At 37.5% G+C, this 53,207-nt stretch overlaps 6 protein-coding genes and 1 non-coding gene across 9 annotated transcripts; 5 read left to right on the forward strand and 2 right to left on the reverse strand.

The window, feature by feature from the left end:
• The first annotated feature begins 2,864 nt into the window (after positions 1–2,864).
• On the forward strand, positions 2,865–9,526 carry LOC133870317 (protein IQ-DOMAIN 32). Of its 2 annotated transcripts, none has more exons than XM_062307409.1 (6): positions 2,865–3,221; positions 4,447–4,791; positions 4,874–5,101; positions 6,193–6,273; positions 6,378–8,061; positions 9,094–9,526. In XM_062307409.1, exons 1-6 carry the CDS (start codon positions 3,141–3,143, stop codon positions 9,111–9,113), a joined length of 2,439 nt encoding a protein of 812 aa, XP_062163393.1. In that variant the 5' UTR covers positions 2,865–3,140; the 3' UTR covers positions 9,114–9,526. The 2 variants fall into 2 exon arrangements, with proteins under 2 accessions (XP_062163393.1, XP_062163394.1); XM_062307410.1 differs by having other exon boundaries at positions 6,378–8,046.
• Positions 9,527–12,887: 3,361 nt separating this feature from the next.
• Positions 12,888–20,875, forward strand: LOC133870148 (zinc finger CCCH domain-containing protein 6). The gene is given in 5 exon segments (XM_062307206.1): positions 12,888–12,947; positions 19,350–19,559; positions 19,710–19,831; positions 19,919–19,983; positions 19,986–20,875. Coding segments are annotated over 5 exon segments (1,347 nt in total).
• Positions 20,876–23,822: 2,947 nt separating this feature from the next.
• TRNAF-GAA (transfer RNA phenylalanine (anticodon GAA)) lies at positions 23,823–23,895 on the reverse strand. Its single transcript has one exon. It is a non-coding gene; the product is annotated as a tRNA-Phe (tRNA).
• A 55-nt stretch (positions 23,896–23,950) lies between these two features.
• Positions 23,951–27,009, forward strand: LOC133870988 (uncharacterized). The gene is made up of 2 exons (XM_062308311.1): positions 23,951–24,378; positions 26,716–27,009. Exons 1-2 carry the CDS (start codon positions 24,022–24,024, stop codon positions 26,743–26,745), a joined length of 387 nt encoding a protein of 128 aa, XP_062164295.1. The 5' UTR covers positions 23,951–24,021; the 3' UTR covers positions 26,746–27,009.
• A 1,503-nt stretch (positions 27,010–28,512) lies between these two features.
• Positions 28,513–32,837, reverse strand: LOC133870734 (uncharacterized). Of its 2 annotated transcripts, none has more exons than XM_062307941.1 (7): positions 32,584–32,837; positions 31,725–32,336; positions 30,840–31,027; positions 29,978–30,216; positions 29,675–29,874; positions 29,057–29,182; positions 28,513–28,960 (listed from the first exon to the last, which is right to left on the reverse strand). In XM_062307941.1, the coding sequence occupies exons 1-7, from the start codon at positions 32,737–32,739 to the stop codon at positions 28,862–28,864; spliced, it is 1,620 nt and encodes a 539-aa protein (XP_062163925.1). In that variant the 5' UTR covers positions 32,740–32,837; the 3' UTR covers positions 28,513–28,861. The 2 variants fall into 2 exon arrangements, with proteins under 2 accessions (XP_062163925.1, XP_062163926.1); XM_062307942.1 differs by having other exon boundaries at positions 31,725–32,350; positions 32,584–32,697.
• A 154-nt stretch (positions 32,838–32,991) lies between these two features.
• LOC133870736 (uncharacterized) lies at positions 32,992–39,851 on the forward strand. Its single transcript, XM_062307943.1, has 3 exons — positions 32,992–33,151; positions 33,392–33,457; positions 39,488–39,851. The coding sequence occupies exons 1-3, from the start codon at positions 33,104–33,106 to the stop codon at positions 39,533–39,535; spliced, it is 162 nt and encodes a 53-aa protein (XP_062163927.1). The 5' UTR covers positions 32,992–33,103; the 3' UTR covers positions 39,536–39,851.
• Positions 39,852–42,464: 2,613 nt separating this feature from the next.
• LOC133870089 (probable pre-mRNA-splicing factor ATP-dependent RNA helicase DEAH5) lies at positions 42,465–47,172 on the forward strand. The gene is made up of 2 exons (XM_062307135.1): positions 42,465–45,890; positions 46,638–47,172. The coding sequence occupies exons 1-2, from the start codon at positions 42,709–42,711 to the stop codon at positions 47,029–47,031; spliced, it is 3,576 nt and encodes a 1,191-aa protein (XP_062163119.1). The 5' UTR covers positions 42,465–42,708; the 3' UTR covers positions 47,032–47,172.
• Positions 47,173–53,207: the final 6,035 nt, after the last annotated feature.

Consider the following 53,207-nt stretch of genomic DNA (forward strand, 5'->3'; position numbering starts at 1 on the left):
TCACTAAACAACTCACCGAATTTGATGTTAAAGTAGTTAGCTAAACGTAGGTAATTTTTCTCTCAAATTTACTTCCCGACTCATCAAAATAATCATAGACTAAGGGTGCATTTGAAATTGCGATTTCGAAGATAATAAATGTGATTTTAAACCAAATCGCAGAACATAAATCGTTTGGGAACTGCATTTTTAAAAATTACGATTTGAAAACGTAAAAACTTTACTTTTTTAAATCGCATTTTAGATGATGCTTTTTTGAAAACGCATAATTTTAAAGGCTAAACTGCGATTTTACCAAACGCTTAACTGCGATTTTGAAAATTATTTTTTTCAAATCGCACATTTTAGAATCGTTATCTTAAATCGCATTTTTTTAAAATCACAAACCTAAACGACCCTAATATGTGAACGAGGTAATTAGCACACAAATTGAGAATCTTGAACAGTCAAAGTGAGGCAACCTCTTTCCCAGCTCTCAGGCAGTACGAGTCCCTCAGGACAAAAACCAGTACCTAAACTTTACCATCATCAGAGGGACAAAGAGGGGGGACCTGTCTGAAATAAAACACCTACGCTTTACAGCCGGAATGATCACTACGACGAAACAAATGTAATGGATAAACATAATTTTGTTCCTATAGTACAGTACATGCCATCCCATTAGAAATATTGAGATTATTTTTTAAAATATTTTTTCAAAAGTAAAAAATATATTTACATTCAAGGAGTTTATTCTTTCATATTCTATATTGGTCTTCTTTTTTCTTTTTTTAACCACTTATTGTCTCTTTTAAATTATATGTTAAAGAAAAAGCTTGTATTTATATAAGGTCATGGTTGTAAATTGGGACGGAACTAGAGGAGGTGGGGGCCGCCCCCTCCTCCTCCCCGATTTTGAAATATATATATGTGGAAATAAATTTTTTATAAATTAGTTTGTAGAAAATTTCATACAACTCACATAAAAGATTGACATGTGTCTCTTGACATGTGAAAAACACGTGTTGTTTTAATAGAATGTACTTCTTACATGCTATTTTAATAGCATTAATATAAAAACATGTGTTTTTTATATGTTTAAAAAACATATATCACTCTTATATGTGGATTGTACAAAATTTTTTACAAACCAATTTATAAGAAATTTCTATATATTTGCTTAACCTCTCATTAACGCTTTGACCTCTCTCCATAACAAAATCTCCAATTCGTCCATGGTTATAAACTTTTCATTTTCTTTATTTCTTTCTTTATTTTTTTCTTTTGCTTTCTTTTTTATTTATTTATTTTTGTTTGTCTTTAACGTGGGTTTTATTTGTGCTTGCTTAGTAGCACGGGGCAAGCTATTTTCATGTATGCTCTTACATTTTATTTTTTACATATAAGAGTACGTAATACTATAAACTATATTTATATCCTAAAAATATTTTACAAATGTTGACGAGACAGTCTCAACTAAAATTTAAATTTTTATAATTTGTAACAATGGCTTATCAAATGTTGAATGAGATGCACGATAGCATTGCGATATATTTATACGATCAAAATGTTATTTCTAACATTACTCTTTTATAAAACATTATATATAAAAAAAAATAAAAAAATTGCGTGCCTCTATCATTTAATATAGAGAAATGTTATATACTATAATTTTATAAAACATTCGTTCAATTAGTTTGACGTGACACTTTCAATTAACTATTTGATTAATTAATGTAAAATATATCCAATAATTAATTGAAAGTACCAAATCGACATTGTTTGACTATTATAAAATAAAAATTCAATATATTGTACCTTGAGTTTTTCAGTATATTCACTATATTAGCTCGTAAATTGTTATAATCAAATAAGGAGACGTCGAATTTGGTAATCATGACCTTCTTATGAGTTATGTAAATATCGTTGACAGAAAAAATGTCAACCAAATAGTGCATTCATGTTATAAAATAATCAATATTCTAAGATTATGTCATGTGTTATTAAAATGTTATTTCTTTTGGCTAGCAATTAGACTAAAGATTTATCTTATTCTTAAAAATAATAGTTAAATGAGTAAATTTATCACTTCTTTATCGGTTTAAGCATTTTGGACAATTGGTAATTTAACATTTGACCAAATGATTTTGAGTTTGAATTCTGACTCTTCAGTTTATTTTAATTTTTAATCAAAATATTCAATGTGTTGTATGGTGTCGCACGTGAAAGAGACTTAAAATATTAACTAAATGATTAAATTTATAATTCCCTATCGACTTAAGTTTTTTTTTTTTTTTTTTTGTTAACAATTGATAATTTATTTAACATCTCTCACTTGTTTCCCCCTCTAAATTAACATCAGATTAATCATTTAATGCCCTGTGATTATTGTTTAATATGTCATGTGCCAATTATACGTGTCATATGGCAAGGTTGCCCGGCTATCTCTCTCTTTCTTTTTTTTAAATAATTTTTACTTTTAAATTGTTTTTTATATATAATATTAAATAATTATGTCACACGACGCATCAAATAAGAATTATTTGTGACAAAAATTAATTAGTTTGATGTGACATATTATTAATTAATTAATTATACAATATATTGACATAGGGAGAAAATCATATGACAACAAAACTGAGAATCTAACTGTTCAAATTAAAAACCTCAATACTAAATTGAAATCATATAAAAAAAATTAGAGACTAAATTTGATGTTTTTATACGCCAGAGCGCGAAATTTACTCGGTAAACGTAATTTCTCGCGAGTCTCGTGACTCAACGGCTGGATTGTGAAGATATTTTCATTTCCAATAATGAAAAAAGAGAAATAAAAAGCGTTAGAGATCTGACACTGACAGCCTTTTCTCGCCCCTCTCAGCGGACTTTGCCCAGGAGGCAACGGACGCGATAAATGGCGGACTCCAACGTCGGACTTAACTGGATTTAAGGAGTGCGTTGAGGTCCGCGTTCATAAGCCAACATATGTGTTTACAATTTCCAACACCGCACCAAACATTATAGGCAGTCTTGTCTCCGACTCCGAGAGAAAACAAAGAGAGTTGAGAGAGAGGGAGAGAGAGAGTGAGTGAGTGAGTGAGTGAGTGAGGTGGTAGTGAGCGAGTGAGAGTGAGAGAGCGAGACGGTTAAAAGAGAGGAAAATGGTGAAATCTACCTCATGCTTGAAAATAATCACATGCGGTAGCGATTCAGCGGACAAGGATGATCTCGAGGTCTCCGAGGTACCCGATTGGTTCAGAGTTATTTGTTTTCTCCGCTCAGATTTCTTTGACTTTTTCTTCAAACCAATTACGATTTGTTGGTCTTGTTAGTTTTGGATTTGATGCATTTGGAGTTGCTGAGGAGCAGCTAGTTCTCTGTTTGGAAACTTGCAAAACGGCACTTAGGAAATTTTCAGTATTAGGATCTGACAAGTCTGAAATCCTATTGAACTAGTTCATTTCAACTATGTGGTTAGACTGGGCTGAGCTTTTGATTTCTCTTTTCCAATATTGAGATCTGAGATTTTTGTTGTTTGTGATTTGGTTTATTCAATAATTAAACAGTCGTTTTCATGTTTACTGTAAAGTCAAGATAATTATCCTAATGCATGATGATGATTGCCTATATGTCTATATTACATACATATTAAGAATTTACGTAGAAGGAAGCTAGAACTTCTGCAGTGTTTTTAGACAAAGACTGTTTTTACAAGCATTGTAATTAATTGAGTTCTTAGAATCAATTTTTGGTTGGTCTGGGGAATACTTGTTTACAGTGATATTGTATGCTTGTTGGAGGATCACCATGCTTTTTTGGATGATTGATGTGAAGTGGGATATGCTTTGAGATCACTATGCTTAACTGTAAAGCGCATTATGTTGATCATGGTTGTCACCTACGTACAGTTGGTGGGTGTCTATTTCAATGTGATAGGAAAAGAAAATCATCGGAAGATATAAATCACAGTAAGTAGTTGATGTAGTATCAATCATTTTGAGAAAGAAAAAAAGAAATAAGAATAAGAAAATGGGTGCAATCAACTTACGTCGGGAGAGTACATTGCATTTGAAAGATTTGTCATATGACGTAAGACAGAAATGGGTTCATTTGTACAATTGAACACACAATTTATGGTTATTTATTATTGGCTAGATACATTTGAAGATCTTGTGCATTATGAAGTGGGTGTTCCATAATAATATAGCCTTTTGAGAATATGTTTTTTTTTTTTTTTTAGGAAAAAAAAATTAAATTATTTTCCTACAAACTGTATTAAGTTCTTCTCTTCTAAAGTTTCTTGAAGCCATTTTCCCAACAAAGCAGGGAGTTAGAAGTTGGAGTGTTGAAAGGTCATAATATAGATGGGGAAATCAATGTCATACTTGTACAGAGTTATAGGAGGAAGGCAGTCAAAGTTTTCTCTGTCTGTGTGTTAAATATGATGTTATTTTTGCTGCATTCCAGAACAAGGGTTCAAGGTGGAGTTTCCGAAAGAGATCTGCCCGGCATCGAGTGCTTAGCAACACTGTAATCTCAGAAACCGCTTCTTCTGGAAATAAGGAGAGCCCAGAATCTGCCATTCTTGACCATATACCACCAGTCAACTCTACTGTTCCAGAGAAAATCTCAGTGATACAATCCACAGATGAGAAACCCCACGTATTGAGTTTGGAGAACCCAAAAGTAACTGAAACTGCAGTTGATGCTGAAAATGATAGTGAGTTTGATGCTGAAAATGATAGTGAGTTTGATGTCAACCCAGAGGAGTCTGTTGTTATTGTCATCCAGGCTGCTATCAGAGGGTTTCTGGTATTCTCTTTCTTTAAACTGTATGAGTCCAAAACTTACTGGTTAGCACCCATTTTACCTTTTATTAAAAACTATTTGCCAGGGTCGGATAACGCTGTTAAAGCTTAAGAATGTTGTTAAATTGCAAGCTGCTGTTCGTGGGCACTTGGTTCGAAGTCATGCTGTGGGAACCCTACGTTGTGTTCAAGCCATTGTCAAAATGCAAGCTCTTGTTCGTGCCCGCCGTGCTCGGCTGTCCCTAGAAGGGTTATTTCCAGAAAAGAAGTTAGATGGGAAGCACGAGGAGGATAATGAGAATTCAAAAACCTGGGTAATGCTACTGAACTTTCACCCAGTATGTTATGGGACATATGGGGTTGATGAGACAAATTTTGTTTTTCCTTGTCATATTGGTTTGACAATAGGTTTTATGCCATCTATCTTCAACCTCAAGCAGCCTCCCTTTGTAAAAATGTTAAGATGTTATGATAAAATTATCTCATGTTGTTACTTGTCAAAGAAAGAAAACGAAAAAGGGGTAAGTGTCTCAAATTCTGCTTGTTCAGTATAATCATTGTTAGCCTTCCGTATGTTGCTGGTTTGTTTCAGTCCTACCAGCATGTTGGTAGGTTTCTGGATTTTAATGGTGTTTTTTTAGGAATAATGGTATGAAGTAAAAGATTATGACCTCCAAGCATTCGTAGTGTAAATCCAATTTTTGGATGTCTAGTCTCCTGTTTTTTCTTTTTTTTTTTTTTTTTTTAGTATTCAACCATTTTAAGGTAAAAAAGGGAAATTTCGAAGGGATGCAGATAAATAAAGATTTGTGCACACATGTGCACCTATGATTTCTCAAGAAACATATAGAAGGGGAAAAAAAAATCATAGAGCGAGATGCATTTGTGAGTATGCAGGAATGGTCTTTGTTTTAGATTATATGCATTCACCATCTAATAAGCGCTTCCGGGAATTCACATAATTGCAGGATACTGGCCCTGTGATCCTTCATTTTACTAGGTAGTTCTTTGGTGAAATTCTGAAGAATAGATTGAAAGAATATAAACCCTTGAAACTTTTTGAATTGAAATGTCAATGCTAGTCAATATTTTAAAGATATTTGACATTGGGGGGGGGGGGGGGGGGGGGGGGTAAAATTAATCACCTGGGGATGTTTAAACCGTCGTCTCTCGGCTTTCAAATCTGAAATTTGCATAAGGTATAATGTTAGCATCATTAATGGTGAATACAATGAGGTAGGTTAGGAATGTATGATTCATCCTTTACTGGTTCTTGTTGACTTTCGGGGGTTGGTTATTGCCAGTTCCATTATGATGTTAGATAGTGTCTTCTTATACCTTTGATGAGCAACAATGACTGTTGCCACATTTTCTGACAACCCTGCCTGGTTATTTGATTTTACAGGAGAAGGATAATCTAGTAACCAAATCTAATGTAACGTACGCTCCGATTGAGAAGCTGCTAAGCAATAGGTTTGCCCGCCAGGTATGTTGAATTGGTATTTTGATTCCATTGCTTTATAACTACTTTTGACGCTATTATTCACACACACACAAACCTGACTAAATTGATTCATTTTTCGATTAAAGCTGTTGGAATCAACACCAAAGTCCAAACCTATCCATGTTAAGTGTGATCCTTCTAAGCCCAATTCTGCTTGGAAGTGGTTGGAGAGGTGGATGTCTGTTTCTTCACCAAATATTGGGGAGTCGAGGAAAGCAGAGTTGATGACAGATAAACTGGAAAGAGAAAAGGACGAGAACTTTGTATCTCAACTTGAAACCAAAGTTCGATCTGAAGTATTTTTTGAGTCAGAAAATGTTAAGTCCAGCAATAGCGAATCACTAGTGGCATCTGAAAGCGAAGATAATCTGATTACTTACGATGCCACCAACTTCAACTTTCAGGCATGCCATCCTAACTCTTCTTCATTAAAAGATGATTTGGAGTCGCATGGGTCTGATGCGAATGAAACCTCATTGGAGATAATTTGTCCTCCAAATCAAAGTAATCAAGAAGATTCAGATTCCCAAGTGGAGTTTAATCCTCTTCCTGTGAAGCCTGAAACCGAAACTGAACAGCCCAAACGTTCTATGAAAAGGTTTGCCTCGGAAGAGCTGGAGACTGAAGGAAAGAAATTTGTATTTGGATCAAGAAAAGTGACTAGTCCTGCATTTGTTGCTGTCCAGTCGAAATTCGAAGAGCTGAGTTCAACAGCCAATTCAGGTAGATCAATTAGTTCATTTCATCAAGATGCTGGAGTTGAATCACCTATAGATACAAATTTGTCTGGAGGGGATACTGTAATCAGGACAAAGGAGTTCAGTATGGCAGAAAATTCAGCCCCCCATAGTTCAAGGGTTCAAGTTGGTGGCTCTGAAAGCGGCACTGAACTCTCTATTTCTTCTACCCTTGATTCACCTGATATATCTGAAGTTGGTGCCACAGAATGTGAGCATGAAGCCAAAGTTTTAGAGGAAGGGATTTGCAATCTCAACAGAACGGAAATTGTAGATGTTGAATCTAAGGATGCATCTGCCATCCCGGGGTCTAACTTATCATCCTTTGTGACAGATCAGCCAGAGAAACATGGTGATGTTGATGGGGAACCCATTAATTTAATGGTGGCTATGGACTCCCCTCTGATAGAGCCTAAGCTGGAGAACAATGCATCCAATCTGCAGAGGGAGCTGGAGAACAATGCATCCAATTTGCAGAGGGAGCTGGACTCTCAGAGAGGTCATGAACCATACCGGTCATCGCCGGAAGCTTCTCCTAGAAGCCATATAACTGTGCCCGAATCTCATGGGACACCTTCTAGTCAGGTATCTGCCAAGTCTAAAAAGAGCAAAACTGATAAGAGTGGATCCAACCATAAGCGTAGATCCCTATCGGGAGGTAAGAAACCACCTTCAAATTCAAATAATGATTCTGGCTCAAGAAGTAGTATGGAACAATTGCCTAAAGATCAGAAAAATGAGAAGAGACGCAATTCCTTTGGCTCACCAAAGCCTGACCACATCGAGCAAGAACCAAGAGATACCAGTATTAACAATTCTCTTCCCCATTTCATGCAAGCCACAGAATCTGCAAGAGCCAAGCTCCAAGCTAATAGCTCTCCAAGATCAAGTCCAGATGTGCAAGACAGAGACCTTTACGTCAAGAAGAGACATTCCTTACCTGGTGCAAATGGGAGGCAGGGGTCTCCACGTATTCAGCGGTCAATGTCTCAAGCCCAGCAGAGTGCGAAGGGAAATGGTAACTATCCCCATGGTAGTCTCTAAACCTGCTTATATTTAGTATTTCAAGTCTTGAAATTTCTATCCAACAAAATATGCTTACAGTCCCACACTTGAATGCCTCCCCACCAAGTGAACAGTTTAGATGTATAATTCAAGGATGTCCTGTTCGTACTACAGCCTGTGTTTATAGAAGGCATGATATGGTTGTCATTGAAATCTTCTTTTCCCCCCATTTTTGTTTTGGGCTCTGTCTTAATGCCTTGATGGGTTGTGTTCTTGAGACAACATACCTTACCGCGAAGACGCATTAAACATACCGCTCTTGGTTCATCATGTTTGCTGGTTAGTGCATCCTATTAGCACTCTGCCTTCACCATCTTTCCAACCTCCTTTTTTTCTTTTCTTTTCGGTGAATGAGATGCTTTTATAACAAAGAGACAAAACAATTACAAAACTCTCCAGCTTAACTGCTGGAACACCTGATGCTACACAATAGCACCTTACAAACAACATTCCTACCATTTACATCGACAATACCCCCTAATCCAATACCCCAATTACAACAAAGCTCTAAATTCTCATTATTCTTTTTGAATCTCCCTTTTCCCAAGACCCTTGTTCCCACTTCCCATGCAATGATTTGAAGTATTTTCTCCTCTGTTCTTGGTTGATTCCCATGCTTTATGTCCTTCCTCTGCCTCCATATATTGAAATTATCATTTGTTCAAAAACCTTCTTCTTCTCCTTCCCTTTTTTTTTTCCTCTCCAACCATAATTTGGCATTTCAATCAGATATTTATAGTACAGACCTCTGCATGTCGTTCAAATGTTCTCTCACTAGTTGAGCCACTTGATATATGTCAATGCCATTCAAGCGTAATAGCAAATGCATCCAGTTGGTGGGGTTTGCTTTGAGCCTCTGGGATTCACTTATTTTGTTGACAGTATGGAAAAAAAGAAGTAATAGATACAAAATATAATTGAAAATAAAAATAAAAATAAAAATAGAGAGCGTCTGTTCATCGAGACTCGGTTACTTACTGCTTGATCCTGCTTTTTTCAGAAAGAAAATGGCAGAGGTGAAGAGACGCATTGAACTGATCATATGCCTCAAAGTCAATGATGGTAGATCACCTGTCCTAGATGAGCAATTTGGAGTCAGTTGTTGTTCTACTTGATGGGTAGCTTCTTAATTCTGTATTCTGGCATTTTTCCTCTTTGATTGTGGCTGGATGGATTTGAGGGTTTGTTTGGGAGGCTATATATATAAAACTGAGTGAGGTTTTCATGTACATTGCTGCTATCACTATCACTACCACTACCACTATTTTTTATTATTTTCTGTAATTTTTTTGTTCCCCTGTAATTTGTAAGTTTAACAATATTTGTGGGTGTGATATTATTTAGGTGAACTACAAGATGTTTTTGCTTGATTACATGGTTAAGAACTTTTGAAGGCTTTTACCAAATGTTATTGTAATAAATTAGATTCTCTATGGAGCATTTGCCTTAGTTCTTCGAGTTTATTTTTGTTGGCTGTAGAAACCCCTCTTCTCTCTCCCCCCCTTTTTGTCTGTCCTAAAGCGCAGATTACATGCAATGGGTAGCCTATTGCACCCTATCCCCCATCTGTTCAAAGACTAGAGAAGTGTTTAGGACTTGAGAAACACTTTCGTTCCGGTCGGGGATTGTGCATACCCTATCTTGGCAATTTCGCCGGCATTTTACACTGAAGAACATAATGAGAATATCCCGCATGTAATTTATCAGCAAAAGTTGCGATTTTTGCTTAAGAAAGGAATTGTTTCCATTTATAGAGGAGCATCGTTGCACATTATTAAGGGTTTTGCCAACTCTAGACTTGTGTAAGAGCATTCTCAATGGTTTATGTATTTTTCAATCTAGAATAGCTAATCAAAATCTATTTTATCTAGTTTAGCTAATGAATTTTAAATGTACTATACATCCGATTATCTATTCTTAACTCTATATTATTTTTTTATTATTTTTAATTTATTTATTTCATTATAGTATTTTTTTTCACGTGGGTCCCGCTTTATAACTCCACTTCTTTGCACACTTTCTCTTAAATCTCCACTATAAAGGAAGAAAAAAAAAAAAAAAGAACGTGGAGTGGTGGAGGGAAAAAGGAAAAAAGCAAAGCTAAAAAAGTGGAGATAAAGAATAAAAAAAATAGATAAGTGAATAATATAACTCTACATGTAGAGTTCCACTATTTATGGAATTAAGGAAAATCTATTATAGAGTTGGAATACATAAGCTGATGGAGTCTCTTTTTAACACTTTTATTATCTATTCTAGCTTAAAGTTACAAATAGATAATTCATTGGGAGTGCTCTAATTGCTGAAACATTGGAATTGACTTCATTACTTATTAACAGGCTTATTATGAAGTCCCCTCTTTTGCCTCTTTTAATAGCAGCTAAAAACTTACTGCTTCTTGTTTGAGACTTCACCCAATAATTTCGATTATATGAGCGTCAATGACATTTGTTCTTAGAACATGAGATTTTTACATGGTTTTAGGATGGATGCCGGTTTAATAGACTAAATTAAAGGAATTTCTTCTAGTTCGGTTTAACCGAAAACTTTGTCCATTAAAGACATGCCGGCAGAAATCAATCTAGGGCCCAAAGGCGGGCGAGTTGTGCCTCTGTAACGGTTCTTTACAGTAGTCATGGACTGGGCAGCTTCTTTTATGCCAGCCCAGCTATAGAAAAGGTTACCACTGTCGGCATGGGCCTTAAGGGCCATGTTCAGTGGCCATGTTCAGTGGGTTTTAATCTGGCATGTTAAAGTACTTTGGACCAGATACGTGCTTGATGATTTTCTGCTCGGCCCAGCACAATAGCATACTGTCAACTATTCTTAGAGCATTAGCATTTGATAGGAGTGAGCAGTGGGTGAGTTTTATGTTGCCCAACCACTTACCCATGGCGGTGAGTTCTTATGAATCAATCTTTCAGCTGGAGATCTCAATCTTAGTTCTACTGCATGCTCTTCTCATCCGTACACAAGCAAAGATGAATCAAAGCTCTAGAGTGTTTACTCTCTCATACTGTACCTTCCCTTCGCACCGACTTCTATACGAAACCAACTTCACAAAATTATATGATTTTTGTGATATTTACTGTGGATTATTGTATCATTTACTATGAGCGTACAATCGGTTGCGGTTATTTGAAAACAATAAATATGGTAAATATTAATTAAATTTTAAGACAACTGTTGGGATTTGAAAAATATACTAAAAATCCAATCCAACAAAGCAGATATATCATTTCAAACAAAAAAAAACAAACAAACAAACAGATATATAACATTGAAAATAGAATGTAGAGGTTATAGAAGACTTACGAGGGGGTGTACATGAAGTACTTGAGGAGGGGAAAGACGGTGAAAAGCTACTTTGGAATGAGCCAAGTTGTTCATGAAATCAATATATGCGATGGAACTGAAGTAGGATGCTATTGACGCAGTTTCGTTGAACGATGTTGTCAACAATGGTATTGCGAAGATCGTGAAATCCGCTATGTGTTCCGCAAACGGATGGATCGATTACAGCTGCCACATATATATATATATATATAATTTTTTTAAAAAAATCGGTTACCGGTTACCCGGTTATTAAAATAATTTTTTAAAATGCTATGATTGGTAACCACAACTAAATTATCCGATTGTAGTTATTAGCGGTTATCGGTTATTTTCGATTAATAACCGTCCTGCTTGTACACCCCTATCATTTACTTTAATTTTACATTCATCAATTACACTCAAATTTTATTTTTTATTTAAAAAAAAAAAAAAAAAAAAAAAAAAAAATTCTTATTTGATTTTGGTATAAGCCCATAGATTTATGGGTAAAACAAACAGATTTGGACAAATTATATGTCCACATGGGTTAATCATCCGGATTCCACCCCTTATGGTTGGCTGACGGATATTAAAATCGCCCTTATAATATGAATAACGTTTTTAAATCGTAATTTAAAAAAAAATATATAATCTCAAACCATCTATTTTTTAAAATCATTATTTTGATCTACGAAATCTGTATACCAACAAATCCACTATAATGCTCAACCCGTCCAACACTTCAAATAAAGAAAAAGAAAAACCAAATTTAATTAAGACAATTGAGTCCCCAAAAAAGAAGACATCTAAGACACATGGCAACGAGCGGCTACCACACACACGACCCTCTGGCCGTAGAGTATTGATTGGACCTTAAGCCAACCGCTCTAGTTAGTTACGGTCTTATCATCGTTTTACTCAAAAAATTGTGGTCAGAATCTAGCCAGAAATACAAAAAGGCAAAAGCTTAACTAACCCCACTTGCATTTTTAGCGCGTGCATGCAACGAATCTAACCCTGATGTCTCTCAAATGATACGCGCTTCTGCACCACATGCGTCAGCAGGGAACATATACAAACAAACAAACAAAAAAAAAAAAAAATGAAAGGGGAGGAAAAAACAAAAACAAAAAAAGAAAGAAAGAAAGATATACAAAGGGCTGTGAGGAAAGCTAGAGGATCTAGGGTTTCCATGGATCTCTTCGTTATGCCTCGTAATATAGTGGTAGAAGATTTCGATCGGTCTCTCTGACTCTACGATTCGATCGTGTAAATTTGGTACAATTGGGGTTCTCAGAAGTGGTAAGTTATATAAAGGTCTTCGACACAGTAAGACTAGGGTTTCGAATCTGAGAGTATGGTTTTTGTCTTATTACTCGTAGCTCCGAGATTAGACCTGAAATTGAAACCTGTCATAAAGATATATTGGAAACCGGAGCCGGGAAAAGAAGTTTGGGGGGATTTTTGATTCCGTAAATTATGCAGGGATTGTACAATATGAAAAGGGTTTCTTAGGCTTCAGATGTAGACCTTTGTCAGGTAAAACTTGCATTTCAGTGACCAAGCTCATAATACAATAACCTAATCTATGTGTAATTGAAATAAAATTGATATAATCCAACACTCCCTTGTTTGAGCTCGAAGTGTGTAATTTTTATTGGTGTATTTTGATCTAACCCCTTTAGTGTTTAACATAAAGACACTTGTTTGCGATTCTTTGATATATCTGGTTCACTGTGGTTGTTGGGTCTGCAGGATATACTTTTAGTATTCTTGATAACATTTCATTGGCATTTGAAGATAAAATTCAACCATTTTTTTGCTAAATGAGAGTATTAGATAACTTAATAATCCAATAAATCCATTGTATTCATGTAAGTACAGAAACACAATTAAAATGTCAAAAAGAAAGAAACTTTGAGAAGCCATGGAGTAGCTGGCAAGAAATTTGTTTGAAATGACATGCAAATATAACTTAACGCCAAATGCTGGAAATGAATTACGTTCATTTCCATATTTATGTGATATTGTAAGTAAATTACTTGATATCATACATAAGTATGAGAAGTAGAACTGAAAAAGAATAATGATAAATCAATATGAGCTTTTTTGGGTGCTGCTGTTTGTAGCTGAGTTCCAGTTTTTTGGAGTGTTGTAAACTTTCAGTTTACTTCTATAAAATTACTCATTCATCTAAAAAAAAGGTAGATCTAAAAATAAAATAAAATGGGGATTAATTTCTTATTATGACGGTTTTGCTGAGAGATATCTTCCTGGATCCTATATTCTAGATTCTAGACTCATTACAACTAATGCTAAATCTTTTCAGCAACATAGGGCACCGTGGTTCGAGGCCAGCCCTTTGTTTTAGAACCTGAGAACATAGGGAATACTGGATAATTTAAAAACCTAGCAGTAATAGTTGATATTGATTACCTTTGCACCAAGCTCATTTGTAATTTTCATTGCTAACATGAATCATACATGGAGGGAAATGGAGGAAGCAGGTTACTGAACAATGGAATGAGGAACTGTCTTGTGGAATAAATGCCTTGAATATTATAAATATCAGCTACTTGTAAACTAAAACCTGTTTATATGTGAAACTAATATAGAAAATGCCTTAAAATGTAAACATTTATGCTGTAAAACTATTGCTAGAGACATTTTTGAAGATTTTGGCAGTTTTACTGATAAGTCTTGAATTATTCTATTCAAGACCCCTTAATTTACATTTGTTATGCCTAGTTTGTGTTGTAAATGTAACGTTTTGTTGTAGTTTTTGTGTTTTATCTTATTTTCAGGTCTTAATTGAAATCTAGTTCAAAACACATGAATTAGACCTTAAAATACATCAAGGGAGATTTGGTCATTTCCAGAGTTCAAAGTTGCTCATGCCAAGTGAAGAATCGGCTAAGGCAAATCGATCGATCGACTTTATAATCGATCGATCGAATCATCAGCCGAAGAAGAATGCGATCGAGCGAAATGCGATCGATCGACTTTATAATCGATCGATCGAATTTGGATATTTTCGGAACAATCTGGAACAATGTTGACATATCACTTTTCCTTGATATTTTAAATATCTTAGATATTTTCTAGATATTTGTTAGATATTTTCTAGATATTTTTAGATATTTTCAGATATTTCCAAAATATCTTAGATATTTCCAAATATCTCTTATCTTATCTCTTCTTTAGATATTATTTTGTAAATCTCTTCCTCTATAAATAGAGAGCAACATGAGATGTAGAAGTATGCATCTTTTGGGAGCTTCGATTGTCTCAGGTGTATCTTAGTTAATTTTAATGCTTTTCATTTCCTTTTGTAATCTGAATTCTCTTTTATTAATATAGTGTTCTTAGTTTATTTAAATCTTGTTTTTTTTACTGTTTTTCTTTAATTTCATGCTTAAATTAGTTTACTTCATGTCTAGCTAATTTAGTTATTAGGGTTTGATCAAAATCCAATCCAAAAACCATGAAGTGTTCTTGAGGTTCTTAGGATTTTCTTTAGATGTTTGATGATTGTTAAGGGCTAGAGGATCTCAAAACCCATGCTAAAAGGTTTTGTTTTCAAGATTCCAATCTAATTATTCATGAAAAAGAGTTAAACTTGTCTATGAGTTTTCTTAGATTTCTTGAGTAAAACCAACGTTATTGGAAACAAGAACGATGTCTTTTGCAATGATGCTATTTGACATGATGTGTGATTTCTCATTAGAGTCGCCTTATAGGGTATGCTAGGGAACACCTATCATTTCACACCTTTGGTAGTCTAAAATGTTTTTCAATTGTAGTTTAAACTTTATGTGAAATAGTTTGGTGTGAAACTATATATTTTATCATTGTGGCCTAATTAGGGTTTTTATGTATTGTGTATACTTATTAGGATGTGTTGTAGAGTAGTAAGCTAGGGAGCATTAATCACTCCACACCTTTCGTAGTGTAAACGTTTTTCAATTATAGATTAATCTTTATGTGGAGTAGATTAATGTAAAACTAGGTGCTTTATAACTACGTCTTAACGAAAGTTTTTTCACGTCGAGGTCGTCGTAATGGTTGACGCCCATTACGCGCTCATATCATGCATGTTAGGAAGAACCATATAGACTTTAAGCATTTCATTGGTTGAGAATTGGATAAAGATCAACACCCTAAGTTTTCTCTTAGTTTGTTTTCATTTTCTGCTTTCATTCCTTCACTCTATTGTTGTAGCTTCAATTCTACAACCTTTACTTTTATTTTTACTCTTAAGTTAAGTTAAATACGTTCTTTAATATTCCATTACGCAAAACAACTAATAATCTCTGTGGTTCGATCACCCTTACTATAGTACAATTGATTCGTACTATTGCGAGTGGTAAACTTATAAATTTAAAATCCACGTAGCTGCTTGGCGCTCTACCATTCACCTATGCAAGCTCTCAAAGAAGGGCATATGAAAATAAGATAATTATCACTTTTATAGTTTTATATGAATACTAAATAACATATGTTTAGATGGTAGGTGATGCAACATTTTTCCATACATTTTGAAGTTGCAATGAGCATGTTGAATGATTAAGTGGCTATTTATGATGAAAATAAAATGAAATAATATAATAAACAAATGCAAGTTAAAGGTCATTGAGGATCAATTTGAGAACTAGATGAGCTATCTAAAAAAAAAAAAGAACTAGAGGAGTTAAATGTATGTCATGATATAGTCGTTTGTAACACACAGTGATGATTGGAGGGGTTATATTTTTTAATTAAGTTGAATGTGCTACACTAGCAAAATGGAGAAAATAATGTACGATGAGGTGGTGAAAACATTTTACTATAGCCTGTTATTCTACCGTGAATATATCTTTCGATAGAGGTTAATGACATAAGATGTATTTTGAAACTGGCCCCAAGTGTTTTGGAAGAAAGGCCTTGTTGCATGAATTGGAGTGTCTTGTGAATAAACTTTATGAAATTGCATAATTTCTTCCAAGATCAATTATTAGGACTTTCAGAAAAACTGCTATGGGACGGTGGTTTTTACATTCATCTAAATTCATTTCTAAGTTGTGTACCTCAATCAGTTATCATGGAATTTGAATTAGAAGGGACTCTAATAAGTGAAATATATGTCATATTGCAATAGTTGCTGTGCAAGTTTCTTTTCTTTTTTTGGTAATTTTTTTTTTTATAAGTAATCGTAAAATTATTATAAAGGCACAAAAGGCGTAATGCAGGAAGTATACAAGAGATACACCTAACTAGAAGAAGAAAAAAGATCAAGAAAAGCATGAAAGCTATAAATATTTAAGTCAAAGGGTGTTGGATATAAATGAGCTATATTTCATTGTCAGTTACTAGGAGCCTTTGGAAAGGGTTTAGTGTGAAAAAGTTTAGAAGAATGTATGATACTGCTTGATCTCTATATGTTTAGAGGTTTCAGGTGCCCTTTGGGCTATGAGCCATCTCCTTCGTCTAATGGTTTATGCAAGTGACCCAATGGTCTGTATATCTGCATTCTTTCCTTAAGGTATTAGTTACCTATAGTTTGATGATGTATCTTGTTTGTTGATAGGTGTTAGTTACCTATAATTGTATGATATATCTTGTTTGTTGATTGCATGCAACCTTACTTATGGCTTGTAATAGAAATGTCTAAGACTAAGCAAAAAGAGCTCATAAGATGGACATCACTGTGTTTGTGTGGAATTGTGGCTTTGATAGTAGTTCGAAATTTAATCTTTATGCTTAATAGGTGATTGAATATAAGCAAAACTTCTAGTTTCAATTTTTGGAGGCACCTAGTCATGGCAGTTGCTTTGCAACTGTTTTACTTTGTTTTCCCATGTTGTTTAGTAGATGTCTCTTGTTTTAGATGTTGGTGCCATTTGGCCTTTGACATGAGTCCTAAAATTATCAGGAAAGAACCTAAGTTGAAGTTTCCATGTTAGTGATCATTTTTGACTTATCCCATAGTCATACCCTTTTGTCCAATTCATTTTTTTTTTTTTTGGACATGCGTCAAATAGCAGGGCTATTATTGGGGGAATGAGGTGTTCCTGGATGGTTAAGTTAATTGTACAATTATGAGATTTACTTCTATAAAGTGCCTTTTCAGAGTCTCTTTTTGTAGAATTGATGTCTTCATAATTGTTTTCATCTCTTGAGTTCTACAGGCACAGTCTTCGTAATAAGGCAATTTATAGAATATGAATGTTTGTATGTGTGTGAGCATGTGTGCGCGTTAAAGGTTGAAGAATTACTTATTAAAAAAAAAAACGGTTGAAGAATCAGTGGATCTGTTATTCGTTTAGTTCTATTGCTACAAAAGTTTTAATGGCTCCATGCTGATGCGTTAGTAAGATTGGTGCAACTTAGCAGGCTTTCTTATTTTTCCCTTCTAAAATTGTCTTTTTCTTTCTTTTTGAAAATGAGGGTTAGCCCAAGACTTCTACCACTTCCAACATGGGAGGGTCAATTCACTATGATAAGTTCTACAGACTCGCGGCTAGGGCATGCAAAAGAGCCAGACTGAAAGGTGACTGAAAACCTTAGTTGGCCAACCATTTAAAGGAATGTTGCCTTTCCAGAGTGTCTGACACAAGATACATCTTTAATCTTGAGTTGATATAAGTAGTTGTCTACAATGCTATTCTGACATGGGGATCAAAAGTTGCAGGGTCAGATCAGAGGCTTTTTAAACTGCTCCGGTGTCAGATTCAATGATTTGAAAGATTCCGAAGTTGCTGACAGAGGATGGATGCTTGTCAATGACTAATTTTTTTTTTCCAATTTATTGGTGGCAGTGCTAATGTTGCTGAAAAAAGCCTCAAATTTAAAGTTCACCATAGTTTTTAAGCGAGTTCTGTCTCAGCTCAGCATGTACAGGATTCGTTAGAACAACCATCCTTGTTTACCCGTTTGAATTGATCAAATGATCATCTACATTTTGCATCCTTGTTTACCGGGTAGAATTGACCAAATTGTCATATGCACTTTCTTTTATCTTTTGTTGAGGGGTAGAGGATTTTGAAGTTAGTTTGGCTTGGCTCCTATGCTTGCCGGATGGAAAATCTGAACCATGTTGAAGGGAGGTTGGATATTTGGCCGTTTGTCTTCCTAGTGCCAAAGGATTGAAATTTCATTGAGGAAAATTAGATGCCGTGAAATGTTTCCTCCGGAAACTATGAAAGATTCAAGAGATTTTTTTTATTAAGCAATTTACCTAGAGGTTGAGAGTAGAAAGATTGCCAGCAGTTCCGAGGAGGGCATAAAGTTAAGCTGATTCCTGAAATGTCTAGTTAACCAGAGTCTCGAATTATATGTGTTACTATCTTAAGAAATAGCCACACCCAGTTATAGGTCCCATCTGAATCTTGTCTTGTTTGTGAGGAGTTGTTATTTTATTTTTAACTTCTTCAGGGCCAAGTTCATGGGTCTATGTTCAAGATATAGTCCAAAACAAGTAGGTCATAGCTGGTAATTGGATGGAAATTGGTGTACTATATCCATTTTTGTAGCCAAATGCCCCATCATAAATGGTTATTAGTTCAAATGTATTAGAATTGAGATATGCAATAGTCCTCGTGATTATCTTAATCTTTCTGAATTACACTGAAATTAGTGTGATAATGTGAAGTTATTTCATGCATATTTGGGTTTGGTAGTTTGCTTTGGGATATTTTTTATTCTTTTAGGTTGTCCTTCATTTTTGTTTGGCTTGTATATATTCATTTTACTTTAAATTTGAAGTCAGATAATAATTTGAAACAAGGTTAGAGAGAAAGTGGTGGTGAATTTTATGTATTGAAGTATTTTTACACTACCATTTCCCTGTGTACCAAAGCTTTAGCCTTTAGTTCCTTAACAGCATTTGTGAAATTTAATGAGGATCCAGCGTTTTATATACTCGCCTATTTAACATATTATCCTATCTATAATGATAAACAGGTTAGGCTGTTCCTATCAGAGGAATCACCTTCACAAGCTGGGTTGGGCTCTCAAGATCATCTCCAAGCAAAGACATCGTTGTTGTTGCATTCAATTGGATCAGGGTCCGGTGATAATCCTCCTCTCAGTTTTGAAGGGGTTCATCTTGCTAACCACTTGCAGATTAAGTTGTCTCAGATTCCTCTGGTCGAATGGAGTTCTCCTCCTCGGGTAAATCATGCTTCTAAGAATTTTGATTTTGACCATTTTCCTTGTATTTTTGAAGTGGATTGTGCCAACGAAAATCCATTACGAAAGCTTCACCTTAGGCTCTTTGCTTTGCTTTCTTAATGTTATTTTTGTTATATTTAATTTTTACAGTTTGTGCTGGATGTCACTTGGCAAGTGGTTGCTGGGGAAGAAAGCAAAGAGAGTGAGGTTGAAAATCAGAGGGAGATGAGAGTACTTGAAGCTGTTTATCCACGCCCCTCGGCCATTCCTCCAAAGTATGATACTTACTCTTCCCTTGAAAAGATTTTGCTCTTGGCTTATCCTCTTCCTTGAACTGATCAGTTTTTATTGTCTCTGTACAACTCCTCTGTTTTGGTGGATGCAGAAGACTCGAGTCACAACAATGAGCAAGCTTTTTTGATACCCTTACTCCCATTGAAGATGAAGATGTGACACTAGATATATCTTTTGATTCCATGGCACCATTTCCGGATTCCTTATGCCAACATCCACTACCATTTGCTCCTAGAATTCCATCTCCATCCCCATGTAGTTTACCTACTATTGCAAACCCTTCTACCCAGACAACAGCTGCTGGAATGGTCTTTGGTGGAGAACTTGATGTACCTGATGTTGCAGCATCTGCATTTGCCGCCTTTAATGCAATTGTGAAGAGCAATGAGCAAGGAAGCTTGATTGACCATAACTTGTTCATTAAAATTCTAAGCAACCCAAAAATGATTGAGAAATTGGTTACGGACTACGGACCGGCCACTAACACACATGACGTATTGAAGCCAAGGTCACCTCCAGTGTCTTCATCAGATCAACCTCCTGTTCACATTGACCGGACAGTAACATGTACATCCTCATCGGCTACCCTATTGGCCAGTCTTTTCTACCATTAGCCAAATGGGGTTAGGGCGGGACCTCTGAATCCACAACTTCCTCTGCCACCACTAGTCGTTCCAGTTTCCTCTCCACCCCTTGTTAGAGCTCCTCCAGCAAAGGACATCAGCTACTATAAGAGCTTGATTCAACAACATGGAGGAGAAAGACAGGAGGCCCCTCCACAATATGGTAATCGTCTGAGTCACCAGTCAGGAGCAAACCAGGAATTAGTAAGTAACCACAGATCAATAGATATGAGGCCCAAAATAACGAAGCTTTGCATATACTTCAATAGTTCAAGGGGATGTCGACATGGAGCCAACTGTTCATATTAACATGATGCATCATTCCAGCAATGGGGTAGAGGCGTGCCGGAGGTGTAAAGTGCAAATAGAATGAAAGTGGATAGGGAAATCAGCAATTAGTCTCACTCATGTATGTATATTTTCCAGATGGAAATGCTTATTGCAGCAGCTCTCAATCTTTTAGTTCTGTTTTGACTTGGTCTTATCATCAAATTGTATTCATCATTTTACTCTTTCCTGCGTGGAACATTAAAATTTATATTCTGGTTAGAGCTTTGATGGGACAATTAAATTGCGGGTTTAAGTTAATGTAAGAGCAATTTTTCTTCGTGTTGCATAGTATGCAGAATAATTGCATTTCTAAATAAATGTGAAAGTAGATGTGCCAAATTATGATCTAGTAGTAACATTCTTCTTTGATAAAAAAAAAAAAAAAATTTATTGGCAAAAAGTAGAATTTTCACACGATTTTAACAAAATTCCTTTATCGGATATGTGAGTAATCTTAGAGTGAGGGAAGGGAAATGTCAATAAATGTGTAGGGAGAAAGGAGATCAAAGCAGTGACTTTTCCTCATGAGTCATGTGGTATGGATCTTAGGAATTTGCAACTTCGGGGCAGTTCCAATACCTCAATCCGTAATCTTTTCTTGAGAGTTAAGTTAGAGATTAATAAGGAATAAATCTTTATTTATTTTGTAGTCTAGTATAACAAGGAATAAATCTCTAATTCATAATCTTTCCTTACTATAGTTGTTCTAGTCTTAAAAGTCAATACCTAATTGGTCTCTTATGTATTCGGTAGTTTATTGTTTCTCTATTTAAAGGGAAACTATCAATAACAAATAAGAGAGTTGATTATTATTTTATAACACAGTTTTTTTGTGTTTTGAAGGTCAAGGCTATCTTGAATTAGCCATTGGCGATCACAGCTCTCTCGAAGTAGCCGATTTCTCATTTCCTATGTTTTGTTACATCAAGTAGTATTAGAGCAATGTTGATTGTTTTCTACAGCAATCACCGATTCATGGCTACACAACAACGCGGTGATAGGCTCTTTGAGATTCTGCATGAGGTATGCTCTATCATGGAGCATATCAGCGATGTGTGCCATCAAGTTGCCCTAAAAACCAAATCTAGCATCCCACCACCGTGCAACAACACAACCCACAAATCTTAACCTTTTACCACTTACCCCACCGGCACCACTCTTTCCCTCAGTCTCACCCAAACCCAGTGTTCTTGTTAATCCCCAAACATCCCATTCGACCACCCAGCAACCCAAACACGCCGTTAACCACCAACGTGGCTGCTACATCATCAGATCTTTCAAACCTGCCACAAGCCACCGTGTCGCTACTCCCTTCAGCCGCATATCATCGCACCACCACCTCCCCATGCCTCCGATCTCACTGATCTCACAAACCCCTTGCAAAGTTGTGCCATTTAGGTCCTCTCCGCACAACAGTTCACTAGAATTGTGGCTTATGAGAAAGAAGAAAAATAAATATGCTTCCTTTGTTTGGTGCAGAAAAGAAAAAAAATAAAGTCTTGGTCAACAAGTCAAACTAATAAGAAGAAAAAAAAAGCGTCAGATGTGCTTCTTAGAGGAAGAATAGAAAAGAAAAAATAAATCAAGAAGAAAAAGTCACGAGACGACCTTTGGTAGAAAGATAAAAAAAAAATAAAAAAATAAATAAAAAATAAATAAAAATAGAAGGAAAAGAAAAAGGTAATGTGATTGAAAGGTAAAAGGTCATTTGATTGGCTGACATGCACAACAGTGGAGAACGCGCCTTGATCTTAATGATTTTTAATATTTGTTATTTTAATAGTTGTTAAATGATAGTTTTATAAGTGTTAATTGGTTTTTATTGTCAGTATTTTAGTTTTCATTGGTCTCTTATGTAATTAGTAGTCTATTGTTTATATATTTAAAGGGAAACTATCAAGTATCAATAACAAAGTAAGGAGTTGATTATTATTTTAGAATACAATTTTCTGTGCTTTGGAGGTCAAGGCTCCCTCGAAGTAGCCATTGGAGATCACGACTCTCTCGAAGTAATTCATTTATCATTTCCTATGTTTTGTTATTAGTGGGTTCGCATCATAGGATAAGGATAATTGAAATTTCTTATTGAAAAATTTTAAAATTTGGGCTGGGAATGAAAAATGGTATCTTAGGTCCCGAAGTGCTTGGGAAGGTGGGCTTTAACACCTCGAGCTGCATGAAACCTTGGGACTCGGGGTCCCCTACTCTCAATCCTTTTTTATAGGGTGTGCTGTTGGGGAGTAGGTCTTGTAATCCTCTCTGTGAGACTGTATGAATTGTGTGTGATTTAGACAACAATTACAAGGGGATTCATATCCATACTGTTGCTATCACTTAAGGTTACAGCGATGTGATTCATCATTTATTTTTCTCAAAATAGGGTTGGGAGGTGGGGGATTCACACTTTCAATATTCTATTACGGTGCATTTGAAGCTAAAAGATTAACGATACGTTTGTTATTCAAAATGACTATTCTATTAAGAAAAATAATAATTATATATAAAAAAAAGAAAAAGAAAAGAAAAAATAGCTATTACAGGGAATTGAATAACTATTCATATTATTGAGTTTGGAAACAACACATATGTCTTCATTGGAATTGAACTAAAATTACTAAAATACCCACAATTTTTTTTAAAAAAAATAAAAATTGAACGACAACAAAGAAATCCTATTCGTGAACTGAGACTAGAAGCAATCAACTCAAGCAAAAAGCTCAGAGGCTGAGTGAAAAAAAAGTTGGACCACGAGAGAGTAAGCCCCGTTCAGTTAGCCCAATGGACCATGTGAATAACTGCGTGTTGTCGGCCAACATGCTTCGGCAGGAATTCGAGGGGCTCCACACACGTCTCAGCCCTTCGCACGATGGCGAGAGAATTCCCAACTTCGAAGACCACCTCGTTTCCGAGGCTGCATCTCTGCAGAAAGCGGCCCGGGGACTTTCCTGGGCCCATGCAATATAGCAGGCAAACTATAAGCAAATGGCCCGTTCACATCTCTCTCGTGGTCCGGAATTGCGGTGAGCGTGGATCGAACACGCGACCTTCAGATCTTCAGTCTGACGCTCTCCCAACTGAGCTATCCCCGCATATTGAACAATGCTTCCGCCATATTGCATTTGACTACAGACTCTAGACTCTCACTTTCGGTAACCCCTCTAAGGCTCTAATTCTCGAGCAGAAAGCGAAAGAGAGTGAGAGAGGAGGCTGTAAGAATGTTGAAGTTCCTCTCAAGGGTTCGGATCGAGTTCAATGCGTTAGACCCACGCACAGCGTCGTGCATGGAGTTCTTGGCGCAGTGCAATGCGCGCAAGGCCAAAGAGTCCAACGCCGCTTGTCAAGTCCAGGTGAAGCGCCGAACCGACGACCACCCGCCCCAGATCACCGTCACTTTCGTCAACGGGGTTGAGGAGGTCTTCGACGCCACATCCACCCCGGCCCAGACCATAAGGAACATGATTCTCGAAAAGGGTCAGCTCCTCGAGACCGAGCAAATGTTCCGAGAGGCTGGCGAGGCCTGGCCCGTTATGATCCCTGAGGAGGAGCTCCACCAACTCGCCCCCGGTACCAAGGTGCGGTATTGTTCTCTCTCGCTGCTTAGATTTTTGGGTTGTCTTTCGTTTGGGTTTATATTCTAGGGCGCGGTTGAGGAATTTGGTCGAACAGTTGGTATGGAAGATTTTTTTGATGGTGAATTATTATTTTGGTGCTTGTAGTTCTGAGGCCGTTATAACAATGATTACTATTTCTTGTTGATAAAGCAACTTTCTTTCATTTTGGTCGAATGCAATAAGTGGGACACTGGTATATCTTATTAGTCTCTCCCCAACTTTCTACAAATGGGTGCACATTTGATTCTGTGGTGCATGTCTGTAACATTTATCATCTCATTATATGGGTTGTGTGACTTCAGCGATTCAGGGATTGTAACTTCTGGTCTATATGATTTGTTGTGTGTGGATGAGGGGGGTTGACCGCTGTTATCTCTTTTGTTTTGTTTCAAAGCTTACTCTATAGTTTTCACTTTACATGTTTCCAAAATCTTAAACGATATTTCGTTTAAAACTCAGCGTTTTACAGATGGAGTTTTACGGGTTAAGTATCATGTTGTCCTAACAATTTAACTCGATGGACCAACCTGAAGCTTAACTTCAATGTTATGGCTTTCAAATGGGGGTTGAGAATCTGAATCCCTTGGAAAGCATTTTGCCTCTAAGTAGAACTCTAGCACGTGTGTTAGTATGTGCTGCATCCCCTCCTTCCCATACACTTATCACCACAAGCACCAATCTAAAACTGAGGGTAAGAAAACTTGATGATGAATTGAACCATTTTTATTTTATTTTTATATAATTGCATGAAAATTGTTGTACCATATGATTTATAGAGATGGTCACAGGGTGTTGGACATGGCCAACTCCTGAAATTCAGATGCAAGGACTTGGTTAAATATGTGCGTCTTTGTGAATTTATATTGTTAGACACATATGTTTTTCTATGTTAAGTGTTCATTTGCTTGTAAGAGAACAGTAGGTAGTGAAAATAAGAAAAAATATGATGGAACCCCTTTGTGCTTTACCTGATTTTGACTTTTAGAAACCAGTTTTCAATTTTGCAAAATTAAGAACCGAATTAACGATCATTTTAAATTGGAGACCTTTATTCATTTTTCCGTCACATAACAAAAATGATATGAAAATAAAATTATGACCTCCTATATATATATATATATATATATATATATATATATTTTTTTTTTTTTTTAAAAAAGAGGCTAGGCCATGACCTAGCCACAACGGTGGCCGGGTATGACCTGGTCGCAGTGGCTGGGAACAACCTAGCCGCGGCCATGGCTGCCTGGCTGGGTAACCCAGCACGGTGGTTGTACACGACCCAGCTATGGCTGCGGTTGGGTTCTCACCCAGCCACCATTGTGCTGGGCATGACCTAGCCTTTTTTTTTTTTTTTTTATTTAAAAAATAATAATTATAGGAGGGGCGTAATTATATTTTCATATCATTTTTGTTATTTATTTGATGGAAAAATAGACAAAAGTCTTGAATTTAAAATAATCATAAACTCAGGTCTTAAATTTGCAAATTGGAAACTGAGGTTTAAAAGTCAAAATCAGATAAAGCACTGGGGGTTCCATTATATTTTCCCAAAAAGCAATTAGGAGAGAAGTAACCATGTGTTGACTGTTTTGTCAAATGCATAAAACACTCATAGTTCAACACATGGATTCGGAAAGTATCGAAGTTACTGGCAGTGATGAGAATCGTGTCCTCACGTGTCTGATATTTAAACTCCTTCTAAGTGTCCTACAAAGCATTGGTGTTACTGTTTGTTAAATATTGTATTACGTGAGAAGTTTAGTATGCAAATTGCATGACTTTCCCTCTTATATCCTAGATAAACTCCCCTCTGCATTAAAGAGTAAGGAAGGAGTTGGAGAAAGAGAAACAAGTGTCTAATAAATATAACAGCATTGTGGTTACAATCTTCTTATGATTATAGATATTATGTAATTTTCCACAAGTCGCTACAAAAGTATATTTTGTGGATGTTACAATCTCCAATAACTGAAGGCCTTGGTCTGTGCTGGATACTTGCTGAATGGCAGAACCATAGTCTGTTGCATGAGTAGAAAGCGCATACTTTTCCATTTTCTGCTTTGTTTTGTGTATGTGGTTTCCGGTTGGCAGTTTTGTAGCTTCTTGCTCATGGAGATAGCTTTAGATGGCAGAGGATATCGCCCTTTGTTTCTTTTTCTTACTTGCTCTGTGTCACTGTGTGTGTGTGTTTGTAGATAAGTGAGAATTCTCTTTTGATAATTCATGAAACCGAATTCGGTTTCATAATTGATAATGATTTAAATTCTAATGCTACCAATGTGACTTTTCTTTCAGCCAAGGAAAGCAGAAGAGAAGAAGCAGTAACTGTATCTTGTCTGATCTACAATCTACTTGTTGCTTGGGATCATTATGGAGAGTTGTCAGATTTGCTACACTGTAATTGAACATTTCATTTTTTATAAGAAAATGCCGCACGTGAGACAGGATTTTGAACTATGCCTTGTTTTGTACTGATAGCATGTTTGTTGTGCTTCACCATGGAGGCATTGGGTGTGTCGGGTTGATTTAATTGAATCCTTGCTGCATGATTTTGTGGATGTTTATAAATCTTTTTACTTCTTTTATTCATCCTTTTATGGTCGTCAAATGAAAGAGTTTTGGCATGCATGATGGGGCAGGTAAAAGCATGGAACAAATAGCTATAGCAGAGAAACATCGATTAAATTTAGAGCTACGACTCACAGTAGCCTCACCAAAATGTACATTCAAAGGAAACTCAATTTGTGTCCTTGAAACACGATACAGAAGGCCCAGTGATCAGCTGGCTTGCAGCAAGTCTTGTTTCCGAAGAATCCGAAGGGTGAGGCAATGGCCCATTTTGTGGGGAGATAGACTAAAGAGAGAGCGCGGATAGATTTTGTTATGAGAAATGCTAAAAACCATCCCTTCATCCCCCCTTCATTCCCCCATTTTCATTAAACAAATTGATTTTAATGAAAAAGTAGTCCCTGACTACTTTTTCATTAAAATCAATTTGTTTAATGAAAAGGGATGATGAGAGGGGGATGAAGGGTGCATGTGTAGCACCCCTCTTTTGTTCTAGTCCAATCAAAACACACTTTCATACCTGAATTAACCTAGAATTTAGGCACCGTTTGTTAATGCTTTTTAGATTGTGTTTTTTTTTGTTTTGTTTGAATAACGTGTTTGGTATGATATAAATATGAAAATAAGTTTGAGTGTTTTGTGAGGATTTTGTGTTTTGAATTGTTTTTTTTTTTTTAATGTTTTTGTTTTGATTATAATAAAAAAAAAAAAAAAAAAAGGAAAATGAAAATGTTCAAACGGAGTTGTAGACCATTAGTTCCAAGTCTCTGATTCCATTATCCTCTATAAGTTCAGGTATTAGTTTAGTTTTATCTTCCTTTCACAGCTGGAATGGTTTGAAAGTGTCTTGTAATGCTAACTTTCGGACATATTGTTTAGATAAATGGGTCGCTTCTAATTATGTTTTTGAAAGCATTCCCATAGGATTTTCTATCTTCTCTCCCATTAGGATCAGAAGCGAGAAAGATTTAATCTTGTAACCCTTTTTTTCATATTTAATTAAAAAAAAAAAAAAGAAAGAACGCGCGCATTAAACCCTTAGCTTTGGAATGTAGTCTTTGGAATTAGGCTAAGTTTTTCTTCAAATTGGGAATAAAGTTCCTCTAGTTCAAGCACGATGCATGTAAAACTTAAGAATGTAATTGAAAATCACGTGTTCTAAGAACATATGCCAATTTAATAGGTTGGTGGGAAAAACTCTTCTTCAAAATTATTTTGGACCTTGAGGTGTGGTACTTTTTTGTTTGTTTGTTTGTAACAAATCCAATGAATCTTAAACGTACGATCTCACTTCTCATCCTGTGCTTTTGGGAAGAGATCCTAATGTATTGGTAAATGCTTTTTCTTTTCTTTTATTTTTTCCTTTTAAAATCTGATTATACACTAGTGCTGAAACTCTGGTCGAGGGCTGTGCCGAAACTCAGATTGGGTGTGAGATTTATGGGGATCAAGATTGTTCTGTCCATATTTGACCGAAGAAAAACCGATTGTTCTCTCGTCTTCCCACCCCGAACAACCAAAACAAAAAAACAGAAACAGTACTCGGACACTTTTACTATGCACACAACAACAAAAGGAAAGTTTCCAGTCCTCATACTTCCTAAACTAGATATGGACAATTTAGCCCTACAAGGCCATGGACATAAGCACAATACAATGCAATTGCAGCCGTAGAATACATTTGCATAATATAAAACCTACAACACTTTGGTTAGTTTCACCCTTCAAATTTTCTTTCCGGCCGCTTCCGAGCAACAGTACGAGACTCAAGAAAATCATTTGCCTAATTGACCTCCTCTAAATATTGATAGCACCCTAAGCAGCCAAAAGTAAAATAAGGCATTTGGATTATGCCTAAACCTGAAAGTTTAATTTAGCGATCTTCCCGTCGAACTGCATTAGGATCAGAGACCATGTCCATCATCATCTTCTCAGGTGAATCATCCCAACTTGCAAATGTTTTCAAGTCAACCTGCAAGAGGAGTGAAGGAACGTAATATCAATGCCATTTACATTCAACTTTCAAATACAAAATTCAACAGCATACAAATCGATCTAGATAGGTTACCTTTCGTCTTTGCTCGGTGAAAAGCTCTTCTCTCTTCTTATATGAATTTTGCAATTCCTTCTTCCCTCTCCCACCGAGTCCCGAAACTTCCACTTCTGAAATCAACGCTTCAACAGGTAGGAACCCCTGAAATACACCAATCCACTTTAAACTTACAGTGTGAAGCTTTTCAAGTGGTTAAGTGGTAGATCACATAGCTTCCAAGACCACATTTCTTTAGTGAATTCCTATTTAACCTCCCTACTGTGCCTGATAGGATATGTTAGCTTTATCATATCAGTCCACAGAGGAAAATATCAGATCAGATATTGAAACTAATCACAACAGCATGGAGAAGTAGTCAAATTTATCGCAAACACATAAATACAGATAGAAATAAAGGAAAACAAAATGGTAGATACATCAGACATGGTGGAAACATAATGTCAATAGAGTATGAAAAACAAAATAAAAAATATCGATTTTGTTCTTTCATGAAAGAAATAACAGAAAAACTAGCAATTTTAGATTCAGTGTAATTATCTGCAATAACTAAGTACCGATACTTGACTCTACTGCAATATTGGTTTCAAAACCCTCAAGCTAGGGCAACAAGTCATTGCAACATTGCAACTATACCTGATCTGGGAAGAGGGAACCAGGATGGTAGGTTTTGTCAGTGGCATGATGGCGAATGGTAACTCTAGAAAAATCTTCATCAACAAAGATTCTCTCATTTCCCATGGTTCCTCCAAAAGCAATTCCCACGGGCTTTTTCCGTGGCTCATATATTTTACCAGTAGGATGCAAGTGACTGTATACAAAGTTCTTTTCCTTCCCTGTCAATCATTACATATGTAATTGGACACAAGAAATTTAGCAGGAAGAAAATGAGAAAGAAAATGATCCCCCTTTCCCCCCCCCCCACTCTATGTTACATACCGGTAGATGAAAACACATGGAAGACTGGACTTATAGCATATAGGCTTCCTGAGCTTCCGTAGAACAGATCCTTATTTTCAAAACCATTCTGCATGATTGCACCTATGATCCATTTCCTAACATTGGTACTACCCTCATGAGCATCTCCTGTACTTGCAGAAACCAACATTAGCAATGGACCCCTGTATCCTTCAATATTAGACCAGAATCTGTTCAAGCCTCTCCCGTGAAGAGATGACCTACAAAGTAGTAGCCAATAAATGCTAAAGAAGCAATTCTACATTGCATTTGCATCTTAAAAATAATAAAAGACGATATCCTAGTCAACTTAACAATTGTAACTCTCATTTGAATGAATTGTTTAGCAAAGAAAATAATAAGATTAAGTTTAAGAAAGAAAACAATAAGATTAAACAATTCTAAATATGCATTTGCATCTAAAGAAGTGTGAAGGACGAGGTGTTTAGCATACCTACACAAAAGCCATATAATGGGTGTTATAGAATAAACAATTTTCCATGAAGTTATAGCCACAAAATGTGGAATGAGAGTATAATATGGCAATAAGCACCACGAGCAATAATAACAAAATTTTAGCAGGAGCTAAAAAAACTCAGGTTCTAAGGTTAATCATGAAATCTGTGAGTAGCAGGTGGTTGTTTGTTGTTTCCAGTTGCATGCTCCTAGAATAAACAGAAAATCAAAATCTGAAGTCCTATAAGGCTGGAAAAAAAAAAAACCGTGTATCTATCAATTCCAATTTCAGTTGGACAGACGTTTGCTTATTTGACAGAATCTGGACAAGCAAGACAATATAAGTAACATCTCAGGCAAGACAAGATTATCAGGTAAGATAACAAACTGATAAAGAAGGTTATCATCTGTTGCATCGTCATCGCTTGCAAAGCATACTCGTGAGATCTCTTCACTTATAGTACTTCTCAGTGTGAGGGAAATTGCCCATGCCCTTCCACAGGTTAAAAGATTAGAATGGCATGCCTTAGTTGAGGAAATCTCTCCTACTGATGTAATTGAAGAAGCACATTCATCCTGAAATAGATTAAGAAAAACCATTGGTCCAAGGACCCCCTCCAACCAAATGAAATGATTTTTTTTTCCCATAATCATCATACTGTAGAAAGCTCATCAGATATAATTTGGGTTAAAAGTATGAGAGTGGCAATTGACATAAACAGCTTGGTTGTATTGACATCTCACAACCCCAAGGAGTAGCATATGTGGCTACAAACCACACCTCATGAAGTGGAGATCACTGGTTCGAATTTCTTCATCCCCCTTCCTTTGGACCAAACGCTCACACATCCAAAACCAAAAAAGTATTGACATCTTATTACCAATTGAATTATTTGTGTTGTATTTATGAAGGTTGACGAGGAAAATTACAATATGGAATTAACATAAAAAAGAAAGCGAGCATCAAAATATTGTATTGTACATAAAAGCATAGTGCTGGTAGCAAGTGCCAAAAGCATAAATAAACTCAAAATCTTGACGGCACTTGCAGTTTAGAGAAACTAATAAAATCTTCAGTCAGCTTAACAGTGAGCAAATCATCATATACACAATGCAAAGCAGATTGATCACATAAGATGCACATCGATGATGTATATGCATAGTGAGCAAATCTATATAAACAAATCTACTGCAGATAGATGCAAGCCAACATGATGATATTGAAATTAGGGTTTAATGGACCTGTGCAGGTTCGAAGAAAGAAATTTAATACCTCTGGATTGAGAAAGTTTTGTAGTCTTGCATGGACAAATTGTGTAAAGCAATCTGGGAGGCTCGGCACTGTTTTAAAGGCCCATGTCAGAAACTTTCCCACGGGAAGTTGAACGTCCAACCCTAAGACATCACAATGCCACACATTCAAGCCACTGCTAACTTCAGCACACGAGGTGACAGCTGATAATACCAGATGACTAATCTCCGGCAGACATAAATTTGCTTTTGCCTTGGAAATTCTCAACATTCTAACATTCCACGACATAGTCCAACACAGCCAAAGAAGCATAAGCACGTCGTTGGCCAAGACCGACCCATTTATCTTACAGTCAGCATCATCAGACTCAAACTCCAGTTTCAAAGGAAGACCCGATTTTGCCACTGTCGCAGCATACACCCTGAGCAGTGTATTAAGCGACATTGTCGCTGACATCCTTCCACAGCACTTATTATACCCTCTCACAAACTCAACCCAACTGACTCCCCCTTCCTCGGGCACGAAAAATAGGTCAGCGATCGACGAGCCCAGATTATCCAACAACAAAGGGAAGGAATTGGGTATCTCCGGTGCTTCAGAGACTAGGTTTTCATAAGTTAAGCAGAAGCATTGCTACAAACCATTAACTTTTTATATCAGAGTGAAAAAGCTGACAATATGTATACAGATTGACAAAGAAAACTAGAAATTTGAAACTTTCAGCTAAACCGAGAGCGTAACACACAATAATTCGGCTTTCTTGGCGAGAATTATCGCATTAAGAATGAAGATTGAGGCATAGAATAGGGAATTGAATTCAATAATAAGGGTTTCTGAATATAGAAAATTGAAACTCGAATGTCCTAGGGTGATTGAGTACCTGTAGGGTTCTGATGGGAACTGCATTTGTTTGAGGATCGGCAAGTCTGGAGAAAGATTTCCGTAGCATAGGAAGAGCTCCCATGGAAGCCGCTAGGGATTCGACCTCTCGTTGTTCCGTCGAAACCTTCTGCTCCGTCGAACTCGACGCTCCCATTCTCGCTGCAATTTTCGAATTTTTTCTTGCGATTTTTCTTTTCTGACCGCCACCGTTTGTTTCGCAACGACGTCGACGCTTTCCGATACGCACCGTTTTCGACAAAAGAGACCTCGCGGTTGGGCTTATACGAAGCACTTGGTTTTCTGGGCTGGGTCAAAAGGTACGGCCCAATGATCGCAACTAAACCGGTGAGATCCGGATCCACATGCTCTTCAACCTGACCCGACCCTACACAAACGAGCTTCACATAGGAATAGGAAGCTCAAGAGAGAAGACGCATCCGCAAATTGGGACCTTCCGATCTGATTAGGGTTTTAGCACCGGCACCCTGCAAGTTGAGCCATTCCTGGCCTGAGATCCGATGGCGCCACCTCCAGGACCGTATTCTGGAACGAGCACTCTTGCCCTGGTACTTCTTTTTCACTACCTTTTTCAGTCTTTATCAAAATCTCTTTTCCTTAGAATCTGGTATCCTTCCTGTTTGGATGCTGAGAAAAATCTATATTGGAAAGTTTGTGGTGTTGTGTGTTAGGTTCAGTTGAATTTTAGAGAACAGAAAAATCTAAGATTCAGAATGTGATCTCTCTCTCTCTCTCTCTCTCTCTCTCTTCTTCTTCTTCTTCTTTTTTTTTTTTTTTCTTTTTTGTAGGTGGCTCGTGCATCAGCCTTCACTTTTGGTGTGGTATATGGAAGCGTGAAGCTTAAGATTCTCAAGGTAATTTCTCCATCGAATGCTGTTTAATACTTTCTGAATTCTCCATCGAATTGTAATTTCATCACTATAATATGTATTTTCTGCCCTTTTGATGTTGGTTATTGGTCTTTTAATTCTTAAAAACTAGCATTATAAATCTAAAACTTTATTGATATATTTCTTAATTAATGCATCCGTGTATTGTATTCTAGATTTTCAAAAAACTAATGTAAAATCCTGCTCAAGTGAGCTGATTGTCTGTGGTACGTAATAGATATGACTCTTAATCTAGTAAGTAATAAAGTTAGGAGCTGATGCTTGCTCAAGGGTGTTTCCCCTTCATGAAATAATTTATAGCAAATTACTTTTGATAAGTTAAATCTGAAAGATAATTGAATCCAGCAAATTACTACGGGTATCAATATAGAGATTCTTAGAAAAGGATGCTCTGAAGAGTGAAGATAGTACAATCTATACTCTTAAAAAGTAAATCAAGCTCTTCTAGAGACTTCAAAGCGAGACAAGAAAAAAATTAATTTCGTTATTTATGGATTTTTTTTTATTAGTAATAAACTGGTTATATTAAAAGCGTAAGGCGCTCCAAATACACCAAAAGTACACAAGAGAAAGCACTTAACTAAAAATTGAAAAACGAACAAAAAAATCGCCAAAGCTAAGCGACAAAGGGGACACAAAAGCCACTGTCCAAATATTTTTTTTTTGATAAGTAAGAGAATTTTATTAAAAAACACAAAGCGCAATCAAGTATACAGGGGGTATACAAGAGAGACAATTAAGAAGAAGAAGAAAGCAATACAAGGAAATCGTTATAACTAATCCCTAGAGGTGCGAGATACGCAGCCGTCCAGGAGTACAAAGAGTGAATAAAAAAGGAAATGAGCTCCTCTATGGTTCTTTCTTTGTCCTCAAACTGTCTATCGTTGCGCTCCATCCACAAGCACCACATAAGACAACAAGGAACCATTTTCCACACGACCGCGCTTCGGGAGCGTCCCCCCGGCCACCAACAGGCAAATAAGTCTATCACCCGAAAAGGCATCACCCAAGACAGACCGAAGCGATTAAGAATGACATACCAAAGAGCGCGTGCAACCTCGCAATGAAGAAGAAGGTGATCCACAGTCTCCCCGGTCATTTTACACATGCAACATCTATCAATCACAATGACACGCTTCTTTCTGAGATTGTCCAAGGTGAGGATTTTCCCTAGCGCTGCCGTCCAAGCGAAGAAGGCCACTTTCAATGGAGCCTTGGTCCTCCAAAGATACAAAGCATGTAAAAATGAAGTTAAAATATCCTCTAAGAACCTCTCCAAATCTTTGAAACACCTATTATTTTATTCATTCCAAACACACCAAAGAATGCATGTCGGCACCATCTTCCAAATCGCGGCTCTCCTCGGCCTTCCAGACGTCCACCAACAAGCAAACAAGTCAAGGACTCGCCTAGGCATAACCCAAGACAAACCAAAACGAGTAAAGATACACTCCACAGAGCGTAAGCCATATCGTAGTGAAGTAGAAGATGATCCACTGACTCCCCGTTCTACTTGCACATGCAACATCTATCCACCAAAATAACATGCTTCCTAAGGTTATCCATAGTAAGGATCTTATCTAGAGCCGCCGACCACGCAAAAAAAGCCTTCCGCGCCACACACTTTTCCAAGGAAAGTAACTCCCCACAGAGCAAGCCAAAGAGTTAAAGGAAAACCTGACTATGAACAAGCTTTTCTTGGAGGAGACCCACCACAACCTATCTTCACTACATCTTTTGACAATGATTGAGTGCAATACCTGGAAAGCATCCACTTCTCAGTCATGCGCTTCTCTAGAAAAGTACATGCTCCTGGTTCCACTGATTAGAATCACCCAAGAGCTCCAAATTATCCGCAGCAAAAGCATCCTTCGCACAAGCAATCCCAAATAAAACAAGAAAAGCTTCCTTAAGAACTGTATCCCCACACCACATATCATGCCAAAATTTGGTCCTAGTCCTAGTCCTAGTCCCAGTCCCATCTCCCACCTCAAATCTAGAAAGGCCTAAGAATTTCTCCCACCCTTTCCTGAAGTTCTTCCACAACCCCACCCCAAAGGCATATGCAGGCTCTAAAGAGCACCAACCTCCCCATAAACTGTCAAACTTGGAGTCCACCACAATTCTCCACCAAGCTTCCCCCTCAATCCCATAACGCCACAACCATTTGCCTAACAAAGCCTGATTGAACTTCACCAAATTTCTGATACCCAGCCCACCTTCTGAAATTGGGTTACAAACTTTAGACCAACTCACCAAGTGATATTTGAACTCATCACCAATCCCTCCCCATAAAAAGTCTCGTTATAGCTTCTCAATGCGGGCACCTACACTTGCCGAGAGAGGAAAAAGAGACAAAAAATACGTGTGTAGGTTGGCAAGGGTACTCTTGATAAGAGTAACTCTACCTCCCTTGGAAAGGTATAACCTTTTTCCGGCTGGCCAATCGACGTTCAATCTTATCGATAACACCGTTCCAAATATGAATAGATTTATAGGAAGCCCCCAATGGAAGACCTAGATACTTCACCGGCAGAGTGGCAACCCCACACCCTAAGATATCACCTAAGCTTTCCACTTGATCTACATCGCTCACAGGAATTAATTATGACTTGGCCAAATTAACCTTCAAGCCCAAGGCATCTTCAAACAGAAGAAATAGACTTCTAAGATGGCACAACTTGGAAGGACGAGCATTGCAAAAAATCAAAGTATCATTTGCAAACAACAAAAATGAGGAAGTAGCATTGCCAACTATGAAGCCTTCAAGAAGGCCCCCACTAACCGCCGCAAAAATCATTCGACTTGGAGCCTCCATCACAAACACAAACAACATGGGTGAGAGAGGGTCCCCTTGTCTCAACCCACGAGAGCTACTGAAAAAACCATTAAGAGAACCATTTACCAATACTGAGAATCTCACAGAGGAGATACAATAAGCTATCCAAGAGCACCATTTTCCCTGAAAACCGCACCTCCTCAGTACATACAAAAGAAAATCCCAATTAACATGATCATAAGCTTTTTTCAGATCCATTTTACACATGACGCCAGGCTCCCCAGATCTTAATCTACTATCAAGACACTCATTTGCAATAAGGATCAAATCAAGAATTTGTCCCCCCTTGACAAAGGCGCTTTGAGATTTGGAAATGACCTTCTCCAAAACCATCTTCAATCTATTTGCTAAGACTTTAGCAATGATTTTGTAAATTCCACCCACAAGACTAATAGGCCGAAAATCTTTGAGAGCAATGGCACTTGAAACTTTCGGAATGAGCGAAATGAACGAAGCATTGAGGCTCTTTTCAAAAACTCCTCCATCATGAAAATCCTGAAACACCTCCATAATGTCCCCCCTCAAAACATCTTAGCACACTTTGAAGAAGGCCATAGAAAAAGCCATTAGGACCCGGCGCCTTATCTCCAACCATAGCTGACACTACCTTCTAACCTCCTCCTCCTCAAAAACTCTCTCCAACCAACTAGCCACAACTTCCAAAATAGAATCAAAGGAGATACCATCCACCGAAGGCCTCCACCTACACTGCTCAATAAAAAGCTTTTGGTAGAACTTGACGATGTGTACGCCAATTTCTGTCTGATTAGAGGATTGAGTGTCGCCAATCAATAAGGAGTCCAAAGAATTGTACCTTCTATTTGAGTTTGCCATGGAATGAAAAAATTTAGTGCACTTATCACCTTCCTTTAACCACAACACCCTAGATTTCTGTCTCCAACTCACCTCCTCCATAAGAGAATGCTTCTCTAAATCTCTGACAACCTCAGCCTTTCTCAAAATCTCTTCCTCCCATAAGGCCCTACTTTCTTCAATAACATCGAAGGCCTAAAGATCTTCAATAAGCTTCCTCTTGTTACTCTCTACGTTGCCAAACACCTCTTCATTCCATTTCTTCAAATCCAGCTTCAAAGCCTTAAGCTTACGGGCTAAAACAAAACTAGGTGAACCTTGGAATGAATAAGAATCCCACCATTTACGGATATTGTATTCCATATGTATCCTAGTTTATCCGATATGGATATGTATCAAATACAGATACAACAACTATTTTGAATTATTCCTGCTTCCTAGCTTGTTAATTGATTGTAGAATAACATTTCATTTCTGACTGCTCTTTGTATGGGGCTACAAACTCAAAACATCACAAGAAAATATGAGCATTAATTGAACTTAAAAATCCGATAATTTAAAGGCTTGAAGTCTTATTCCTTTTGACCAATCAACAAGATTAACACGTTTCTATACATTATGTATATTCATCAGGTCCAACTTTTCCATGGCAAACTCAATATTCATTGCATTCTAAATATCATCTATTTATTGGAGGGTATAGGTGATATAGATATGGTGGATTTTTGCTTGAAGCTGAAAGTAAATGATAACAATTTGATGTGTTAATATAAAAAAGCATGTGCATGTCAAAGAGAGCAAATAACGGTGAAGAAGAAAAGAGATAGAATCATTTTGACACAGTCAACCCATCGTCCAAATAACTGTCTCAATAAGTATGAAATATGAATGCAGTTTGATATTTTAGGAGATACATATAATGGTAATTTCTGTGCATAAGGTGTGACCTGTTAGAGCTAGTAACAGTTGGTAACAGATACTTTTCTTTTCTTTTCTTTTCTTTTTTTTTTTTTTTTGGGGGGGGGGGGGGGGGGGGGTGGGGTGTTGCTTAGGGCAAGGTTAATTAAAAGTTTTTGATGAATTTGTGATATTAGGCTACATATATCTGGGGTTTTGATAAGGAAGTTCGAAAATTCTGAGAACTTTGAGAAAGTAGGGGGTAAGATGCTGGGCTAGCTTAGTCCTGTAATATTCAGAGTTTGTTGTTTGGATAAACCCAACTGAGAAGTGAGAATTCCCACTCAACCAAAACACTTCAACCTCCAATCAACGCAGTCTTCCTCTTCAGCATTGTGAATTTTGGTCAAACATCATCCATGTCTGAAAACGTACCACAATTAACATATTGCATGCAGTCCAATTAAGGATCTTTCTGAAAACCAAGGATGCCTACATTCTTAGCGGATAATGAGCATCAACATACTCTCTAATCAAAGATGAAGCAATTACTAGAGAAGACAAATTGAAGGTAATGGGGAATTGGTGATTCAAGAAAAGGAGGTCCATGTGCTTGCAGCAGCTAGAGCAATTGGCCTCTGCCCTAATGTTAAAGGCTGGGTTTGGAAGTCAGGGTAGCTTGAGCCACCATGCTCGCATGTTTACTGCTCTTGAAATTAAACCCGAGTTTCAGTGTTGATCCATTGTCATGTGGGTAGAGATTGGGGATGCCATGTGGTATTCCGATCATAAAGTGGAAAGGGAAGAAAAAGATGAGAGAGAAAAAGAAGAAGAAGAGGGGGTGTCTGTTCATTGATGATAGGCTTTTGGATGTGAGACCTTTCTCTTCCTCTAATAATGCCTTGTTGACATAATGCAAATAATGCACATATTGAGCTATCATTTCAGGAGAGGATACAATGTCCTAGGGCCAAAGCTCTTTACCTAAAAACAGCAGCACATATGTATATATATATGAATGTATTAAGTTATAAACAGCTTGGTTTCTCTTTTCAGCTCACGGAATACAAATACTGAAAATTTCACAGATTAATGTAAAAGCTTCCCTATTTGTCCAACTTTCTTTTCATTTGTGCATGTAGTGCCTTTCCATATTCACCGCTATCCTTTGGTTTTATTGCTAAGCACGCTTAAATTGAGTGGTTGAAGCTAATAAAAAAATTTTGGGAGCTCACTTAAGTTATCTTTCATTTTATAAAGTAGACCTGTTCAGTTTTCCAAAAGTCTTTCTCTACTTCATGCTCTGAGTGTATTCTGGAAAAGTTTTTTTTTTTTTTTTAGTTCTTACTTTACAGTATTATAATTTTATTTTATTTTTATTATTTTTTTTAATTTTGGAAATTGTTGATTTAATCTTTCCCCTCTACCCCCCTCTTTGTTACCAGGCGAAGGCAAAGTCACATAAGAATGCTGAAGCGAAGGCTCATCACTGATGGGCTCTGGTGGAAGTTAACTTTTTTTTTTTCGCTGCTGGCAGGGAGAGAGAGCTTATTTTCTTTTATAATACGAAGATTGTTTTTATGGTTTCGGATGTTTGTTGGCTCCCCGCCCCTTTATGATTTCCTTTCATGGATGGCAGATAGATAGCTTGTTGCGGCTGTTAGCATAATTGTTCAAGCAGATGCATATTTTTTTCAATAATAATGCTTATGTGGTGGGTTCATACTTTTTATCAGACTTCAAATTGATAAATCACTATTGAAGAAGTTGATAGGATGGTCATGGAAGTAAAGTCTCTCTTTTTAACAACTCTTTGTCACTATCTTAATTTGCTTAGGCTATGTTTGGTACATGGTCATTTCTTGGGCTACTACATCTGCACATTTCTTTTTAAAAACTCTTCACCACTTGACTGCTACATCATCAATTCCCTAATTACAACCTGACATGGCAATCTATGTACTAAACAATTAAATTTACTTGTTGAATATTGTTGCTTAAATTTTTTACTATTAAGATACTGATGTGTGAGTTTATAAAGGGATTGTAAGAAAAGTTGTAATATTACAAACATGTTTCTTTTCATTAATTATGGTAACAAATTAGTAGCTGATTTTGCCATAAGCATACGGATCAATTGGTATCTCTTGTGCTTTCTTGTGGAGGACGCCAGTGTTTAGAGCTATAATCGAGCCAAGCTAAACTGAGCTGAGTATTTGGCTGCCGAATGTAGTGGCTGCTGGCTTAAGGAAACTAGACATGGTGCCATGGAATTAGATGATATATCTCCTGCCACATCTTCGTCTTCAATGAGAGTAAGGAGTGTCAAAAAAGCTTGCTAGTCGTTGTGACTGACTTGTTTTGGACTACATCTTGAACAAAAACACCCCAATTTCAATGTGGCACAAACTTCCCATCCTTCACATATCAATCAATAAAGAGCAGAAAGGTCAACACCCACAGATGTTTCCAGGCAACGATAATAGAAATTAGAAAGAAGAGAGCGGAGAAAACCAAGAATCAATCGAAAAACCGGCAACACAGTGTCACAGTAAATTGCAAACGCTCTATTCTCTCTATTCATTTCTTTACCTGGTTTTCTTCTTCTTGATTCAGCTGAATGAGGGAGGAGGGAAGTACCACATCTCTTCCCTCCTCTCCTTTTATTTCCTTTATGTCTTTTATTGTTACGATTGCTATTTGGACAGAGGTTTCTTTAGTCCTCATCTTTGATAAGGTTTTATCCGTCGTCTTATACGACTTATCCCACCCGGAATTGCAACTTTAATGTTTTGGCTTCTCCATTGCACTGTTCCTGCTCGTCGCCGTCCTCCCTGCGTTAGTGGCTGTTTTTGTTGTAGTTCTTAGATTTGGTTTTTTAAAAGCTAGATCTACATTCATACGATGGTTTCTGCCTCCCACATGCCTCTCCACCGCACTCACTGGCGCCTCAGCTACTCGACGCCTTTGGCCATTTCTTCATCCATCGTCCACGCATCGGCGCGTGGATCTCACGCATCAGAGCTCTCCACCCGGCCAGTCTTTGTTGTTGCAATTTTTTGGTTTTTTTTTTTCGCTGCTTTTATGATTTTTTTTTATCTTACTTGAATTATTGTCTCTTTTTAGATGAGACCCTTGTATTTGAATTTGTATTGAGGGCTGCCACACATACACACACTTTTTTACACCCACTTTTTACAACTTGACGTGGCAAGATATATATCACATACTTTTACTGTTTTTTTTTAGAGAAAAAGAGGCACATCACTAGAGGAGAAAAACGAAAAAAAAAAAAAAAAAAAATAAAAAAAAAAAAAAAAAAAGGAAAAAAAAAAAAAATGGAAAAAAAAAAAAAAAAGAGGAAAAAAAGGGGGGTGCGGGGGGAGCGGTAACCCAGAAGATGGGGTGGCGCTGGCGGTGGGAGGAGAGGCCGGAAACCACGCACACCGGCCGACCACCCGACCCTATCGGAAACCTGAGCGTCCCCGTTGCAGCCCAGGTGAACCCGACCCGAGCAGATCTCTCCAGCCATCCTAAGTGTCCCATGCCGTCCCGAGTGTCTCCGCCTCCCTCCCTCTTGTTCTCTTTACTATCTTCGGCAGATTCACCGGCCGGAAACCCCCGCATGCCGGAAACCCGACCCGCCTCCATCCGTCACTCTCTCAAGTAGATCTGGCCGTCCCGAGCGTACCCGTCACTTTCTCCCCTCTTGCCGACCGTCCAACGAGTCCGGCACTCTCTTCTCCGGCCGTCCCGAGCGCCGACAATCCCCTCTAGTCTTCTTTTCTTTTTCTTTTTCTTTTTTCCACTTTTTTCTTCCTTCTTCCTGTTGAAGCCCATGCCAACTTTCTTAAAAAAAAGAAAAAAGAAAAGAAAAAATATGTGATGCAGCTGTTGCCACGTCAAGTTGTAAAAAGTGGGTGTAAAAAAGTGTGTAAGTGTAGCATTTTCCATTTGTATTGGTGCTTTTCTTTTCTGTAGTTTTAGTTTTAGATTTTGATAGTGTTTTTACCACTTCAACCTCATTCGGGTGGTTGTATTTGATCCCGAGTGGGGGTATAGATAGACTTGTCTTATTTTGTATATCTTTAACTTATGAAACCGCCTTGTGCGGCCTCTTTGAAAGACCATGTCCTTTATTTGTCAAATTTCCTACTATTTGTAAATATTTTAGCATTGTTTTGGTTTGTTCTAGGTTTAATATTGGGGAGTCCACCCTTTTTTCGTTTATAGGATCGTCCACTTATTTTTCCTTTTCGACCAGGAGAGGTAAGGATTCTCATGTAACATTTTTCTTAAACCAATTAGAAAAATAAAAAATAAAAAATCGAAAAACCAGGTTCAGACACGTCGTTTTTCGTAAATATAGTAGTATAAAATATGGACCGTCCCTTTTTTTCCTTCACTTTTCCTACAACTTAAAGGCCTTATTTAATACGCTTTCTTCTTCTTCTTCTTCTAGGTTTTCTGGTAAAACGGTGCGATTCCCATGCTATAGAAAGCTCAAGAGAGAAGACGCATCCGCAAAGGGGGCTGATTACGGTTTTGGCACCGGCACCGGGCACTCTACTAGTCTAGAACAATACTGAAATCAGGCACACACACAAAGCATAATCCCCTATACTCACAAATATCTCTCGCTCTATTGCTTCTCTATCTTCCAACAATGGCTCCCGCTCCCAAAGACGAAGGTTTGAAGAAGCTCGAGTTCCTTTCCCTCGTCTCCAAGGTCTGCACGGAACTGGAAACGCATCTAGGGTTCGGTGACAAAATTCTCGCCGAGTTCATCACCGACCTGGGGAGGAACTGCGAGACCGTCGACGAATTCGACGCGAAGCTGAAGGAGAACGGCGCTGAGATGCCCGATTACTTCGTCCGAACGCTTCTGACGATAATACACGCCATTCTCCCTCCGAAGCCCAAGTCGGAGAAGGAATTGAAGAAAGAGAGCGCTTCGGATGGTAGGAAGACCAAGTACTCGGGGCTGGCGATCTCCGATAATACTGAGAGAGTTAAGGAGATCGAGAGGGAAATCGAATTGGAGACCCGCGAGCGGCGTGGAGACAGAGAAGAACGTGAAGAAGAAGGAGAAGACAGGCATAGACGAAGAGATTGGGACAGAGATAGAGATAGAGACAGAGACAGAGACAGAGACAGAGACAGAGATAAAGACAGAGATAGAAGAGATAGGCGTAGGGATAGATACGATAGAGATGAGAGGCGTAGAGATAGGGATACTGAAGAGGACGGGGATGATAGAAGGGATTATAGGAGTAGGGAAAGGCACGGGGATCGGCACGAGAAGCATAGGAGAGAAGAGGAGAATGTGGATAATAGGGATAGAAATCGGCGGTACCAATCCGATGAGCCGGAATTGTATAAGGTTTACAAGGGCAGGGTTTCGAGAGTGATGGACACGGGCTGCTTCGTGCAATTGAATGATCTGAAGGGTAAGGAGGGTTTGGTTCACGTTTCGCAGATTGCGACTCGGCGGATTGGTAATGCCAAGGACGTAGTGAAGCGTGATCAGGAGGTTTACGTGAAGGTGATATCCATTTCGGGTCAGAAGCTGAGTCTTTCGATGAGGGATGTTGATCAGAACACGGGTAAGGATTTGCTTCCCTTGAAGAAGAGCTCGGAGGAGGATACGATGAGGGCAAACCCATCCAGCGGGTCGAAGGAGGGGCCAGTGATGAGGACGGGGCTTTCGGGGATTAGGATTTTGGAGGAGAACGACACCGCGCCGTCACGGAGACCGCTGAAGAGGATGAGCTCACCGGAGATATGGGAAGCTAAGCAATTGATTGCTTCTGGTGTTTTGAGCGTTGCGGACTATCCGACTTATGATGAAGAAGGAGATGGATTGATGTATCAAGAAGAGGGTGCTGAGGAGGAGCTCGAGATTGAGATGAACGAGGATGAGCCTTCGTTCTTGCAAGGGCAAAGCAGGTATTCAATGGATATGTCACCTGTGAAGATTTTCAAGAACCCAGAAGGATCTTTGAGTCGTGCTGCGGCCCTGCAGTCTGCGCTGATAAAGGAGCGTAGAGAAGTGAGAGAACAGCAACAGAGGACAATGTTGGATTCTATTCCCAAGGATCTGAATCGTCCCTGGGAAGACCCTATGCCGGAGACAGGTGAGAGGCATCTAGCGCAGGAGCTCAGGGGTGTTGGTTTATCAGCATATGACATGCCAGAGTGGAAGAAGGATGCTTATGGAAAATCCATCAGTTTTGGGCAGAGGTCGAAGCTCTCCATTCAGGAACAAAGGCAGAGCTTGCCAATCTACAAGTTAAAGAAGGAACTCATCCAGGCTGTGCATGACAATCAGGTCCTGGTTGTAATTGGCGAGACTGGTTCGGGTAAGACAACTCAGGTGACTCAATACCTTGCAGAAGCTGGATACACTACCAGGGGAAAAATTGGTTGTACTCAGCCTCGTAGGGTGGCTGCGATGTCTGTGGCCAAGAGGGTTGCTGAAGAGTTCGGTTGTCGGTTGGGTGAGGAAGTTGGATACGCTATTCGATTTGAAGATTGTACTGGTCCAGAGACCGTCATCAAGTACATGACGGATGGTATGCTTCTTAGGGAACTTTTGATTGATGAGAGCCTTTCTCAGTACTCTGTTGTTATGCTCGACGAAGCACATGAGAGGACAATACACACGGATGTTCTTTTCGGATTACTCAAGCAACTAGTGAAACGGAGACCCGAACTTCGTTTGATCGTCACGTCTGCCACGCTGGACGCAGAGAAGTTTTCAGGGTATTTCTTCAACTGTAATATATTTACAATTCCTGGTAGAACTTTTCCTGTGGAGATACTCTACACCAAACAGCCTGAAAGTGATTATCTAGATGCATCTTTAATTACCGTGTTACAGATTCACTTGATGGAACCTGAAGGAGACATCCTTCTCTTCTTGACTGGTCAGGAGGAGATTGATTATGCCTGCCAGTCTCTCTATGAGAGGATGAAAGGGCTAGGGGGCAATGTCCCGGAATTGATTATTCTACCAGTATATAGTGCGCTTCCTAGTGAAATGCAGTCAAGGATATTTGAACCTGCCCCTCCAGGGAAGAGGAAAGTGGTTGTGGCTACGAATATTGCCGAGGCTTCTTTGACCATTGATGGGATATTTTACGTCATTGATCCTGGGTTTGCAAAGCAAAATGTGTATAACTCGAAGCAAGGGCTTGATTCACTGGTCATTACTCCTATTTCACAAGCATCAGCTAAGCAACGAGCTGGGCGTGCTGGGCGTACGGGACCTGGGAAATGTTACCGCCTCTACACTGAGAGTGCATACCGCAATGAGATGTCCCCTACTTCAATTCCCGAAATCCAGAGGATAAATCTTGGGGCTACTACGCTTAACATGAAAGCTATGGGGATAAATGATCTTCTGTCTTTTGATTTCATGGATCCACCTTCACCTCAAGCTCTCATTTCTGCCATGGAACAGCTGTACAGTCTAGGAGCTCTTGATGAGGAGGGGCTTCTGACCAAATTGGGCCGGAAAATGGCAGAATTTCCTCTTGATCCGCCATTATCTAAGATGCTGCTTGCCAGTGTGGACCTTGGATGCAGTGATGAGATTTTGACAATCATTGCAATGATTCAAACGGGAAATATCTTCTACAGGCCTAGGGAGAAACAAGCACAAGCAGATCAGAAGAGGGCTAAGTTTTTCCAGCCAGAGGGAGACCATCTGACATTACTTACAGTTTATGACGCTTGGAAAAATAATAACTTTTCTGGACCATGGTGTTTTGAGAACTTTGTTCAGTCTAGATCCTTGAGGAGGGCACAGGATGTCAGAAAACAGCTACTCACCGTCATGGACAAGTACGGTCTTCTATTCTCTTCCTCTTTTGCTATTTTTCAGTTATACAATTACTTCTTGCCAATAGCTTTGCTTCAAGCGTTGCCTTCTCATTTCTTTAGTTTCATGAGACTATTGTCTCGGGTCGTGTGTATTTATATTTCCTTGGAAATGTCATAATGATGTACTATTTATATTTTCTCATCATTTGGCGTTATACATTAGTAAATTGAGAATATTGTTTACTTTTCATATTTCAAAAAATAGCGATTGTTCTCCACCACGGTTTGGATGCCACATTTAAGAAATTAAGATGGCAGTGAACAGGTCATCAAAATTTCTATGACCGTGGTGTCAAACCCTGTTTTCATGGCCCTAAAGTGACATTTATTGCCACCATTTGTGCTGGGATAATTGTTTTGGACTAATTTATTGGGACTTTCATGAGCCCTATTTTTGCTTGCTGACAGATGTTTTTTTAGATTTCCTTTTTAATCCCAATCCATTCAGTTAGCCACAAAATCGGCAGTAAATGATATATGACTTCCTGATTCTTTGAGGTTGCCACATCCTTGCTGTACCTTTTCTTTAATAATATAAATCTATGGATGCCATGTCTATTCTGCTAGTTTTGTTGATGAAGAAGCAATAAGTGATTATTGTCTGTAATTTTACTAATACCACCTGTTGTAGAGCCTGTTTGTCATCTTTATATCAATACGTATGAAGATTAAACCACTTTCTGACTAAAGATTGATTCTGCGTTGCAGATATAAATTAGATGTTGTGAGTGCAGGAAGGAATTTTATGAAGATAAGGAAGGCAATTACTGCAGGATTCTTTTTCCATGCGGCTAGAAAGGACCCACAGGAGGGCTATAGGACCCTAGTTGAGAACCAACCCGTTTATATCCATCCTAGCAGTGCTCTTTTCCAGAGACAACCTGATTGGGTCATCTACCATGAGCTGGTGATGACTACAAAGGAGTACATGCGAGAGGTCACAGTTATAGATCCCAAATGGCTTGTAGAACTGGCACCAAGATTCTTCAAAGTGGCAGATCCTACAAAGATGAGCAAGCGCAAAAGACAAGAAAGAATTGAACCGCTTTATGACAGATATCATGAACCCAACTCTTGGCGTCTGAGTAAACGTCGTGCTTGAGATGTGTTTCAGCATATCTGTTTCTTATTTATTTTGATTGTGCATCTTGTTGTGAATGTCGGTATTCTCCTTGTATAATTGTATGAGCTTTTTGATGCTCGAAATGACCCTTGAGCAATACTGATGAAAAGTTTTCCCAAATTTTATATGTTGGGGCAATTGCTGCCTGCTGGTTTCTCAGTTAACTTCATTCTTATTTTACATTATTGACTTTTATTAATTGAAGTTGTGAATCCTGACCGAATTTCTGTCTTTGTTCAACCCAAAGCATGAGCCAACTTCTCTTGGTCTTAATGTGGTTTGCTTTTGTGTAATATCTGTATGCAAAGAATACTTGTTGAAGTCTTTAAAATGGACTTGTTTGGAATTTGGTTGACTGTGGTTGCTATCCCAGACTATTCTTTGGGTGAGTTACTGATGACCTTGACATTTCTTGTTTTTTTTAATCTTAATGGAGTATAAAGATGTTGAGTGGTGTTCTTTTATCTGCTACAGTCGAGCCCATTGCATTTGATGATGCATCAAGGTCCTTTAGTATATGTAAGGCATCGCTCTGCATTTTCCAACTGTTGTGGCAAAATGAGTGAAGCGGTCCTTGTCTAGCTTCAAGTTGGGGAATTGAAATTTTAATGGGAACATGAGTAAAGAATTTTACAGGGCAGGTACCTCTCTCTCTCTCTCTCTTTTTCCCAGCAATTTTCTTGGTGGTTCAGTTCATCAATCTTAGGATTATGATTTCAGCTACTATCATATCATGTATTATATTTATTTACTCCCTAAGCATCCCTTCTTATTGCTTGATTACAAACTTTACTTGGGTTGGAAAACACATATCATCTTCAGCCATCCTTGAATCAATTCTTAGGTGTATATCAACAGTAGTCTCTCCATATTCTTTTAAACTGTTGACACACTAGAAATGACACATTCGCTGTTTTCCACTTTTTCTTTTTTTTTTCAACCAATGTCAGGATTAGTTTGACTTCCTTGGGACACTAGTCACTTGTGTTTAACAGAGCATGGTTTCCTTGGAGTCATCTCAACCTTTGGTACTGTTGTAGCGGAATGAATCCCTACCTTTTGTAAATCATGCATCTGTGCCTATTAAATCTCTTGATGCTTTCTGTACATATTACTTTCTATATTTTTGTAGGCGCAAAACTAAGAACTCCTTAAGCTGATGGCTGATGCAGTAAATAATTAATGATGAGGGTTCCATTTCGTTTTAGGGATTCACATGACAGTCATTCTTTTAGTTCTTATTGCAAGAGATTAGGGTCTTTTTTATATATATATGAGATGAGCACAAACAACATTACAACATGACAAAGACATTAAATATTACAAAGGCGGGTCACAAGAGATTTGGGTCAGTCAATATGTTTATATTGTTCAAATCTCCCTGGAGCCACGTAGGATTAGTTTTTTCTTGTTTCTTTATTTATTTATTTTTGGCCCGGAGAAAGGATACATTATTTTCTTAAAGCTATATAAAAGGAGGCTATCCTCCGCAAGTGTAACTTTCTTTTTCTTTTTCTTTTGTATCGCAAAATAACCATTTTACCCTCAGTAGACTACTGATCTGGTCGGTCTGTGAGAGGCTTTTTATCCTTTCCTCTCCATGTGTCATTTACGCAGAGAGTTGGAGGGCCCTTCATATCCAATCGCCTCAGAGAGTTGGAGATGCAGAGCAAGGGAGCTGGGATTTTCGCACGAAAATCTGGTGTCCCTTCATATCTGACCCTTTTCTTGGTGTTCAGATCCTCTCTGAAACTCCTCATCTCTCTATTTGACCCTTCTCTCCTCCTCTGCGATCCCCCATGGTAAGTTTTCTTCTTCCTGCTTCTTCTTTGTTAAGCCCCTGCTTTAAGATGGGAATCAGTATGATCATTGAGTTTTGAGTTTGCAATATTCCAACGGAGTAGAATGGAGTTGATTTGATATTTCTTTTACACGTGGTTGTTTGGATGATTAGAGTTAAGACTATTAGTTTCAGTGACTTCGTTGATCATTTTGATTTCAAATTTTATAGGTTTTACAGTGAGCTTATTGGTACAGTTTGTATTTTCTTCGCATTTACAGAAAAAGAAAGGTTCTCTTGGTTTTGTTGAATGAGTTTTTGGGCTATTTGATCAAATGCATTGCAGGTATGTTCTGGATGTGAATTGCAGAGGCAAGAGGATGTTCTGATGCACAAGAAATTGCTGCATTTGGCTCAGGATCCTGCTAAAAGGCCTGCAATTGAAGTCCGCTTTGTGCAGGTTAATTGATTTTCTTACTCGTACGGTGTAGAATCAATTCATTCTTGATGCTCATCCCCTAACTAGCACGATAAGATTTTCTTACTCGTATATTGAGAACTTGGTAGTTGTTCCTTAGTTTTATAATTAATGTAGCCTATCTGTGATTGGCCTTATGGATCAAAAGAGAAGAATGTGAACCTTCTTTTTATGTCTTTTTCTATGTGTGGTGAATGGTTATTGTCATGAGTAATGAAGTGTATTTTCTACTTGATTAGCTTTCAAACTTGGATTTAATCGGTCCCCACATACTGTTAACCCTTTAAGACCTCAAGGGTCATTTTGTTAAGTCATACTCATACACAAAGAAGGATATAGATGTTTGAGAGCCCTATCCCGGACAACTCATTCCATGAACCTTGACCATGTGCCAAATATCAGTCTGGTTATGATTCAGATTTATGCGCTGAAATGCAAGCCTCGTCTGATAATATTTGATAATTTTGTACCTGGCAGCTGGTTCGATATTCCAATAATTCACTGCACAGAGTACTTCTGGTTGCCAGTTGTGAACTGTGAAACATTCACGTGTTTGACCTGGTTGGACTTGGATTAATTTTGATGAAATGGAATTGGCCTAGCTTGTTCATAACTGGTTCTTCTATATTTCACAGACTTTACTTGTGCCTTTTGGAAGAATGGCTAGAGGTGTAAATATAATACGGAATTATGCTTTTGCACTTTGTAAGACACTTAATGAACCGTGAAAAAAGGCCATTTAGACCCATTTTAACCATGCATGCTTTCATGAAACAGTATTTCCTCATTACACATCAAATACAAAGCTGAGATGGTAGTTCTTGTAGTAATTGCAATCTGTGTTGCTCTCTTTTAATCCTGGTTGTACCGTCAATCTTATTTGACATCAGGAAGCAGATCAAACCTCATTATGTTCTTGCTCCCTTTCTGCCCTCTTCTACTTTTTGTAATTTAAACCTGTTCTCTCTTTTCTTGTTCAGTTGTTTCTTCTTCTTTTCTTTTCTTTTTTTTTTTTTGGGGGGGGGGGGACCTTTCTGTTTAAATTGTTGCATGCATGTATTACGGGAATCATACTTTTCTGCAAGTTCATTCAACTTATGATGAGAATTCAGCTGATTCCGTGCATTCAGATTTTCCTCGTCAAGAAGCTGCCCGAAGTTCTATGAACTACTATGGCAGACAGAGGTCCTTTTTTTTTTTTTTTTTTTTTGGTCTTTTCTATTATTTCCTAAAATATATGTTTTTTTTTAAAAAAAAAGTCCCTTAAGTATCAGATTGATTGTCTACAAATAAAAGTTATATTTTTCTTCTTTTGATTTTTCACTTTACTGCTTGATGCTTGCCATTAACATTCTGACATCTCTAGCTGGCTTTTCAATTGTCGGCATACATCCACCACTGCTTTTGGTTCATCTCCTAACCTTGAAACCCTTGCGCTTGAAGCAAATAAATCTTATGATCAATATGATGAACATTCTGTGCGTGCCGGTGCTCGGTTTTCATGGTAAATACTTGCATCTCAATCCATCCATTAGGCTAGATCTGGCAAAATTTTATAGAAAATATGTTGTTTGGATTTTGGACTTCGATTGATCAAAATCCATTGTACATGCTAAATGCATTCTGATTAATTGTTTATATCATTTTTAATTACCCTTTCCTTTTGATAGGCTTTGAGATTCGCCAGTTTGCATTTTTCTAAATTTGATCTAAACCATACATGGTCCGTGGCCAGTTCTTCTAAGGCTTAGCTCTCTCTTTCTCTCTCTCTTAATTTAGTGCTTTTAGTGTATGAAGATACAAGCTTTATTTAACTTGGATTCCGTGTATACAGTTTTTGACATGCTTTGATGTACTGTATGATCACCACCATCCAAAAGATATATTGCCAAAATATGGTCATGCTTTATGCTTCAACCGAATTTAAACTCTAGTACCAATATAATACGTTAACAGATGATTTTTGCACATTTAGTGAAGTGAACCGACTATACTTTCCAAGGGAGATTGTGTTATAGTATATCTTTGTGATTGACAATGCTGTAGGCCCCTGCATGAAATCACCTTCTCATCAGATGACGAGCCCAAACTCCTTAGTCAGGTATTTGATAGGTTTTCGTATTTAACCACATCAATTATTATCTTCGTATGATGTTCACTGATTTGCAGATTGTGTGTGTGTGTGTGTCTTCGCATGCCTGTGTGCAGTTATGCATGCATTAAATGTTTTGTCACATGCCACAACAATATAGCTTAAATTCACATGCTAGACTGAAGGCAGAGAACTTGCTTTGAGCTTGTAAGTATGGGCTTTCACAGAATTCCTATTATGAACTTACCTGTGAAGCACTCAACTCAATTCAACCTGGCTTAAGTTCAAATATTTTGAACATTAAATGCAGTATGAAATTGTCTCTGGTTATTTGTTAGCATTCACATTCTGCATGGTCACTGATCTTGCTGAAATGGGGGACTACATCCAAGAGGCACACCCAAGAGGCACACCCTTTTTCATAGTAGATTGTTACTCCTTCGATGTCTTTGTCATTGATGGTTGGCCTCTTATGAAGTAATTTATACGATTTAATTATTCAACTGGAAAGAGTAGTTCTACAAAACTAAATTCTACATCTATTATATGGCATTAAGACAAGGCCGATTGGTCTGCCACAACAGGGACATGCCAACTTTTTGATAGTTTGAGGGACATTTGTCCAATTGAAAGTTTGGGAGGACAATATTAATTGGGTAATAACTTGAGGGGAAGTAGACTTTTTTCTTATTGAGATATAATACGTTTACAATTTTCGTACAACTCTAACAATTTTTTTTAATATTAACCATTGAATAGTTAGGACTTACATGTAAGATAACAGTTCCAATGATTAGTTTGAAAAAAAATTGTTAAGAGTTGTACATGAGTTGTGTCAAGAGTTGTACAACAATCATTTATTTTTTCTTATATATATGTATATTATGGAATTCATATATATACTATATAATATATGTATATATCATACAACACGTGTATTATATTTGCTAGTAACATATGTATTCTGGATGTATATATATCATACATATACTACATTTGCTATATATATAAATACTATATAAGGAAAAGTACATATACTCCCTTAAACTATGACCTTATTGTCAATATCTTGCCCTAAACTACTATTGTATTAATGTCTTCCCTAAATTTTCTCACAAACTACCACCTCATTGTCAAAAAACAAAGTTAACTCTTTTTCTATATATAGATATATATCTTGGTATCTATGGGTGGCCACCCTAACAGAACATCGGGGGTGGTCGTGGCCAACCCTAATGCTCATCGGGGAGTGGTCTTGTCCACCCTCAGTTTTTTTTTTTTAAAAAAAATAAAAAATAAAAATTGGAAGTGCTAACGTGATTAAAAAAGTGTTGTTTTGTGTCTTAGTCGTTATCTTGGTTCTTTAGTTGTTGAATGAAATTGATCTACTTAAAAAAGTGTTGACATGATTAAAAAAAAAAAAAAAATTGACCATTGTCACGTTACGATATAATGACAAATAGCATACCGCATGATTTTAACACAAACAATCTTGTTTGGTAAGGGAGAGAAAATTTTCTCTGCCCCTCTTCACTTTTTTCGAAAGCAATCAATCTCAAAATAATTTTATTTTATATCGTATTAATAATTTTTTATTACTATTTAGATAAAAAAAATTCATTACAAAACAAAAAATTTACATTTTTCTATATAAATTATTTTTATTCTATATTACATCTATTACCTTCTACACAATCTTTTACCAAATAAGGCACAGACTCGGACTCTACTTTTTATTCGCAGTCAATTATACTAAAAAAAAAAAAGAAAAGTAAAGTAATAATACGTTTAAATCCATCATTACT

This window comes from Alnus glutinosa, chromosome 6 (genome assembly GCF_958979055.1).
Source record: "Alnus glutinosa chromosome 6, dhAlnGlut1.1, whole genome shotgun sequence".
Lineage (NCBI taxonomy): Eukaryota > Viridiplantae > Streptophyta > Magnoliopsida > Fagales > Betulaceae > Alnus > Alnus glutinosa.

Bases quoted from the DNA above. Each gene is read 5' to 3' on its own strand.
- LOC133870988 (XM_062308311.1), top strand. From the start codon at position 24,022: ATGTTGAAGTTCCTCTCAAGGGTTCGGATCGAGTTCAATGCGTTAGAC. The intron at 24,379-26,715 runs GTGCGGTATTGT...CTTTTCTTTCAG, and splicing joins AACTCGCCCCCGGTACCAAG to CCAAGGAAAGCAGAAGAGAA.
- LOC133870734 (XM_062307941.1), bottom strand. From the start codon at position 32,739: ATGGGAGCGTCGAGTTCGACGGAGCAGAAGGTTTCGACGGAACAACGA. The intron at 31,028-31,724 runs GTATTAAATTTC...AATCTATTTCAG, and splicing joins AAAACTTTCTCAATCCAGAG to GATGAATGTGCTTCTTCAAT. The intron at 29,183-29,674 runs GTATAGTTGCAA...GGTGTATTTCAG, and splicing joins GTTCCCTCTTCCCAGATCAG to GGGTTCCTACCTGTTGAAGC.
- LOC133870089 (XM_062307135.1), top strand. From the start codon at position 42,709: ATGGCTCCCGCTCCCAAAGACGAAGGTTTGAAGAAGCTCGAGTTCCTT. The intron at 45,891-46,637 runs GTACGGTCTTCT...TCTGCGTTGCAG, and splicing joins CTACTCACCGTCATGGACAA to ATATAAATTAGATGTTGTGA.
- LOC133870317 (XM_062307409.1), top strand. From the start codon at position 3,141: ATGGTGAAATCTACCTCATGCTTGAAAATAATCACATGCGGTAGCGAT. The intron at 6,274-6,377 runs GTATGTTGAATT...TTTCGATTAAAG, and splicing joins GCAATAGGTTTGCCCGCCAG to CTGTTGGAATCAACACCAAA. The intron at 8,062-9,093 runs GTAGTCTCTAAA...TGCTTTTTTCAG, and splicing joins AAATGGTAACTATCCCCATG to AAAGAAAATGGCAGAGGTGA.
- LOC133870736 (XM_062307943.1), top strand. From the start codon at position 33,104: ATGGCGCCACCTCCAGGACCGTATTCTGGAACGAGCACTCTTGCCCTG. The intron at 33,152-33,391 runs GTACTTCTTTTT...TCTTTTTTGTAG, and splicing joins GAACGAGCACTCTTGCCCTG to GTGGCTCGTGCATCAGCCTT. The intron at 33,458-39,487 runs GTAATTTCTCCA...CTTTGTTACCAG, and splicing joins TGAAGCTTAAGATTCTCAAG to GCGAAGGCAAAGTCACATAA.